The 60,948-nt window shown below is 40.1% G+C and overlaps 2 protein-coding genes across 5 annotated transcripts; both read right to left on the bottom strand.

The window, feature by feature from the left end:
• Positions 1–5,053: 5,053 nt before the first annotated feature.
• LOC110779729 (uncharacterized) lies at positions 5,054–5,569 on the bottom strand. Its single transcript, XM_021984215.2, has one exon. The coding sequence runs from the start codon at positions 5,567–5,569 to the stop codon at positions 5,054–5,056; it is 516 nt and encodes a 171-aa protein (XP_021839907.2).
• A 307-nt stretch (positions 5,570–5,876) lies between these two features.
• Positions 5,877–32,775, bottom strand: LOC110779730 (calmodulin-binding protein 60 D). Of its 4 annotated transcripts, none has more exons than XM_056826656.1 (6): positions 10,545–15,740; positions 7,906–8,066; positions 7,606–7,803; positions 7,290–7,478; positions 6,917–7,064; positions 5,877–6,797 (listed from the first exon to the last, which is right to left on the bottom strand). In XM_056826656.1, the coding sequence occupies exons 2-6, from the start codon at positions 7,912–7,914 to the stop codon at positions 6,718–6,720; spliced, it is 624 nt and encodes a 207-aa protein (XP_056682634.1). In that variant the 5' UTR covers positions 7,915–8,066; positions 10,545–15,740; the 3' UTR covers positions 5,877–6,717. The 4 variants fall into 4 exon arrangements, with proteins under 4 accessions (XP_056682634.1, XP_056682632.1, XP_056682633.1 ...); XM_056826654.1 differs by lacking the exons at positions 5,877–6,797; positions 6,917–7,064; positions 7,290–7,478; positions 10,545–15,740 and adding exons at positions 8,230–8,723; positions 32,118–32,176; positions 32,374–32,470; positions 32,594–32,775 and having other exon boundaries at positions 7,665–7,803; XM_056826655.1 differs by lacking the exons at positions 5,877–6,797; positions 6,917–7,064; positions 7,290–7,478; ... (1 more) ...; positions 7,906–8,066; positions 10,545–15,740 and adding exons at positions 8,654–8,723; positions 24,712–28,173; positions 28,354–29,359; ... (1 more) ...; positions 32,374–32,470; positions 32,594–32,636.
• Positions 32,776–60,948: the final 28,173 nt, after the last annotated feature.

Genomic DNA, 60,948 nt, shown 5'->3' with positions numbered 1-60,948 from the left:
GATTTTCGGCACTCTTAGGTAAGAAATGTGTCTGAATTTTCTCTCAAAAACTCACTTTGAATACTTGAATCATCTCTTAAAATATGTGACCCTAGGCACGTATTTATAGAGTTATGGAAAGGGTTTTGGAATCCTATTAGGATACTAATTTATTTAATTATAACCCTACTAGGACTCTAATTAAATAATCATTATCTAATAGTTTTAGGATTTAATCACACTTCGAATTCTGATTACTTCAGGATTCCTGCACACGCAATGCACGAACACCGTACACCCGCGCAAGCCTTGCGGCCCACGCTAGGCGCACAGCGCTCGGCCCATTGCTGCGCTCCGCGCGCGCGCGCCCAAGGCCTTGGCTGGGCCTGGCCTTGCGCTGGGCTGAAGGAAATAATGCCCTTGGTCCAAGTATGCATTCTATGTTAAGTCTAATAAATGCGGTTCAGTATTAATTAACAAGTTAATAATTCAGTGAGATCAAGTGAGCTGAATGCCTAGCTAGAGGCCGCTTCAGTTCAAGTGGAATTAATGATATTAATCCACAGCTTACTCTTGACTGAACCCGTAGGGTCACACAAATAGTACGTAAACGGATCAAGTATTTAATGGCATTAAATACTCCATCTATGAATATTCGGAACCGACGGATCTTGGTTTCAGTGGGAGCTAAGATCGTCACAGGCAAGAAATGAATACTCCGGAAACGATGATATTGCCGGAAACGGAAATATGGATCGTATCGGAAATATGAATATTATCCAAGTCGTAGATGTTGCCGGAAACGGAAACATGGTACGTATCGGAAAATATTATTGGAAATGGAAATATTACCAGAATCGGAAATATTGCCGGAAACGGAAATATTGTCAGAATCGGAAATATTACCGGAATCGGAAAATAATTCCGGAAACGGAAATATTAAATATTTGTTCGAAACGGAAATTAATTCTGGAATCGGAAATATTAAATATTGTTCGTATCGGAAATAAATTCCGGAACTGGAAATTTAATCGGAAGCGTATCGTACGAATTAGCATCGGACGAGGCCTGCCGGACGAAGGCCCAGCACGAAGCCGGGCCATCGCCCAGCAAGCACGCACGCCACAAGCCCAGCCAAGGCAGCGCCCAGGCCTACCGCAAGGCAGGCCCAGCGCGCGCCAAGGCCACGGATGCGTGGGCCGCGCTGCGTGGGCTGCTGCTCGCACGCGCATGGGCAGCCCTTGTGGCTGCCGTGTGTGTGTGAGTTTGTGCTCATGCGTGATTCCTAAATCTACAAGAGTCAGTGTATGATTAAATTTCTATTCCTAATTGGATAAATTAATTAAATAGAATTCATGTAGGATTCTAATTTCAATTAATTCGTATCCTACTAGGATTACGATTCCTTTTTCCATAACTCTATAAATAAAGGCCTAGGGGTCATTATTTATACAACAAGTTTTAAGTATTCAAAACTAAGATTTTTAAGCAGAAAAATCAGCCAATATTCTTGCCTACCTAACCGAAAATATTAGAACCTTAAGGGCGATTCTAGTTGGTCAATCTTAAGGCGGATCCGGACGTGCTGTGGACTATCTACGGAGGGACGACACTTGGAGTCCTAAAGACTTGTTCTTGTTCGGTTCGGGCGCAGCTAGGGAAGGCACGCAACAAAGAGTATGCATCTAAACTATGCTAAATGATTATGTGTAAATAATATGTTTCCTGGCTTTATGGTTTTTCCGCATGATTTATGAACTGTCATATGAATCATAACCTAACATGGGCCTGGTCGAGGCTTGGCGTGCGCTGGTGTGCGTTGGCTCGCTGGGCGACGGCCTGGCTTCGTGCTGGGCCTTCGTCTAGCGGGCCTCGTCCGATGCTAATTCGTACGATACGCTTCCGATTAAATTCCCGATTCCGGAATTCATTTCCGATACGAACAATATTTAATATTTCCGATTCCGGAATCAATTTCCGTTTCGAACAAATATTTAATATTTCCGTTTCCGGAATTATTTTCCGATTCCGATAATATTTCTGATTCTGACAATATTTCCGTTTCCGGCAATATTTCCGATTCTGGCAATATTTCCATTTCCGATAATATTTTCCGATACGTACCATGTTTCCGTTTCCGGCAACATCTACGACTTGGATAATATTTATATTTCCGATACGATCCATATTTCCTTTTCCGGCAATATCATCGTTTCCGGAGTATTCATTTCTTGCCTGTGACGATCTCAGCTCCCACTGAAACCAAGATCCGTCGATTCCGAATATCCATAGATGGAGTATCTAATGCCATTAAATACTTGATCCGTTTACGTACTATTTGTGTGACCCTACGGGTTCAGTCAAGAGTAAGCTGTGGATTAATATCATTAATTCCACTTGAACTGAAGCGGCCTCTAGCTAGGCATTCAGCTCACTTGATCTCACTGAATTATTAACTTGTTAATTAATACTGAACCGCATTTATTAGACTTAACATAGAATGCATACTTGGACCAATGGCATTATTTCCTTCAAAGCTAACCTCTATTTTTCATCTTTTGCATTATAGAAAGTAAAAGTTGTTTCTAAAGAGAAATATACTTTGCAATTGCAAGGCTACAAACATCTGACCACCACTAGTACGGCAAGAAAGCGTAGCCCATTGAAGGTGGGGCGGCAGCCATGTACCAATTATCATTTGGAGGGTGCAATGACATTGTGTGCATGGCCTGATCGATGTCTGTAGGAGCATAGCCCATTGAAGGTGGGGCGGAAGCCATGTAGTAAGACTGTTGTGGGTACGACTGCTGTGGGCGGGCACCAAGAACACTAGCGTGCTGAGGCAGCACCTGATGTGGGCCAGAAGACCTGTACTGCCACCCAGTAGAGGGATATGGGCAGGGGGGAGTGGCCCAAGGTTGGGCCTGCCAATTACCGGTCCTAGGTGGGAAGTGCCAAAACGCGGGTGCCTCATTATAAGGTTGTTGCTGGTGTTGTGGGTCATTGTAATACATGTATTTTTATAGCTTTAAGTTTCGGGACGAAACTTCTTTTAAGAAGGGTAGATTGTAATATCCTAATATTTTATGATTTTATAAAATATGTTTATAGCTAGAATAAGGTTATATTTATTTATTAAGTGAGTTTTTCTAAACTAAATGATATATTTATATTTTTATTAAGTTATAAAACCTATTTTAATCTTTAATAGGACCCTTATTTACGAAACATTATAAATATGGTTTAAACCCTAACTATTTCTAATAAAGTAGTGATTAGCCGTCATTGTTTTTATCGTGGCTTGTGCGTGAGTTTTGTACAATCATAAACACTATTTTCCTTTGTTCATCTTCATCATAAGTCATCAAATCTTCCTTTGTAGCACATGATCTATTAGCTCACACATATTTAATTTTCTTTATCAAACTTTACGAACCACCACACACTCATGCGGGTCATATCAATATTGATCGAGCAGCAGCCGCACCCCGTACTTGATTGTGTTTCATTTCCTTGAATTTTACTATTTGGTATTTTTATCCGGGAAGGTAATCACGCTTAATCCCTTCTAATGATTCGTGTATATTATTAGTTGTAATCACGCGTACTTAGTCTATTTGAATTATCTGTATATGTTAATTGTAATTACGCATACTTAGTCTCTTTAAATTATTTGTATATGATCGCCAAGGTTATATTTACATTCATAACTATGTATATTATTTTACGATGCGATTTACTTGCGTTATATTTTGAGTTTGCTGATTGTTGTTTTTTTTATGGAATTATATTCATGGTTTAATGTACTTGCGTGTATGTGAGTTGTAGCAAAGCCTTAGATTGGTGATTATTCTTGATGAGATGAATTAAATTTTGGGAATTAAGTGTATAATTATTTTGGGATTAAACAATTTGAGTAGTAGTTTTGAGTATTAGACTTGTTGCGAAAGAAACTAGAGGATAATGCAAAAATAGTTTCGAATGTTAACTTCATTTGGGAATTTGTGCCAATGTTGAGTATTGTTTATTAAAGTCTAGATGTTTACTGATCATATCATGAGAAAAGATTGAGAATAATTATTATATTTTTGGTTTGAGGCTCGATGTTATAAACCTTAGTCTTTGGCATGTTGGTAAGGAGATGATAACCATTAGTAGAGGAGCAAGATACAATCTTTATTTTTCTTAATATCCCCAAAGTGGGATTTGGTCCAAAAGTGGCATTGACTCAGAGAGTCTTTCTAGTAGCTATTGAGAGTTTCAAGTTTTTATACTGGTTGGTTTATTTATTCAAGTTACCCGTGTCCAAGGCTAGGTGTAGAACAAAGAGCAAGGCACGTATATATTGGTTTAAGTAATTTTAGTAGAGGAAAAGATCATATCAATACATTTGAGGTCTAGTCGAAGAGAATATCTATAGAGTATTGAGTTAATGACATCTTTGGGATTATTTGTGTGATGTAGTCTCGTACTACATTATTTAAGTGAGCAACTATTACTATATATTGTTATATTACAAGTGATTACTCAGCTTTTTGCTGACGTGTGTTTATTTACTATGTGTGTTTGCGGCCATGTCTTTTTCTTATGGTGGCCCTGCGACGATCCTTTTGGAATTTGTCCTCTATGGTGAGCAGCCAAGATTGACTGGAGCAGATTGATCGTGAAGAATGCAGTTACAAGTTGAAGGAGATCAAGTGTTACCGTTTAGTCTTTTATAACAGTTGTATAGTTGTAAATAGACCACCTAGTAATTGAGTTGTAATAGTTTAAGTCTTGTAAGCCTTAGCACTTGACAATGTGGTGAAGTGTGGCGGTGATACCTCCGATTTAGGTGTAAGCTTCCGCAAATTTTTATAAAGTCTTTTATATTCTTATCCATTTCTAGTTAGTATATCGGGGGTGTTACAATTAGACCGTGAGTGGTTATTGCGGCCACCACCATTTCCACTGTTGCCACCACCGTGCCGGTTGTTATTCCGGTGGTTGTTCCCACCACTGCCACGGTGGCTCTTTTCCCACTATAATTAGATTTGTTGTTGTGTTCCCTATTATTATGGGATGAATTTTTTCCCTAACTAACATTCACTGCATTATCAAAATGGGAATTGAAAAGAGGAGTATCCGAACCTGTATCAATGGGACCCTCGGCGAGTGACTCTTCTTCAAATTCCAGCATTGTGCGCACCTCCTCAAAGGGAGGCATAGGAACCCGGTGTTGGACGTCGTTACGGAAAGATTTATATTCAGCAGAGATGCCTTGCAGTACGCGAAGCACCATAAGATCCTCAAAAACATGTGCCCCCACGTTTCGAAGGTGGTCAGATAGGACTTTGATGCGGGTGCAGTAAGGTTTGACACCGGAGAATTGGTCCAACTTCGTGTTGGTGAATTGGGTGTCAAGGTAAAGTGCCCTAGCAGACTTGTTTTCTTGAAATAAGTGCACCAACCGAGTCCACACATCTTGAGCAGTCATCCTGATTGAGAATATTGTTGAGAAGGTCATTGGAGATGGTGATTTAAATCCATTGACGTACAATATCATCGAGCCGCTGCCATTGCAGTTCCACAGCTCCTGCTTTGTCGGCATCAGTGTCGGTCGGTGTGGTGGTGGAAGAGGGAGGCACAATATGCTCGACGACCAAATTTGCACGACAATGAAGGAGAAATAGGGTAGACCAATTACTGTATTGAGTGCCCTCATAATCTAGAGTTATGGGAATACAGGTCTTGATGTTAGAAACCGTGGTTGCGGGATGGAGTTTTGTGACATCCGCCATTGGAGAGAAGGGGGGGGGGGGGGGGAAGGGGAAGGAAGAAACGGCTGCTAGGGTTGTGGGGAAAGGAAACCTAGTCTCCTGATACCATGTGAGAAATGTTTGCCGTGCTTTCTCATTAATTTTATCAGAATGTATACATCACTGGATTAGGGTTTTGGCTAAGGCTAGTCTAGTAATTACAAAATTACAAATATAATTAATTTACATTAATTACAATATATGTATTCTATCATAAACCTCCCAAACTTTGCTATGGCTGTAACATTGGAGCATAAACCTCCCTGACTATGTTATGACTATGTTATGACTGTAATATTGGAGCATAAATCTCCCTGACTGTAATTTCAGGGGGGAAAAAGTAAAAAAAATTGCTCCACGGGCAATCTTTTAGGGACGGAGGGAGTATGTTGCAAAATTTGCAATAGAGTTTACGAGCCTATATAAAACAAGCTACTAACTATAATGAAGTGCACATTGCTATCACCTGGTCTTTTATGAGTTTGTAAAGAAAGATCCTTTTCTTCAATGGAATTACCACTAAAACTGGTAAAAGAAGATACCAGGTAACTACAGTTACACCATCTCTAGACTCCAGATGACTCGAAACTCGAAAGTAGAGAATTAGAGATGCAAAATTCTAAATGAACCAGACTGAAAGTTGCTTGCTTATGTAAAAATAAAAGTAGCATCTTTAACTTGTCAGTTGCTAACCGTATAAACCATCTGATCTTGCGCGCTTTGTCAGTAAGTCTTTTGCTTCTTAAAGGGTCTGCAATCTTTTCCTTTGTTCCTTTTTGAATAAAAGCCCCATTTTACCAGAATTACCACTCCGTTCAAACGCCACTTGCTTGAATTCTTGGTCCTATACTCGTCCAACCCACGTACAGCCTGCGGGTCCCCAAGACAAGCTCCCTTCTCAGCAACAGCCTGTGTGTCCCCGGAACAGGGGCACTCCTCATCAAGAAGAAAGCCGAAGGAAGGAGATAAGGAATGGAAACCCCTGTCTACTGTCTAGTGATGGAATGGAAAACCTTTGCTCTGTCAAGTGAAGCTTAATGTTAGGTGTGTCAAGGCGAAATAAACATGTAAAATCCAAGTGCAAAAATTCAAGACTGAAAAGAATTAAGCACTTCCTGTTCTTATTAGGATTTCCATACCTTGATTTTCATGTATAAACTGCATACCAATGTAGGAGGGATAGGAAGATAAACCACCAGATTCAGCTGTCATTGATATCGAAAACTCTTGCTCATAATCTGTAACCTGAAGAGGCAAGTTTTCATTTGCAAAACTTGTATAATTTCCCTGTTGAACAAGGTAGACTGAAATATCAGTTAACCACGCCAAATTGTATTAGGACGTTAAGTAGACATAACTGTACAAAAAAGATAACCTCTACCATGGCTGAATAATTTATTTGCCAACGTATTTAGTATTCAGCATTCAGAAACATCAATTCTACATCCCATAATTTTATTCATATTAAGTTGCTCGTACTTGGTTCATGACGGAGTTCAGAAGCAAACTTACATCAGAAAAACCAGAATTTTGTACTGATGCTGTTGTAGAGGTTACGATTTGCTGTTGCTCTTCTTGTACCTGTTGTTGAACATTAGATAGGTATGCGGGTCCTGCTTGAACTAGATTGGTAGAGTCTTCCAAAATTGGAAGCTCATTTCGTTTATCATATGCAGCTATCCTCAGTTTACCAGCCTTTTCCTGCATAAAGAACAGACAACAGAGAAGCCCAAGTAAAAAATCGAAATTACATGGTTTAATTCTTTGCAATTAAAATGAGTTGGACAGGATCATAAACAAACAAACAATACACTGTTGTACTGTTAACCTTCTGAGTAAAGTCAAGGGATTCATAGAGCTGGCTTGTTTGACCGCAGAATGTAACGCTTTTAATGTTGAAGGCACAATCTAACACAAGATTATCCCCTGATGCATAATCATTGTACCAATAAAGCTGGTCGGTTAACTTGCACGCTTCAGCATTTTTTACTATTTCACCCCACTTTGTTTTACCAACACCAAGAATCTGATTTTCACAACAACATTATAAACATCATCAACATAAGACCTGTTAGCAGTAATGAAACTTAGAAATTAAAATGTGTAACAAAGAAAACAGTCCCCTTACATCTTGCATTTTCTTTTCATCAGTGTGAAGAAGTCGTAGGAAATCCTTCACTGTATAAACATGTTTCTCCTATGCCTTACGACAAAGTATCCCAGTTTTGCTTATGTTTTTCAACCGCCATAAAGCATCTTCTAGTAACGGAGTTGCATGCTTTTGATCAGCTGAATAAATAAGAAAATGCACAAACAGCACAATAAAGATGAACATCTTACCAAAAGCCTGACAAAAATTTCTCAAAAAAAGAAGCGATAATTTTCAGTTCCTAGCAAGTTAGCAGCTTCTTATGAAATGGAAATAATATGCCAAGTTCAAAACTGTGATTACCCTCTAGGCGACCTTCTTTCACCCGAAATGCTTTACTTACTGCTGACCTTACAACCACCCCAGAGGGAAGACTACCTATGACTTGAACCCCTAACCTGAACCTTCCACTTTTCACTATTGTCTTTGAGTTATCCGTGAAAGAAATGTTACAAACACTAGCAACCCCTCCAATCAATGGAACCTTGTTGTTGCCCTTCAATAGCGACCCTCTATCTTTCTTTGGGGTTACGATATTCTTTTGGAAATCCTCCTCAGTCCAATCATCTGTATCCTCACCTTCAAAGTCACCGTCAAGAACGACATACTTAACCTTCACACAGGATTCAGGGCCAACTTCAACTCTGTTCCCAGATTCATCAAGTAAGTTTACTGCAAGTGAAGCACCCTCATGATCTTCTACTTTTTTCCTGGTTAACAGTACATCAGGACATTCTCCCTTAAAGGACAATTGCAAGATCCTTGATGCAGATGACGCACCTTGACAAGGCAATGAGCTGCAGCATAGATCAACCTTAAACTTTTAATTGTAGGGGATGATGTCTATCTGAAATATTTTGTGTGACTGTAGTATTAATTTATACAGACAGCCCCTTAGAATGAGAAAATGTGCAGTTTTCACATTATCAAATTGTAACACTGATGAATAAAAGTAAAAGAAAATTTTAGTCCAGGATCAGACACCACATAATGTGGTGTTAACCTCATCCGAGGTGGTTGTTTCATACCCAAAACACGTAGTATATGACATTCTCCAACAAATATAACACTGAACAACATTTTCAAGAATGTTCAGTCGTAAAGATTGATCGAAATAGGGCTAGAAAGCTCCTGACATTGCAAACTTCTGTTGTACCTTTTTATTTTCCTTTTCTAGTTTGTTGTAATTCTTGTGTTTAATTAGCTGTTGCCCCACACACACATACAAAAAGATTGGATAACCATACTTGGTAGTCTTGTAGAGGTTGCACCGTTGCAAACACATCGTTCAGATGGTTTTGTTCGTGTCAACCCCATTTTATTTATACTTGGGAAGTGAATGACTGAGTCATTTAATTTGATTTCAATACGGAGTACGTAGTATTATGTGTGTAAAATCGATAATTGAGATAGATTATTGGAGTGCATTTAGTGTTGTGTTGTTCGAGTGTGATTGGTTCCATGTGGAAGTAGACGATTACTATTATGCACAATTTAGGTTGAGTGAAGCAAATTTACTCTGATGATATATTAAAGATATGGACTCAGATATGAACTCCGCTAATTATTGCACATAATATATAACAACTACGAAGTACTACGTACTTCATTAAAAATTAGTAACAACTACGTACAAGACACCAATTTAAATAATAAAATCAATGACACTAACATATGTCAATCCGTGGACTATGGACCGTGGTGCACATAGAGCATGGTGCACCAAAAGAACATATGTGCATAAGCAAAAGAACATGACGCTGCGGGAAAAGAACATGCGATATAACATTTCACTTTTTTGTTATAAAAATAATATATTATTTTACTATTTATTAAAAACCTAAATATAAAAAAATACTCATGTTATTTTCTCGTAACCGGATGTTCTTTCAATTATATACCAGTGTTCTTAAAGTGCATCATGCTCTATGTGCACCATTGTCCACCTTCTAAATTGCGATTTGACAATCCTTAACTTGGATCGGATCTAGTTTGATCAACTAAGAATACTTCTTAACACACTAAGTAGAGCAGTAGCTATAAACATGTGTATGTATGCATACCATGTATGGATGAAGTAATTAATATCTTACTTATGTTCCTCTCAAAAAAAATTTAAAAAATGTTTTGTTTTATTAACCTACATAAAGTTGATACATATAATCTGATTTCTGAGTTCCATTTGGTTATCGATCTGATATTAGATCTGAACTCCATCATGTTTATTAATCTCTGTAAAAAAACAACAAAAAAAACATCTATAATCGGATTATGTATAATTGAAAACAAGTGAACCCCCTTGATGAAAATCTAAAATCAATATATAGATGCAATCTGTACGGGTGTGCTACCAGCTGGCTGGTAGCATCGCCAATCTGTTAAGGATAAAAGCCAATGATCCTTAACGGCAGCTATTATTCCCTACCAGCATCTCTTAAAAGCCGGTAGGGAGGAGGCACGTGACCAACTCAAGAGGTCAACGGGTCGCTATCAATCGGGTAGGACCCATTTGTCCGTACGCCCGACCCGCGCCTATATATATGGGCTTCATTTATGACAAAAAGGTACGCAAACACAATCATTTCCACTAAACCCAAAATATTTATTACTCATCATACCTGACTTTAGCATCGGAGGGGGGATCCTCGAATCACCCTCGAGGCTAGTTCATCTTTGTTATCTGCGCAGGATATCATCAGGATAACAGCAACACCCGACCAGCAAGACCTCTCCAACCGTTCCCAAATCTTACCGGAACAATTGGCGCTAGAAGGAGGGGCTTTCCCAATCTTGTCAAGCTAATCAGCCACCATGGATACCAACAACAAAAAACCTAGAAAAAACAACAATCTCCCACAATCAGCAGTGATCACACCAACACCAGTAGCACAACCCACCACAGTCAAACCTCCTCTCTTACCTGTCTCAACCAGCCAAGTCACACCACTTACCAATCCTCCCCCAAAAGCACTCAAGTCACAGATAAGCATTGCCCCCCCAGGTTTTGAAGACCCGAACGACGTGAACATAGAGGATGAAACGTCCATGGAGGAAAGGGCACAGGATTCCCTATCCCCCCCACAGATTCAGAGCAACCTCTCGGCGTTGTCCCAAAGGTTCACACCACAACAGCTGCTGACGGCTTCGACCGTCATGAAGGCAATGGCTGAACTGTCCTCGGGGAGGACAGAGGGAAATCAGATCGTGGTTACCGGCAGTCTCCCGGGTGCGATGCCGGTTAGAAATCTCTACGAAACCCTAGAGCATGAAGTGGTACTGCCAGCACAACCTGAACCAATACTTATACGCAGTGAAAATCCGGGTAGAAGAAAAAGGCATAGCTCTCGGCGCAGAGAAAGGTCCATTAGACACCGAGAGTCGGTATCAGAACAAGAAGGGTCGGTTCCTGCTGGTAGGGAATCGACACCGTACCACGAGGAGTACATCGTGCAATCTCCACAGCCGGGTTGGAATAGATATGAAGGATATATACCTCACCAGGAGCCGATGAGGCGAACCATACACCCCAAAGACTCCCCACTATGAAGGGGTATACTGGAACAGCCTATGGAGAAAGTAAAAATGCCGACGTGCAAATACAACGGAACCACAGACCCCGAAAATCATTCCACCGCTTTCGAACAACACATGATGCTGTATTCCGACTCAGATGCCATGTGGTGCAAAGTGTTCCAAACCACATTATCAGGGGTGGCAGCCGATTGGTATAAGAAGTTGCCGGTTGGATCGATATTCAGTTTTCGGCAGGTACAAGAGGACTTTGTGAGGCGATTCATTAGCAAGGTTGAACGAAAGAAAACATCTGGAGAGTTGATGTCAATCTCACAAAGGCCGAAAGAACTGCTGAGAGAGTACCTTACCCGGTTTAACAACGAATCCATCACCATACCAGATTTACAGCAAGAAATAGCCGTCTTGGCTCTGTTGAGAGGGATGCAAGAGTGCGAGTTCAAAAGGTACCTGGGAAGAAAATCATTTACCTCGCTGGGGGAGGCCTTGAGAAAAGCAAATGAGTATATCAGAAGTGATGAACTGATGCTAATATCACCCATGGGGGGAAATTAGGCAGTACAATCGGACAGGAAGGATCATGTTCCCATACAGCAACACAACTACCGAAAAGATAACAGTAGAAAGGAGGGCCATCAGCAGAGAGGGGGATACCCGAATAGACAGCCGGTAGGGGCTTATCAGGTGTACACTCCCCTCAACACCGCCAGAGCTACTATCTACGCAGTAAATAAATCGGCAGCGTGGAGAAAACCGTTACCGATGGATGCTCCAGGTAACAATAAGAATTTTTGTGCTTTTCATAATGATCATGGTCATTACACGGAGCATTGTAAAGAGCTCAAGGATAACATCGAAGAGCTGGTAAGAAGGGGATACCTGTCCCAGTACAGGATTCGACAGGAAGGCCAGGGAGGAAATAATAGACAGGGCAGTTCGCATAGTCATGCCCCATATATACCTACTCAGCCGGGGTATTCACAGCCCGCTGGTAGGATTGAACAGGCACCATCATCCCGACAAGAAATCCGGTCATTACCGGAAACAAGTAAAGATGGGGCCGATAGGGGAAAAAGACCCACTGTCTGGGTGATCTCAGGAGGGCCCGTGCATGGAGGTACAGTTAGCGGGGCGATAAAAAATCTAGAGGAGCACAGGCACCTGGTGAGTTACCATAGCGCAAGGAAATGGCCGGAACCAACCCCCCTACCGGTCATCACGTTCACTTCGGACGATTGCCGCGGCATTATATATCCCCATGATGACCCGCTGGTACTGGAGCTCGAGATAGCAAACTTCCCCGTCAAGAGATGCCTGATTGATGGAGGCAGCTCTGCGAACATCATATTTTGGGAAGCTTTCACCCAGCTGAACATAGATCACGGAGAGTTAGCAAGGGTGAGCTATCCCGTTATCGGATTCTCTGGGGCCAGCGTCTACCCAGAAGGCAGTATCCGTTTACCGGTTCAAGTGGGCAGAGGAGTATCAGCCAGGGACTTAATGGTCGATTTTTTGGTGATAAAAGTACCAGCAGCGTATAACGTGATAATTGGTCGACCATTTATTCATGACGCACAGGCGGTGGTGTCCACGTATCATTTGACCATGATATATCTCTCAAATCTGGAAAGAACAGAAAGGGTACATGGCAGTCAGGAGACTGCCAGATCGTGTTATCTGACAGCGATAAAGGCACCAGGAAGGATGGTGCCGAAAACCAACCTTGCCCGAGAAGCAAACATGCCAACCAAAAGAAAGAGAGGGGATCTGAGCATGGAAAATTTTGATGAAAGGCCTGCTTGCATCCCAAGGCCGGCTGCAAATGGAGAAACTCGGGAAATTGAATTGGTAGAAGGAGTTCCAGAAAGAACGGTACGAATAGGTGCCGATATGGAGGCAGATCAGCAGGTCAATCTTATCGGCCTGTTACGAGAACATGCAGATGTCTTTGCCTTCTCTGCAGATGAAATGCCCGGTATCAGCCTGGACATTATAGTGCATCGTCTGAATGTGGACAAGTCAGTCAGGCCGGTAAAGCAAAAGAAGAGAAATTTCTCCAATGAAAAAAATGCTGCAATAAAAGAAGAAGTGGAAAAATTGCTGGAAGCAGGGTTCATAGAAGTTTGTGACTACCCCGAATGGTTGGACAACGTGGTCATGGTAAAAAAGTCAAATGGCAGTTGGCGAATGTGCGTAGATTTTACCAACCTGAATGGGGCATGCCCCAAGGACTGCTATCCATTGCCACGAATCGATAGACTAGTAGATTCAACAAGTGGCCATGCTCTTTTGAGTTTCCTGGATGCCTTTTCAGGGTACCACCAAGTCAGTTTGTGTAAGGCCGATAGAAAGAAGGCCGCCTTCATCACAGATTCAGGGGTATACAGCTATAAGGCTATGCCGTTTGGGCTGAAGAATGCAAGAGCAACCTACCAGAAGTTGGTGGATAGGGTATTTGCTTCCCAGAAAGGGAGGAACATAGAGGTATATGTGGATGACTCAATAGTTAAAAGCCGATTGGCCAGCGACCACATCGACGACTTGAGAGAAACTTTCGAAACTCTGAGGAGGTTCAGGATGAAGTTAAACCCCAAGAAATGTGTATTCGGGGTCCGATCAGGAAAGTTCTTGGGTTTCCTAGTAAGCGAAAGGGGAATCGATGCCAATCCAGATAAGGTAGAAGAAATTATGAATCTACCAGAACCCGGTTGCATAAAAGACGTGCAAAAGTTAACAGGAAGAATGGCCGCATTGACCCGGTTCATTAGCAAATCAGCAGATAGGTCGTTGCCCTTTTTCAACGTGTTAAAGCAAAACAAGAAATTCAAGTGGGGAGAAACAGAAAAAGCAGCTTTTGAGGCAGTAAAACGGCACCTGCAAGCCTTACCCACAATAGCTCGACCAGAGGAAGGAGACACGCTGCAGCTATACATATCTGCTTCTCAGCACACAGTAGCAGCAGTACTGATCATAGAGAAAGATAAAACACAGATACCGGTGTACTTTGTCAGCCACATCCTGCAAGAAGCAGAAACGAGATACTCCTTGATAGAAAAGTTGGGGTTGGCAGTACTGATTGCAGCCAGAAAGCTGAGACCTTACTTTGATGCACACGGAATCCAAGTCCTCACAAACTATGCACTGGAAAAAGCAATGCAAAAAATGGACACATCAGGTAGACTCCTAAAATGGGCGATTGAACTATCAGAGTTTCACATGGAGTATCGGCCTAGAATGGCTATAAAAGCCCAAGCATTGTCTGACTTCATAGTCGAAGCATCATACCAGGAGGAGGAAATAAAGGAAGGAAAATGGGAAGTAGCAGTAGACGGCTCTGTCACCAAATCAGGGGCAGGAGCAGGGGTAATAATTACTTCACCAGAAGGAGACCAGTTCGAGTATGCTATTAAGTTCTCTTTCCAGGCATCAAACAACGAGGCAGAATACGAAGCCGCAATCGCTGGCATACAGATCTGCACGGCAGCTGGTGCTCGTAGGCTCATACTCACAACCGACTCACAGCTGGTAGCAAACCAGTTCTCAGGAGAATATGAAACGAAGGAAGAATCCATGAAACGATACGCCGAAAAGCTTAAACAATCAGTGGCACAGTTGGAAAGCTTCGAAATAAAATTAGTACCCCGATCAGAGAACATGTTGGCAGACTCCCTGTCAAAACTGGCCAGCTCAAGTGCTCTGATAAAATCAGTAATGATGGAAGTCATGCATCGAAGGAGCACTGAGGTATTGGGGAAAGAGGTCATGGTAATCACGAGCCAACCTAAATGGTATGACACTATGTGGGCATACAAGAGAGATGGAACACTGCCTACAGAAAAAACGGAAGCAAGAAGGTTGATTAGGAACTCATGCTGGTTTGTAATCATCAGAAGCCAACTCTACAAACGGGGTTTTAGCTTGCCTCTTTTACGATGCATATCAGCATACGAATCGGCACGACTGATAGAAGAAATACATGAAGGAGTGTGTGGAAATCATCAGGGAGGAAAAACCCTTGCACTAAAATGCCAAAGGCAAGGATACTACTGGCCGACAATGTTAACAGACGCACAAGAATACGTCAAGAAATGTGAAAAATGTCAAGTTTTTTCAGCAGTCATCAATCGTCCTGCAAACGATCTCATGCCAATCCTAAATCCAGTACCGTTCGCCCAGTGGGGAATGGACATTCTGGGTGTTAGGTTATGATACATATGACAATTCATAAATCATGCGGAAACAACCATTTAGCCAGGAATACATATTATTTACACATAATCATATAGCATAATTTAGATGCATACTCTTTGTTGCGTGCCTTCCCTAGCTGCGCCCGAACCGAACAAGAACAAGTCTTTAGGACTCCAAGTGTCGTCCCTCCGTAGATAGTCCACAGCACGTCCGGATCCGCCTTAAGATTGACCAACTAGAATCGCCCTTAAGGTACTAGAATTTTCGGCACTCTTAGGTAAGAAATATGACTGAATTTTTCTCTCAAAACTCACTTTGAATACTTGAATTAATCTCTGAAAATATGTGACCCTAGGCACGTATTTATAGAGTTATGGAAAGGGAATTGGAATCCTAGTAGGATACGAATTAATTAAACTTAGAATCCTACAAGAACTCTAATTAATTAATTTATCCTTTTAGGAATAGGAATTTAATCATATACTAACTCTAATAGTTTTAGGAATCATGCATGAACACAAACTCACACACACACGGCAGCCACGAGGGCCGCCCATGCGTGTGCGTGCGAGCAGCAGCCCACGCAGCGAGGCCATGGCCTTGGCGCGCGCTGGGCCTGCCTTGCGGTGGGCCTGGGCGCTGCCTTGGCTGGGCGCGCGTTTGGCTTGCTGGGCGATGGTCCGACTTCGTGCTGGGCCTTCGTCCGGCAGGCCTCGTCCGATGCTAATTCGTACGATACGCTTCCGATTAAATTCCCGGTTCCGGAATTCATTTCCGATACGAACAATATTTAATATTTCCAATTCCGGAATCAATTTCCGTTTCGAACAAATATTTAATATTTCCGTTTCCGGAATTATTTTCCGATTCCGATAATATTTCCGATTCTGACAATATTTCCGTTTCCGGCAATATTTCCGATTCTGGCAATATTTCCATTTCCGATAATATTTTCCGATACGTACCATGTTTCCGTTTCCGGCAACATCTACGACTTGGATAATATTTATATTTCCGATACGATCCATATTTCCGTTTCCGGCAATATCATCGTTTCCGGAGTATTCATTTCTTGCCTGTGACGATCTCAGCTCCCACTGAAACCAAGATCCGTCGATTCCGAATATCCATAGATGGAGTATCTAATGCCATTAAATACTTGATCCGTTTACGTACTATTTGTGTGACCCTACGGGTTCAGTCAAGAGTAAGCTGTGGATTAATATCATTAATTCCACTTGAACTGAAGCGGCCTCTAGCTAGGCATTCAGCTCACTTGATCTCACTGAATTATTAACTTGTTAATTAATACTGAACCGCATTTATTAGACTTAACATAGAATGCATACTTGGACCAAGGGCATTATTTCCTTCAGTCTCCCACTTGTCCTTAGGGACAAGTGTGCATTTCCTAATTCCTTTGTCGCTCGATGCTTGCTCTTGAACATAAGGTAAGAGTCGTCATCCTTATTATGTCCAGAGGTGTTCCTCGGTTTCAGAGTTCAACTGATCAAATAAACAGATAATCATAGCCTATGATTCATCCGAGCACGGCCATGCATTTCACAGTTTCTAGCTCTCCGAGTGGCCTTGTGCAACTTTTAAGCATCTCATCCCGATTTATGGGAGGACAATCCCAATCTTGCGATCTTGAGATTAGACTTCGTTTGATAGGTGATTACCTGAGCGTTGCCTTTATAGCCTCCTTTTACGGTGCGACGGTTGGTCAACGTCAAAGCAACCAGTTCTCAAACAAGTAATCTCAAATCACTCAGGTATTGAGGATTTAGTGTCTAATAATTTTAATGAAATTTACTTATGACAGATTTTCATCTCTTACAGTAAAGTTTCATAGGTCTTGTCCGATACTAGTCTTCCCAAAGTAAGTATCTATGCAAATGATTATGGCATTGCCATGTCCACATAGTTCAAGAAACAGAACTACTAGTCATCTTGCATTCTAATCGTCTAACGTTTTCTATGCGTCCAATTTTATAGAAAACTCCGACTAGGGACCATTTTCAACCTTTGACATTCAAGTTCACTTGATAGACATTTCTTAGTCACAGGACTGGTCCTGACAGTCTATCTTGAATATATCGTCAAATTGAAGGGACTCATCATTTAATAAACCACAAATTAAATGGAAAAATGAATTCTTTTCATTTATTGTGAATGATTAACCAATAATGTTTTACAAAGATTTAAACTCTAAAACTTTAAAACATTAAATAGAGACATCAAAGCCATTCTCCAATATGCTTGATTCCCAGAGCTGCAGTGTGCGAGTTGTGCTTCGCCTGCGGCAGAGGTTTAGTTAATGGATCTGATATGTTGTCATCAGTTCCAATTTTGCTTATCTCGACTTCTTTTCTTTCAACGAACTCTCGTAGAAGGTGAAATCTACGAAGTACATGCTTGACTCTCTGGTGGTGTCTAGGCTCTTTTGCCTGTGCAATAGCTCCGTTATTGTCACAATACAGGGCTATTGGTCCTTTAATGGAGGGGACTACACCAAGTTCACCTATGAACTTCCTTAGCCATATAGCTTCCTTTGCTGCTTCATGTGCAGCAATGTACTCCGCTTCAGTTGTAGAATCCGCAATGGTGCTTTGCTTAGCACTTTTCCAGCTTACTGCTCCTCCGTTGAGGCAGAAGACAAACCCAGACTGTGATCTGAAATCATCTTTGTCGGTTTGGAAACTTGCGTCCGTATAGCTTTTAACAATTAATTCATCATCTCCACAATAGACCAGGAAGTCATCTTTGTGCCTTTTCAGGTACTTCAGAATGTTCTTGGCAGCAGTCCAATGCGCCTCTCCTGGGTCTGACTGGTATCTGCTCGTAGCACTGAGTGCGTACGCAACATCCGGGCGTGTACATATCATAGCATACATTATTGAACCAATCAATGATGCATATGGAATCCCATTCATTCGTCTACGCTCATCAAGTGTTTTTGGGCACTGAGTCTTGCTTAGAGTCATTCCATGAGACATGGGTAGGTAGCCTCGGTTGGAGTCCGCCATCTTGAACCTATCAAGCACCTTATTGATATAAGTGCTTTGACTAAGTCCAATCATCCTTTTAGATCTATCTCTGTAAATCTTGATGCCCAATATGTACTGTGCTTCTCCTAGATCCTTCATCGAAAAACATTTCCCAAGCCAAATCTTGACAGAGTTCAACATAGGAATGTCATTTCCGATAAGCAATATGTCGTCGACATATAATACTAGGAAAGCAATTTTGCTCCCACTGACCTTCTTGTATACACAAGATTCGTCTGCGTTCTTGATGAAACCAAAGTCACTGACTGCTTCATCAAAACGTATATTCCAGCTCCTGGATGCCTGCTTCAATCCGTAGATTGACTTCTTTAGCTTGCATACCTTTTTAGCATTCTTTGGATCCTCAAAACCTTCAGGCTGTGTCATAAACACAGTTTCTGTTAAAACGCCGTTTAAGAAAGCAGTTTTGACATCCATCTGCCATATTTCGTAATCGTAATATGCAGCGATTGCTAACATTATCCGAATAGACTTTAGCATTGCAACTGGTGAAAAGGTTTCATCGTAATCCACACCGTGGACTTGCCTGTAACCTTTTGCAACCAATCTAGCTTTGAAAACTTCAAGTTTCCCATCCTTGTCCTTTTTCAGTTTGAAAACCCATTTGCTTCCAATGGCTTGGTAGCCATCTGGCAAATCGACCAAATCCCATACTTGGTTTTCAGACATGGAGTCTAATTCAGATTGCATGGCTTCTTGCCATTGCTTGGAGCTAGGGCTCGTCATAGCTTGTTTGTAAGTCGCAGGTTCATCACTTTCAAGTAATAGAACGTCATAGCTCTCGTTCGTCAAAATACCTAAGTACCTTTCCGGTTGAGATCTATATCTTTGCGATCTACGCGGGGTAACATTTCTAGATTGATCATGATTCTCACCAGATTCTTCTAAAGATCTCTGAGTTTCATCCTGAATGTCATTTTGAGCATTCTCTAGAGTTTGTTGTTCGACTCGAATTTCTTCGAGGTCTACTTTTCTCCCACTTGTCATTTTGGAAATGTGATCTTTCTCCAAAAAGACACCATCTCGAGCAACAAACAATTTGTTCTCAGATGTATTGTAGAAGTAATACCCCTTTGTTTCCTTTGGATAGCCCACAAGGATACATTTGTCAGATTTTGGATGAAGTTTGTCTGAAATTAATCGTTTGACGTATACTTCACATCCCCAAATCTTAAGAAAAGACACATTTGGAGGCTTTCCAAACCATAATTCGTATGGAGTCTTTTCGACAGCTTTAGACGGAGCTCTATTTATAGTGAGTGCAGCTGTATTTAGTGCATGTCCCCAAAATTCTAATGGAAGTTCGGCCTGACCCATCATTGACCTGACCATGTCTAGCAAGGTTCTGTTCCTCCGTTCCGACACACCGTTCCATTGTGGTGTTCCAGGAGGAGTCAATTCTGATAGAATTCCACATTCTTTCAGATGGTCATCAAATTCATAGCTCAGATATTCACCGCCTCTATCAGACCGCAGTGCTTTAATCTTCTTGCCTAATTGATTCTCTACTTCACTCTGAAATTCCTTGAATTTGTCAAAGGATTCAGACTTATGCTTCATTAGGTAGACATAACCATACCTACTGAAGTCATCAGTGAAAGTGATAAAGTAGCTGAAACCACCTCTAGCATTTGTACTCATTGGTCCACATACATCTGTATGGATTAAACCCAATAGTTCATTTGCCCTTTCTCCAACTTTAGAGAAAGGTTGCTTTGTCATTTTGCCAAGTAAACATGATTCGCATTTACCATAATCCTCTAAGTCAAATGGTTCTAGAATTCCTTCCTTTTGAAGTCTTTCTAAGCGTTTCAAGTTTATATGGCCTAATCGACAATGCCACAGATAGGTGAGATCTGAATCATCCTTTTTGGCTTTTTGGTATTTATGTTATAAACTTGTTTGTCGTGATCTAATAAATAAAGTCCATTGACTAATCTAGCAGATCCATAAAACATCTCTTTAAAATAAAACGAACAACTATTGTCTTTTATTAAAAAGAAAAATCCCTTAGCATCTAAGCAAGAAACTGAAATGATGTTTTTAGTAAGACTTGGAACATGGAAACATTCTTCTAGTTCCAAAACTAGCCCGGAGGGCAACGACAAATAGTAAGTTCCTACAGCTAATGCAGCAATCCGTGCTCCATTTCCCACTCGTAGGTCGACTTCACCCTTGCTTAACTTTCTACTTCTTCTTAGTCCCTGTGGATTGGAACATAAGTGTGAGCCACAACCTGTATCTAATACCCAAGAAGTTGAATTAGCACGTATACAGTCTATAACGAAAATACCTGAAGATGGAACGACTGTTCCGTTCTTCTGATCTTCCTTTAGCTTCAAGCAATCTCTCTTCCAATGCCCCTTCTTCTTGCAGTAGAAGCATTCGGATTCAGAAGTGGGTTGACTGACCTTCCTCTTTACAGATTTGGCGCCAGTTTGCTTAGTTGGGCTGGCCTTGTTGCCACCTTTCTTAGCATTCCTCTTCTTTCCAGATTTCTTGAACTTGCCCCCACGCACCATAAGCACATCCTGCTTATCACTTTTGAGCGTCTTTTCAGCGGTCTTCAGCATACCGTGAAGCTCAGTGAGCGTTTTGTCCAGACTATTCATACTGTAGTTCAGTTTGAACTGATCATACCCGCTATGAAGAGAATGGAGGATGGTGTCTATAGCCATTTCCTGAGAAAATTGCTGATCCAGCCGACTCATATTCTCAATGAGTCCAATCATTTTGAGAACATGTGGACTTACGGGCTCGCCTTTCTTAAGCTTGGTCTCAAGAATTTGCCTATGAGTCTCGAATCTTTCGACTCGAGCCAGATCTTGGAACATGTTCTTCAACTCACTGATGATTGTGAAAGCATCTGAGTTGATGAACGTTTTCTGCAGATCCGCACTCATGGTGGCGAGCATTAGACATTTCACATCCTTGTTGGCATCAATCCAACGATTGAGGGCTGCCTGAGTGACCCCTTCGCCTGCGGCTTCGGGCATCGCCTCATCTAGGACATACTCCTTTTCTTCCTGCATAAGAACTATTTGCAAGTTCCTTTGCCAGTCAAGGAAGTTTTTCCCGTTCAACTTCTCCTTTTCGAGAATTGATCGAATGTTGAATGAATTGTTGTTTGCCATATTAAAAACTACAATTGAAAAGAATAAACAAATAAATAACCATTCACAGTTTCTCTTAATAAACTTAAATTCTAGCATAGATGCATAATTCAATGTTTATTAAGCATTTTATTCAAGTTATGTGTTCCGGCAGGTGTGAATAAAATGATTCCAAGATCCTAAAATCATTGAAGAACTAAGCACAGTTTGTCGACTTAATCCTAGAACATCTTAGGTAAGCAAAATCCTTTTGCTAATAGTCTAGAAACTAATCTTGGTTGATAGGTACGTATAAGAACTTATTAGGTAAACCTATCGATTTTGCCACGACATAAAAGGACTCCTTACTTATATCGTTGAGTTTCACCAAAACTAACATGTACTCACAATTATTTGTGTACCTTGCCCCTTTAGGACCAATAAGTAACACCTCGCTGAGCGAAAACTATTAATAGATTGATGTAAAGGATATCCAAGCAAGTGTATATTTTGGCATGGCACCTTTTAACTCAATTTTTAAGTTTGGAACTTAAGGCTCTTACTATGTTGGTTAGATTTTAAGTGAAGTAAAATCCTTAATCATGCAACATAATCAAGCTTTTGATCTCATGCATTTTAAGACATATTTAAAAGCAATAAATAACTTAAAACATGCATAAGATAAATGTGATCTAGTATGGCCCGACTTCATCTTGAATCTTTGACTTCAAAGTCCGTCTTGAAAATCTCCGTGGGAGGCACCATTTTCTTCAAATAGGATAAGCTATAACTAATTACAACTATTTGATGGTACGCAGACCATATTTGAATTGAAAAATAACTTTGGTACTTTAGACCAATTACATTCAAATTAATGGTACGCAGACCATATTTTCTATCCTATTTGGGCCATACTAGTCACTTCAGTAAAACACATTATGCATCACGTAAACATTTGCAGCAATTAATCAAGGGCACCAATAATCTACCAATTATTCAGTCCTTATTAATTCTAATCAAGTTGTTTTAACCTTAAGGATTCGTAGACCTAATCAAGAGTTTTATGACTAAAAGGGCTCCCACTTAAACCAATAAATTCATATGCTTTACTAATTTTAAACATAAAAATGTATTTCAAGTCTAACCGGAAACATACAAATTTAATTAAAATTTAAAGCTCATATAAATTTATAATTGAATCCAAAAAGTTTAATTTAATTTCAGTCGTATTTAAATTAATTCATGATTTTAATTTTAGTAAAATAATTAGAATAAATAAAATTTATTATAATTACAATATTCAAAATTAAAATCCAAGAAAATAATTTAAATTAATAATTTTAAAATTATTTAAAATTACGTAAACTGAAAATTTTCAAATTAAACATTCAAAACGATCTAATCGCAACGCAAACACCCTACGCATCGCACTCCCATGGGCCGCACGCACACAGCCATCGCTGGCCATGTGCGCGCAGCCCATGCGCTCGTCGCATAGCTGCTGCATCTTCCATCGCAAGCCATCGCACGCTATGGTGCTCGCTGCGCGCGCGCCAGCGCTCGACGCACGCGAGCCATCGCTCGCTGTGCGCGCTCGCCAGCGCTCGCTGCGCGCGAGCCATTGCTCGCTGTGCGCGCGATCCATCGCTCGCTGTGCGCGCGAGCCATCGCTCGTTGTGCGCGCGAGCCATCGCTCGCTGTGCGCGCGAGCAATTGCGCGCGATCAATCGCTGGGCGCAGCGCTCGTGGCACGCGAGCTTGCGCTCGCTGCGCGCGAGGCTGCGCGCGCTTGCGCGAGGCAGTGCGCGTCGTGGCGCAGCTCGCTTGCTGCCCACACGCGACTGCCTTGGCTTGCCTTTCGCCCATGCCCATTTTTTCATAGCTCGTGGCCCACGACACAAGGCAGGGCTGCTGCCTTGTGCTCGTGCACCATGCCCTTGCTCATTGCATTCGTGCCGCACGGGCGACGAGCTCCCTTGCTCGTCGTCGCATGCCCGCACTATACAACACCCCTTAAGGGTAACACGAAGCGTCCATTGCTTTGTGCGTGCAAGTTATATGAACGAATCGCATAAAAATTAAAATTTATATTTAAAATTAATGACAAATTAATAAATAATATTAATTTCATAATTTTAGGGCGAAAAATCGAAAATTTATTATCCAATTGATTTCCGATTATTATGGATTCAAGTCTAGGTCATAAAAATTTAAAATTTATCATAAATTTACAATTTTTATGGTGGTTTTTAATCATAGGTTTCTAATTAAATTATAATTAATTATGAAAATCAAATTAATTCTAAATTATTCTAATTTTCAACAAATTAATCATAATTACAAATTAGATTGCATAATTAACAAGGCTAGGCATTCAAACTTGTTAAACATATACATTAGGTCAATCAAAAATTCAAGATTTATCAACAAGAATCGCAAATATTTAATTTAACATCTTAAATTTACGAAATTTTGCATTCGAAAAACTAAAACCTTCGAAAAGTCATAGTTAGTCTTCGAATTTGAGAATTCTGGGTTCGGCAGAAAAATATTAGTTTTGTCAAAATTTTAGAATGCCTTTTACATGCGGAATTGACACAAAAATCACTCGATTTGGATGAGTAACGAAGAAACCGCCGAAAAACTGCGTACGTATAATTAAATAAACGCAATTTGCAATTAATTAACAATTACGAAAATTAATCACCCCTTTTAATTCTTGCAAATTTGTAATATTTAACCATGTTCATGCAATTTAGATTATGAAAATAATAAGGGGCTCGTGATACCACTGTTAGGTTATGATACATATGACAATTCATAAATCATGCGGAAACAACCATTTAGCCAGGAATACATATTATTTACACATAATCATATAGCATAATTTAGATGCATACTCTTTGTTGCGTGCCTTCCCTAGCTGCGCCCGAACCGAACAAGAACAAGTCTTTAGGACTCCAAGTGTCGTCCCTCCATAGATAGTCCACAGCACGTCCGGATCCGCCTTAAGATTGACCAACTAGAATCGCCCTTAAGGTACTAGAATTTTCGGCACTCTTAGGTAAGAAATATGACTGAATTTTACTCTCAAAACTCACTTTGAATACTTGAATTAATCTCTGAAAATATGTGACCCTAGGCACGTATTTATAGAGTTATGGAAAGGGAATTGGAATCCTAGTAGGATACGAATTAATTAAACTTAGAATCCTACAAGAACTCTAATTAATTAATTTATCCTTTTAGGAATAGGAATTTAATCATATACTAACTCTAATAGTTTTAGGAATCATGCATGAACACAAACTCACACACACACGGCAGCCACGAGGGCCGCCCATGCGTGTGCGTGCGAGCAGCAGCCCACGTAGCGAGGCCATTGCCTTGGCGCGCGCTGGGCCTGCCTTGCGGTGGGCCTGGGCGCTGCCTTGGCTGGGCGCGCGTTTGGCTTGCTGGGCGATGGCCCGACTTCGTGCTGGGCCTTCGTCTGGCAGGCCTCGTCCGATGCTAATTCGTACGATACGCTTCCGATTAAATTCCCGGTTCCGGAATTCATTTCCGATACGAACAATATTTAATATTTCCGATTCCGGAATCAATTTCCGTTTCGAACAAATATTTAATATTTCCGTTTCCGGAATTATTTTCCGATTCCGATAATATTTCCGATTCTGACAATATTTCCGTTTCCGGCAATATTTCCGATTCTGGCAATATTTCCATTTCCGATAATATTTTCCGATACGTACCATGTTTCCGTTTCCGGCAACATCTACGACTTGGATAATATTTATATTTCCGATACGATCCATATTTTCGTTTCCGGCAATATCATCGTTTCCGGAGTATTCATTTCTTGCCTGTGACGATCTCAGCTCCCACTGAAACCAAGATCCGTCGATTCCGAATATCCATAGATGGAGTATCTAATGCCATTAAATACTTGATCCGTTTACGTACTATTTGTGTGACCCTACGGGTTCAGTCAAGAGTAAGCTGTGGATTAATATCATTAATTCCACTTGAACTGAAGCGGCCTCTAGCTAGGCATTCAGCTCACTTGATCTCACTGAATTATTAACTTGTTAATTAATACTGAACCGCATTTATTAGACTTAACATAGAATGCATACTTGGACCAAGGGCATTATTTCCTTCACTGGGACCATTCACAACGGCATCCGGTGGAAGAAAATTTCTGATAGTGGCAGTCGATTATTTCACCAAATGGATAGAAGCAGAACCGGTGGCAAAGATAACTGCAAATCAGGTCAAAAAGTTCATATGGAAAAATATAATCACCAGGTTCGGATTACCGATGGCAATCGTGATGGACCATGGGGTACAGTTTGATTGCTCGCCAGTTCAAAGTTTCTTGAGTCTGTACAAGGTTAAGTTTGCCTACTCTTCTGTTTGTCATCCCCAAAGCAATGGACAGGCAGAAGCTGCCAACAAGCAGATACTGGTAGCAATGAGAAAGAAGCTAGACGACTATAAGGCTGGTTGGGCCGATATTGTTCCAGAGGTACTTTGGGGAAATAGAACCACCGTTAAGGAAGCAACGGGAGAGAGCCCATTCCGTCTATGTTTTGGATCAGAAGCAGTGATACCAGCAGAAGTAGGGTTACCTACATTCAGGATCCAGCATTATGAAGAAGACAAGAACGGTAAACTGTTAAAGCAGGAGCTGGATCTTCTACCAGAGATCAGACTCAGAGCAGAAATCAGATCGGCGGCTTACAAGCAGCGTATAAGTAATGCCTACAACAAAAGAGTAAAACACAGACAGCTTGAAGTAGGAGACCTGGTGCTCCGCAGAACTGCAGCTACAGGCAAGGCAAAGGTCCAAGGAAAGTTAACCCCAAACTGGGAGGGGCCTTATCAGATATGGGAAGAAATCGTACCAGGAGCTTTTAGGCTGATGGATATGGGTGGAACAGCGCTAAAAAATTCATGGAACGCCAGCGTCCTTAGAAAGTTTTATGTGTAGTCACTAACCCAAAAAGGCCGATTGAGCCAGGCCTGTTATGGTCCGTGAAATGAAAGAAAGTCGAGGAATTCAAAGCAGAAGAATCAAACCCTTAAAGTAGGTCAGCAAGGCTACTATCAGCTTGCTGACTCGGGGTGATACGAATCAAACCCTTAAAGTAGGTCAGCAAGGCTACTATCAGCTTGCTGACTCGGGGTGATACGAATCAAACCCTTAAAGTAGGTCAGCAAGGCTACTATCAGCTTGCTGACTCGGGGTGATGTATAATCAAAAATCGTGATTCAAACCCTTAAAGTAGGTCAGCAAGGCTACTATCAGCTTGCTGACTCGGGGTGATACGAATCAAACCCTTAAAGTAGGTCAGCAAGGCTACTATCAGCTTACTGACTCGGGGTGATAAAAGAAAAATATATCAGCAAGGTAAAGTACCAGATTCAAACAGCACAATAGTATAAATGAGGGCAAGCATAAAATAGAAAAATAAAACAAACAACACAATATCATAAGTATAAGAGCAACACCATCTGATAAAATAAATTCGACAGCCAACACCAAAACTGACATTTGTTAGCTGTTAAAAATGGCACAAGGTAAAGTACCCTTTACCAAATCAAAGTTTACAAGAACAAGCATAAAATATTCCAGGGCAAAAAGTGACACAAACAGCTGATACCAAAAGTGCGTTTAAGAAAATAAACTAATCTTTAAAAGCAGCAACGCCAGATGAACCACAGGATGATACCGGTGATGACTGCCCGCACCTTCAAACTTGTTGATGATCCGTCTGGTTGGTACTGGAAGACAGCAGGGCAGGATCCAGGTAGTCTTCTTCCTTCAGCTCAATGGGAGGGAGAGTCAAAGGATCAGCATTTTGAATAATCTCTTCAGGAATGATTTGTGTCTCCCAACCAGTAGGTTCCTTGTGCTTCTGCTCCACCAAGAATGCATACTCGATATCCTAGCAATCCTCCTGTGTCAGACCAATGCCATGCACACCACAGAGATGAGCCGCAAACCAGCCACCGTTGTGACTATCAGTAATGCGTTTGCTATAAGTCTGACTACGGGTGAAACGCAAGGCACCATCTCGAGCACCGGTTTTGTAGGCAGTCTTGGCCTTTTCATCTGCTTCCTGCAGCTTCTCAGACAGCTCTTTGTTTTTAATATCCTCTGCAGTCAGCTGGTTCGCAACATTCTCCAGCTCCTTGTTGCGCCGTTTCAACCTCTCCAGCTCAGAGGATTTCTGATCCAGATCACGTTTGGTATCACCCAATTGTTGGTCCAAATCAGCCTGCCTCTTCTGCAGGGCCTCATTCTGCTCCTGGTAGCAAAGGTACAGTTTCACAAGCTCCACTGCAGAGTTGCAAGCCTACGAAAGACAATTCGTCAAAAACAACACCGATTGCATACCTTGAGCAAATATATATATATATATATATATATATATATATATATATATATATATATATATATATATATATATATATATATATATATATATATATATATATACAAAAAGCATACCATAAAAGTAACACCGATTGCATACCTTGAGCAAATCATTCATATGTTGGGCAGCCGGCGCGTCAATCTCAGCAGCAGGATTGTCGCGAGGAGTAGCCAGATCCTTCAAAGCCCTCCAACCCATGCAACCACCCCCTTTGCAGTCGTCGGTGAGTATCGACTCACCACGAAGAAGATCGATTTTAGGGTTCCAGGGTTCATCAGGCTCACCAGGAGGAACCTCAAAGTACTTCATCTTCCTGGGGGTTAGGCAGATCGGAGTCTTCTCAATCCACTCCCCAGGACGGACAAAGACACCCATGTTCAGACCAGAACTGGTACCAGCACTCTGGCTAGGGCGAACATACCCAGAAGAGGTATGCAGAGTAGGAGGCAAGAGAGGAGGAGTCTTCTGGCCATACCAGCAACATCAGTATCATTTACCTCTTGCTCTTGAATCTGGCGGGTTGGAGTCATAAGATCCACAACCATCAAGTCTGGTTGGACTATCGGCTCAACATTCGCGACAGCATCACCCCCTTGGCCTGCGATGTTCACATCTGCAGCCGATTCAAAATCCTTCTCAGGAGACTTCTGCTGAGACTTGTAAGGGGCAGGCTGCGCAGTATCGTCCACTCGAGACCGATTCACTCGAGTGAAGGGTTGGTTACGATCACGAGGACGCCTGCCAGTAAGGGCGGCACCACGACCGCAATCCAAACTTTTAAAACCACCGGCCATATCGGGAGCAGTATGAGTGGTGATGAAAACAGATTTTGGAGCAGGATTATCAGACCAGCCACCGATAGCAACAGCTCCAGTGGGTGCACGAATAGAAAGTGGTTTGGGAGCTGGTATGGAGCTTAATCTTTTTGTCTTCTTAGCAGGAGACTCACTCACAACCTCCTCCCGAGTCGAGCCACATTTTTTGTTGGCTTGGGTTGCGTAGGTCGACAGAGTAGAAAACACACCTTTCGGATTGGGAGGGTTGTTGGTAGTAGGACGACCGTCTTTACCCAAACCAAGGATAGCAAAGTTAAGGGTGTGCAGACCTGGTAAGAAAAAACAAGTAAAGATTTAAACACAGACAACAACAATACGTACAAAACAAGAAAAGCATACTTAAACAATATAAGAGGGGGATATAGCTATCAGCCCCACGACCATACCAAGAGTATGGGTGTGGCACAAGCCGACTGCAGACAACGGCCCATTTCCCAAAATATACTTAGCAGGAGGCAACCAGTATTTAGGAACGGTCACAGACTTCTGCAAACCGGTGTCAACATGCAAGCAGGACACAAACTGATGGGCCCTTTTCTCCCTGAAACCCAACTCCCGAATGGGGTAATGGTTCATATGAGGACGGGGGAGGTGAAATCGAGTCCAAATGGGGAAGTCAGAGGGCACTCTCAACCAGTAGAAATTTTTTTCCCAGTCTTTACAGCTAGACAACTTGGGGTTGACGGTCATTTTGCTTGCCTTGGTGTAAAAAGACCACCATCCAGACTTCTTTTTATATTTTTTCAACCAAATCAACCGCCTAAACAGGTTAATGGTTTGGGGCCATTGTTTAAAAGACAGCAGCCAGGTAAAAGCCACCACATTCCTCACCACCTGAGGCGTTACCTGCGCCAAACATACGTTCCAAGCCCGGAATACCTTCTCTATAAAACGATGCAGGGGAAATCGGAGGCCGAAATCAAGATGATGGGCATACACGCCGATATGACCAGGAGGGCAATCCAAAATCACACTCCCCTCAGCAGGAATCACGAGACGGTAGCCTTTGGGCAGTTTCAAATACTCTTTGGCCCAGCGCGGATGGTTGTCTTTGATAGCCCTATCACGGAAAGATTTGATTATTTTAGCTTTGCCAACGGCACTACCAGCGGGAAGAGGACTCTCAACCCTAAATCTCATCTCCTCTGTATCGGAATCTGGTTCCACATCCAGATCTCCTTCCCTCAAAACCTGCTCACACAGAGAGGTCACGTCTTCACCATCATCCCACAGCTTGCCAATGTCATCATCAGACTCCAAAATTGAATCCCCTATATCCTCATCCTCTTCCCCACCACTACCGGCGGAGTTTTCGGACCCCGAAACATCGTTGGCACGACTGCTAACCTCTCCTTCATCTATCTGACGGCTCCCACCAGCCACGTCCTCTAGATGGGCACCCCTAACGGCATCCTGGATAAAAGACACAACAACATTGCCAAAATTAGTGCCATAGTCACCATATCCTTTACCGGCAGGGTCCATAAATTGCGTCCATGATCGAAGTTCGTACTCAAGGGCAATAGAGGGAGCATCCACTGCCGGGATTGTTTCGCAGTTATTTACTAAATTCAAATCACGACGAATATCGGCTCGTACCTGTTTGCGCATATGAGCCTGTAATTCCTTTGCAGCATCCTCGTAGGACGGTTCGAAATAATCAGAGGTAGACGGTTTATCATCATCTTAAAAATTGACATCCTCAGAAATGGACGCAAGGTCAGCATCGTCATACCCATCCCCACTCAACACATTCTCACTATCTCGCTCACTCGACATTATACCCAAATATAAACCTATACGAAGGGAGGAAACAAAAACAAAAAAGACTATACCTTCTCGCACAACGGAAAATTAGCAGCCCAGAATCGAGGTACAGCACTTCCGCAAGCACCACAGTCAGCAACAGAAACAGCGGCGAAAAATAACTCGCAGGAACAAAGGAGAAGATTTTAGAAGGAGAGAGAAAAGTTTGAAGAAAAGAGCGAAAGTGTTTTGACGTTTTAAGAAAAGAAAGTTAAATAGTCAAAAGTCGGGAAAAACGGGCGATTTGACAGTTAAAAGAAGTTGAAAGGACAGAGCAAATCTCAGCCATTGAAATAAAATGATAAAGCGACACGCGTCGCATAACATGCAGATGCATCACACGTGGAATGAATTTAAGCGGTACAAATTCAAAATACTTCCTAGTCAGCATCCAAAATCTCAAGGGGGCTAGTCAGCATCCAAAATCTCAAGGGGGCTAGTCAGCATTCAAAATCTCAAAGGGACTAGTCAGCGTCCAAAAATCTCAAGGGGGCTAGTCAGCGTCCAAAATCCCCAAAGGAACATATCGGTAGAGGGGAGCAGGGCGCCCTGTCTGCTTAGTTTCAGCGAAATTACAGGTGGTATTCATTATGAGGAGGCTAGTCAGCACTTAACACATAAACAAAACGCACCAGCACATTTCGCGGAAAGCGCGCAGTCGTGGGGGCTAGTTGTAGGAAGAGCACTATTTTCAGAGCAAGCACATCAGTCAAGATAGATATGCTCACTCTGAGGGGGCTAGTTGTACGGGTGTGCTACCAGCTGGCTGGTAGCATCGCCAATCTGTTAAGGATAAAAGCCAATGATCCTTAACGGCAGCTATTATTCCCTACCAGCATCTCTTAAAAGCCGGTAGGGAGGAGGCACGTGACCAACTCAAGAGGTCAACGGGTCGCTATCAATCGGGTAGGACCCATTTGTCCGTACGCCCGACCCGCGCCTATATATACGAGCTTCATTTATGACAAAAAGGTACGCAAACACAATCATTTCCACTAAACCCAAAATATTTATTACTCATCATACCTGACTTTAGCATCGGAGGGGGGATCCTCGAATCACCCTCGAGGCTAGTTCATCTTTGTTATCTGCGCAGGATATCATCAGGATAACAGCAACACCCGACCAGCAAGACCTCTCCAACCGTTCCCAAATCTTACCGGAACACAATCAAAAATAGAAAATTAAATAACATGATAAACAAAAACAAGCAAAAAGTACCTTGTAATAGGAGGCAGGGCAGAATTTTGCAATAGTACTTGATTCAAAGTGTTTTGTACCTTCAATAAAACAACCCAATTCAGTCACACACTCACTCTCATATCTATAAATAGAAAGAATATCTATTTACAAGAGGCAAATGATAAATTCAAGAAAGAATTCACTTTTTCCAAATAAATCAACTCTGATAAATGTTGATTTCGTTGGAAAAATTGAAAATTTTCTTTAGATTTATCACCTCCCTTCTCAAAAATACCTCTTTAATTGAAGATTTAACTTCCTTCAATGAAGATTTAAATACGAAAAACTCATGAAGTAGATTTTCGTAGTTAATAGCATCTCTACAGCAGCACCTGCACATCACACCCCAGAAAATTAGAATTTAGAAACTCAAAAAATTAACAACCATTTTATAAATATATTATTAAATAATACTTATAGTTACTCAATAATTAATAATGTAAGAGATTACTCACTTGAATCTTTGATCAGGGTGTTCTTCACCAGAAAACTTTCCGGACGCCATACCAACTCAAATTACCCACAAAATTAACAACTTTTTTTTAATAAAATTAATTGAGATCAAAAGAGAAGTGTGGAGAACAGGAGGAGTGAAAAAATGAGCACAGTTTGTTGACTTTGTTCTTTTAAAGCCCAGAAAGAGAAGGAAGTGGAAGAAGATTGAAAATTCAACGAAATGTAGTTTGATTATGAAATTTCAATGAAATGTTGTTAATTTACAGTATGGGTAAAAGTTAATTAGGGAGTAATCAACTTCGATTTCACCAACATTGGTAACTTTAGTTCAATTCTAAAGAAGCCGAGCAACGACCTTCGACTCTGGGCATTCTGTGAGTTAATTTTTTAAAACCAATGAACCGGTTTGATTTTTTTTTAAATAGTGAACCGTTTCGATTTTTTTTTTTTTGGTGTTAGCACCCGGTTCACCCTTACGGCTAATCCGGATTCGGGGCGAGTTCTGGGTACGTGGATAGGTTCCAGTCCCCTCCCAATTGTTGTTGCGGGGATCGAACACAAGTTCTCCCTACCAAGTTCAGCCCCAATCACCACTGAACCAACAGGCAATTGGTGCTTCGAATTTTTTTTTAATTGCTAGTGAACCGATTGACGTTTTTCTTATACTTTTATCCTTTTAGCAACTTCACAAGTTTTTTTATAGGGATCTGCTCGCAAATATTATAAATATAAAGAAATTAGTTGAATTGTTGTTGCGGATATTGTTAATTCGCTTGGATAAGCGAATTCATTGTGTTAAACGAATTTGCTTGGCAAACTCGATCAATCAAGAATTTAACAACTCTAAAATCGTGTGCGTAAAAGTGACATGAAGGAGAAGAGTAGTGCGTGCAATAAAGACGCCTAACAGTGCAAATTTTTGCGTCTTTAATCCCTACAAGTCTGACCACGAAACTATCTTACTATAGCCAATTGTATTTTTTAAATTTTTTAAAATTACTGTAATTCATTAAGTATGAAACTATGAATTGAATAAAAAAATTAGTTAGAATAATGAATTAATAATTAGCTTATCGTTGGAGCAAGAAATAGCTAGCAATGATGTAACTTGAGAAGATGATATGCAATAACAAGCATAATACAAACTTGCCCACCATTGGAGTTTAGGTTGACAAAAAGTAAACGTGATTAAAATATTAAAATGGGTAAATAAACAAACTTAAAAGTACAAAACCAAACCGGTTTAATTATTTTTGCCGCAATATTAAAATAGTCATTTTGGTAAATATATTTTAACTAGTTTGGGAAATAGATTTTAAAAGTAGTTATTTTGGTAAATAAAATTGTAAAATTAGCTAGTTTGATAAAATATCCTCTACTTTCTCCATCTCTTATTATTACTCCGTCACATATCTTCGGGTTAATTTTTTTTTATAAAAATTATCATTATTTATAAAACATTATAATATAGTCATGTGTGGCCTTAAGTGGTTAAGGGCCTCTCGTTTCTTAATTGGGGTTGGCGTGAGTGGTTAAGGGTCTCTTACTCCTTAATGAAGGTATCGGGTTCGAACCTTGGGTATGAAAAAAACCTCAGCAAACTCATCGAAATACCCATGCAAACTCCCACGGGAGATTAGTCCACTTGCTGAAAGCGGTAGGAACTCCTCGTAACTGTATAGTACAAAATAAATAAATTGTGTGGCCTTGTTAGATTCGATTCATTGTATATTCTTAGAATTTCAACTTTTAAAAAATTTACACGCATAAATTTTGAGATATTTACATTATATGTTGCTTCTAAAAGATCACGAAAAATTGAAAGGTCAAATGAAGATTTCTACGAAGCACTCTATCCGTCCCGGAATACTCGCACCGCTTTCCTTATAAAGTCGTCCCGAAATATTTGCGCCGTTTCTATAAATGACATATTTTTTCTAAATTTATATAGTTTCTCTCACTTAACTAAGGCCCCACTGGTAATTTTAATATGTAAAAAATATTAAAAAATCACCCCCACTTTCCACCACCCTTAAAAAGTTGACACATTTCCCACTAACTATATTAAAAAATACTCAATATCAAGCAACATCTAATTAAATAATAAGTCAATTAAATTGTCTTAAACTATATGCCGGTCAAACCATTGCAATTATTTCGGGACATATGTAATATATTTTTATTAGTACGTTTTAAAAACCGTAAAAAGTCAAGTGGGAAAAAATAATAAGGAAGGGAGGGACCGAGGGGGTACATTTTCTACGCGACTGAAAATTATAGAAATATAAATGTCATTTGTTTTCTATTACTACGTACTTATTTATTTTCTGATGAAACTAATCATTTTTCTTATGATTCTCTTTTGTAAATTGAACGTTTTATGTAATTAAGAAAATATTACTGTATTAAATACAAAGAAAATGATAGCCTGGATGAAAATGATAGCCAGAATCTATCCGATTCAAAGCTTAATTGACACGGAGTACATGATTACAAAGCTAAGATACAAAATACACTGCAAATCAATATAGTCCAGACGTCCCCCATAGTTTGAGTCAAAAAGTCAAATATAGGACTAGAACAACTACCGGTCTACCACCACCACGGCACCACCCCGTTTTGGAAATTGATCTTGCATTATCTGGAAATTGGTGGTTTTTCATCCAACCAAATGGGAAGCATTCCACCCACAAATGCTTATTGTTTATGCCAAATTTCACTTGGACGATCTTTGGTTGGGACATAGACAACTAGATTAAATAGAGTAAATAAATGACAAGAAATAAAGGGCAGAAAATAAAGGGAGACGAGACAAGAGATGGTGACGCGGAAAACCCGAAAGGGATAAAAGCAGTACGTGGGTGGCCATGAGTCCACCAATCCACTATGTTGTTGGCATAAAAAGCCTAGTTAAGTATAAGTACAATATTTTTTTGGTGCGAATGAGCCACAAGGGAGGGGATGAGAATCGATCCCAGGATCATCTGGAACCGGGATGGAAGCTCTAACCAACTGAGCTATCCATCACTAATAATAAAACATAAGTGTAAGAAGGCATAGGCGATACGACGGATATATGGGTAGGGGATCGTTGGGAAAGGCAGTCGTTGGTAAGTATTTATGAGTGATATATATGGCTATTAGAAAGGTTAATTTGTGAGAGTATATGGATCAAAGAGAAGGCAGGGAGTAAATGACAATTATTAATGATTAGGCATGCTTAGCAGAATATCTATGTGGAACTAAGGGGATGAAGGCCTGTTATTATTTGTAATTACTAGGCTACGGGAAAGGTAATAGTGTTAGGGAAACAATACCATCAGAAGGGAAGGTATCAAATGGAGGATGATAGTTAGGCATTGGGTTTACCATGGGTATTGGACGTGTACTCTCATTGTAGACTGGTGGTATTTATATAGTGCTAGGTCAAGCATAGAAGACTGAATAATGCCGTTAGTTGCCCCTTGATATTCTCAACTGATCCCTTGATTTCCTCTAACCGTTTGCTTGATCCTTGCCAGCTTCCTTGACCTTGTCCAACAAGCATGAAGTGGAGATAATGGCTCCTTGATTGTAGGAACCAACTGCGACACGTGTGATACAAAACGACCCATAACAACAGCCCACATTTTCCTAATTGTAGCTAGCCGAAAGTTAGGAAAATAATCTTTAAAGTATGTTACCACGTTCATTTGCCGTCGACACCACCTTGTCATTGTCTTCGAACTGTCCGTCGTCTTTCGTCTCGAGTCTTGATCAGTGACGTCGCCTTCTAGTGTCACCGACTTTGATGTAAACCTGACATCCTGTAAAAGAATCTTTTCGCTTAACGAACGTAAAACAACAGAATGTAATTCTTAAGAAACCTGCACGAAAATAGGTTTAAGACGTAGCATTAGTTAGGGATCTGGCGTCCTGGCCATCTTTTGTATCTTCGTCTGTCGTCTGATGCTCACAAGCGTCATGGCCAACCGTCGTATCTTAGTCTATCGTTTGATATTTGCGGGCGTAATGACCAACTGTTGTACCTTAGTCTGTCGTTTGATGTTTACAGGCGTCATGGCTAACTGTTGTATCTTAGTCTGTCGTCTGATACAGGCGTCATGGCCAACTTTTTTTTTGTTGTTTGCTACATTTTACAGCTCTGACGTCTCTTCTAATTCATCTTCCTCATTCAACAAAAATTCATCAGTGGTCCAATATATTCATTCAACCCCTTCCACTCCATCTCTCCCCACTAATTAAATTAAAATTTCAAAACACACTTGAATAGCTACTATATGACCGTCCGTTCTTTAAACGGGATCAAAAGCTAGTTATTTCATTGAAAAGCAAGGGCAATACTGAAGGAATTATGTCCTTAGACATTTCCGGAAATTACTAAATATAAATAGGAATTAATTATGAAGATAATAAATTAATTATTTTAGTAATCATATTTGCTTGCTAGAGAATAAATGTGATTAGTAGGACAATATTGATTGGACCTACAACTAAAATATATTAATCCTATAAGGTCACACATATAAGCACTAATTGGAATGGGCCCAAAAGGTCCTATTGTTAGGTTATGATACATATGACAATTCATAAATCATGCGGAAAAACCATAAAGCCAGGATTACATATTATTTACACATAATCATTTAGCATAGTTTAGATGCATACTCTTTGTTGCGTGCCTTCCCTAGCTGCGCCCGAACCGAACAAGAACAAGTCTTTAGGACTCCAAGTGTCGTCCCTCCGTAGATAGTCCACAGCACGTCCGGATCCGCCTTAAGATTGACCAACTAGAATCGCCCTTAAGGTACTATTATTTTCGGCACTTTTGGGCAATTGTGTGACTGAATTTTTCTCTCAAAAACTCACTTTGAATACTTGAAAACTCGTTGTAAATATGTAACCCTAGGCACCTATTTATAGAGTTATGGAAAAGAATTTGGAATCCTATTAGGATACTAATTTATTTAATTATAATCCTACTAGGACTCTAATTAAATAAACTAAATCTTTTAGGATTAGATTTAATCATATGACGAATCCCGGTAGCTTTAGGATTCGAGTAACACACTTCGAGTAATACGCTAGCACCGCACGCAGGCCTTGCGGCCCACGCACAGCGCCAGCCCACTCGTCGCAGCCCCGCGCGCGCGCCTTAGCTTCGGCTGGGCCTGGCTTTTGCGCTGGGCCTGGTCGAATGCTTGGCGTGTGGTTGTTGCGCTTGGCTTGCTGGGCGATGGCCCGGCTTCGTGCTGGGCCTTCGTCTGGCAGGCCTCGTCCGATGCTAATTCGTACGATGCGCTTCCGATTAAATTCTCGATTCCGGAATTCATTTCCGATACGAACAATATTTAATATTTCCGATTCCGGAATTAATTTCCGTTTCGAACAAATATTTAATATTTCCGTTTCCGGAACTATTTTCCAATTCCGATAATATTTCCGATTCTGACAATATTTCCGTTTCCGGCAATATTTCCGATTCCGGCAATATTTCCATTTCCGATAATATTTTCCGATACGTACCATGTTTCCGTTTCCGGCAACATCTACGACTTGGATAATATTTATATTTCCGATACGATCCATATTTCCGTTTCCGGCAATATCATCGTTTCCGGAGTATTCATTTCTTGCTTGTGACGATCTCAGCTCCCACTGAAACCAAGATCCGTCGATTCCGAATATCCATAGATGGAGTATTTAATGCCATTAAATACTTGATCCGTTTACGTACTATTTGTGTGACCCTACGGGTTCAGTCAAGAGTAAGCTGTGGATTAATATCATTAATTTCACTTGAACTGAAGCGGCCTCTAGCTAGGCATTCAGCTCACTTGATCTCACTGAATTATTAACTTGTTAATTAATACTGAACCGCATTTATTAGACTTATCATTGAATGCATACTTGGACCAAGGGCATTATTTCCTTCAGTCTCCCACTTGTCCTTAGGGACAAGTGTGCATTTCCTAATTCCTTTGTCGCTCGATGCTTGCTCTTGAACATAAGGTAAGAGTTGTCATCCTTATTATGTCCAGAGGTGTTCCTCGGTTTCAGAGTTCAACTGATCAAATAAACAGATAATCATAGCCTATGATTCATCCGAGCACGGCCATGCATTTCACATTTTCTAGCTCTCCGAGTGGCCTTGTACAACTTTTAAGTATCTCATCCCGATTTATGGGAGGACAATCCCAATCTTGCGATCTTGAGATTAGACTTCGTTTGATAGGTGATTACCTGAGCGTTGCCTTTATAGCCTCCTTTTACGGTGCGACGGTTGGTCAACGTCAAAGCAACCAGTTCTCAAACAAGTAATCTCAAATCACTCAGGTATTGAGGATTTAGTGTCTAATAATTTTAATGAAATTTACTTATGACAGATTTTCATCTCTTACAGTAAAGTTTCATAGGTCTTGTCCGATACTAGTCTTCCCAAAGTAAGTATCTATGCAAATGATTATGGCATTGCCATGTCCACATAGTTCAAGAAACAGAACTACTAGTCATCTTGCATTCTAATCGTCTAACGTTTTCTATGCGTCCAATTTTATAGAAAACTCCGACTAGGGACCATTTTCAACCTTTGACATTCAAGTTCACTTGATAGACATTTCTTAGTCACAGGACTGGTCCTGACAGTCTATCTTGAATATATTGTCAAATTGAAGGGACTTATCATTTAATAAACCACAAATTAAATGAAAAAATGAATTCTTTTCATTTATTGTGAATGATTAACCAATAATGTTTTACAAAGATTTAAACTCTAAAACTTTAAAACATTAAACAGGGTCATCAAAGCCATTCTCCAATATGCTTGATTCCCATAGCTGCAGTGTGCGAGTTGTGCTTCGCCTGCGGCATAGGTTTAGTTAATGGATCTGATATGTTGTCATCAATTCCAATCTTGTTTATCTCGACTTCTTTTCTTTCAACGAACTCTCGTAGAAGGTGAAATCTACGAAGTACATGCTTGACTCTCTGGTGGTGTCTAGGCTCCTTTGCCTGTGCAATAGCTCCGTTATTATCACAATACAGGGCTATTGGTCCTTTAATGGAGGGGACTACACCAAGTTCACCTATGAACTTCCTTAGCCATATAGCTTCCTTTGCTGCTTCATGTGCAGCAATGTACTCCGCTTCAGTTGTAGAATCCGCAATGGTGCTTTGCTTAGCACTTTTCCAGCTTACTGCTCCTCCGTTGAGGCAGAAGACAAACCCAGACTGGGATCTGAAATCATCTTTGTCGGTTTGGAAACTTGCGTCCGTATAGCCTTTAACAATTAATTCATCATCTCACCATAGACCAGGAAGTCATCTTTGTGCCTTTTCAGGTACTTCAGAATATTCTTGGCAGCAGTCCAATGCGCCTCTCCTGGGTCTGACTGGTATCTGCTCGTAGCACTGAGTGCGTACGCAACATCCGGGCGTGTACATATCATAACATACATTATTGAACCAATCAATGATGCATATGGAATCCCATTCATTCGTCTACGCTCATCAAGTGTTTTTGGGCACTGATTCTTGCTTAGAGTCATTCCATGAGACATGGGTAGGTAGCCTCGCTTGGAGTCCGCCATCTTGAACCTATCAAGCACCTTATTGATATAAGTGCTTTGACTAAGTCCAACCATCTTTTTAGATCTATCTCTGTAAATCTTGATGCCCAATATGTACTGTGCTTCTCCTAGATCTTTCATCGAAAAACATTTCCCAAGCCAAATCTTGACAGAGTTCAACATAGGAATGTCATTTCCGATAAGTAATATGTCATCGACATATAATACTAGAATAGCAATTTTGCTCCCAATGACCTTCTTGTATACACAAGATTCGTCTGCGTTCTTGATGAAACCAAAGTCACTGACTGCTTCATCAAAACGTATATTCCAGCTCTTGGATGCCTGCTTCAATCCGTAGATTGACTTCTTTAGCTTGCATACCTTTTTAGCATTCTTTGGATCCTCAAAACCTTCAGGCTGTGTCATAAACACAGTTTCTGTTAAAACGCCGTTTAAGAAAGCAGTTTTGACATCCATCTGCCATATTTCGTAATCGTAATATGTAGCGATTGCTAACATTATCCGAATAGACTTTAGCATTGCAACTGGTGAAAAGGTTTCATCGTAATCCACACCGTGGACTTGCCTGTAACCTTTTGCAACCAATCTAGCTTTGAAAACTTCAAGTTTCCCATCCTTGTCCTTTTTCAGTTTGAAAACCCATTTGCTTCCAATGGCTTGGTAGCCATCTGGCAAATCGACCAAATCCCATACTTGGTTTTCAGACATGGAGTCTAATTCAGATTCCATGGCTTCTTGCCATTGCTTGGAGCTAGGGCTCGTCATAGCTTGTTTGTAAGTCGCAGGTTCATCACTTTCAAGTAATAGAACGTCATAGCTCTCGTTCGTCAAAATACCTAAGTACCTTTCCGGTTGAGATCTATATCTTTGCGATCTACGCGGGGTAACATTTCTAGTTTGACTATGATTCTCACCAGATTCTTCTAAAGATCTCTGAGTTTCATCCTGAATGTCATCTTGAGCATTCTCTAGAGTTTGTTGTTCGACTCGAATTTCTTCGAGGTCTACTTTTCTCCCACTTGTCATTTTGGAAATATGATCTTTCTCCAAAAAGACACCATCTCGAGCAACAAACACCTTGTTCTCAGATGTATTGTAGAAGTAATACCCCTTTGTTTCCTTTGGATAGCCCACAAGGATACATTTGTCAGATTTTGGATGAAGTTTGTCTGAAATTAATCGTTTGACGTATACTTCACATCCCCAAATCTTAAGAAAAGACACATTTGGAGGCTTTCCAAACCATAACTCATATGGAGTCTTTTCCACAGCTTTAGACAGAGCTCTATTTATAGTGAGTGCAGCTGTATTTAGTGCATGTCCCCAAAATTCTAATGGAAGTTTGGCCTGACCCATCATTGACCTGACCATGTCTAGCAAGGTTCTGTTCCTCCGTTCCGACACACCGTTCCATTATGGTGTTCCAGGAGGAGTCAATTCTGATAGAATTCCACATTCTTTCAGATGGTCATCAAATTCATAGCTCAGATATTCACCGCCTCTATCAGACCGCAGTGCCTTAATCTTCTTGCCTAATTGATTCTCTACTTCACTCTGAAATTCCTTGAATTTGTCAAAGGATTCAGACTTATGCTTCATTAGGTAGACATAACCATATCTACTGAAGTCATCAGTGAAAGTGATAAAGTAGCTGAAACCACCCCTAGCATTTTTACTCATTGGTCCACATACATCTGTATGGATTAAACCTAATAGTTCATTTGCTCTTTCTCCAACTTTAGAGAAAGGTTTCTTTGTCATTTTGCCAAGTAAACATGATTCGCATTTACCATAATCCTCTAAGTCAAATGGTTCTAGAATTCCTTCCTTTTGAAGTCTTTCTAAGCGTTTCAAGTTTATATGGCCTAATCGACAATGCCACAGATAGGTGAGATCTGAATCATCCTTTTTGGCCTTTTTGGTATTTATGTTATATACTTGTTTGTCGTGATCTAATAAATAAAGTCCATTGACTAATCTAGCAGATCCATAAAACATCTCTTTAAAATAAAACGAACAACTATTGTCTTTTATTAAAAAGGAAAATCCCTTAGCGTCTAAGCAAGAAACTGAAATGATGTTTTTAGTAAGACTTGGAACATGGAAACACTCTTCCAGTTCCAAAACTGGCCCGGAGGGCAACGACAAATAGTAAGTTCCTACAGCTAATGCAGCAATCCGTGCTCCATTTCCCACTCGTAGGTCGACTTCACCCTTGCTTAACTTTCTACTTCTTCTTAGTCCCTGTGGATTGGAACATAAGTGTGAGCCACAACCTGTATCTAATACCCAAGAAGTTGAATTAGCACGTATACAGTCTATAACGAAAATACCTGAAGATGGAACGACTGTTCCGTTCTTCTGATCTTCCTTTAGCTTCAAGCAATCTCTCTTCCAATGCCCCTTCTTCTTGCAGTAGAAGCATTCGGATTCAGAAGTGGGTTGACTGACCTTCCTCTTTACAGATTTGGCGCCAGTTTGCTTAGTTGGGCTGGCCTTGTTGCCACCTTTCTTAGCATTCCTCTTCTTTCCAGATTTCTTGAACTTGCCCCCACGCACCATAAGCACATCCTGCTTATCACTTTTGAGCGTCTTTTCAGCGGTCTTCAGCATACCGTGAAGCTCAGTGAGCGTTTTGTCCAGACTATTCACACTGTAGTTCAGTTTGAACTGATCATACCCGCTATGAAGAGAATGGAGGATGGTGTCTATAGCCATTTCCTGAGAAAATTGCTGATCCAGCCGACTCATATTCTCAATGAGTCCAATCATTTTGAGAACATGTGGACTTACGGGCTCGCCTTTCTTAAGCTTGGTCTCAAGAATTTGCCTATGAGTCTCGAACCTTTCGACTCGAGCCAGATCTTGGAACATGTTCTTCAACTCACTGATGATTGTGAAAGCATCTGAGTTGATGAACGTTTTATGTAGATCCGCACTCATGGTGGCGAGCATTAGACATTTCACATCCTTGTTGGCATCAATCCAACGATTGAGGGCTGCCTGAGTGACCCCGTCGCCTGCGGCTTCGGGCATCGCCTCTTCTAGGACATACTCCTTTTCTTCCTGCATAAGAACTATTTGCAAGTTCCTTTGCCAGTCAAGGAAGTTCTTCCCGTTCAACTTCTCCTTTTCGAGAATTGATCGAATGTTGAATGAATTGTTGTTTGCCATATTAAAACTACAATTGAAAAGAATAAACAAATAAATAACCATTCACAGTTTCTTTTAATAAACTTAAATTCTAGCATACATGCATAATTCAATGTTTATTAAGCTTTTATTCAAGTTATGTGTTCCGGCAGGTGTGAATAAAATGATTCCAAGATCCTAAAATCATTGAAGAACTAAGCACAGTTTGTCGACTTAATCCTAAAACATCTTAGGTAAGCAAAAGCCTTTTGCTAATAGTCTAGAAACTATTCTTGGTTGATAGGTACGTCTAAGAACTTATTAGGTAAACCTATCGATTTTGCCACGACATAAAAGGACTCCTTACTTATATCGTTGAGTTTCACCAAAACTAACATGTACTCACAAATATTTGTGTACCTTGCCCCTTTAGGACCAATAAGTAACACCTCGCTGAGCGAAAACTATTACTAGATTGATGTAAAGGATATCCAAGCAAGTGTATATTTTGGCATGACACCTTTTAACTCAATTTTTAAGTTTAAAACTTAAGGCTCTTACTATTTTGGTTAGATTTTAAGTGAACTAAAATCCTTAATCATGCAACATAATCAAGCTTTTGATCTCATGCATTTTAAGACATATTTAAAAGCAATAAATAACTTAAAACATGCATAAGATAAATGTGATCTAGTATGGCCCGACTTCATCTTGAAGCTTTAACTTCAAAGTCCGTCTTGAAAATCTCCGTGGGAGGCACCATTTTCTTCAAATAGGATAAGCTATAATTAAAACTAATTACAACCATTTGATGGTACGCAGACCATATTTGAATTGAAAAACAACTTTGGTACTTTAGACCAATTACATTCAAATTAATGGTACGCAGACCATATTTTCTATCCTATTTGGGCCATACTAGTCACTTCATAACCTGCAAAACAGTACATATACAATATATACCATTCACCCATTCATTATCATGAATGGCCCACATAGCTGGTTAGTAAAACACATTATGCATCACGTAAACATTTGCAGCAATTAATCAAGGGCACCAATAATCTACCAATTATTCAGTCCTTATTAATTCTAATCAAGTTGTTTTAACCTTAAGGATTTGTAAACCTAATCAAGAGTTTATGACTAAAAGGGCTCCCACTTAAACCAATAAATTCATATGCTTTACTAATTTTAAACATAAAAATGTATTTCTAGTCTAACCGGAAACATACAAATTTAATTAAAATTTAAAGCTCATATAAATTTATAATTGAATCCAAAAAGTTTAATTTAATTTCAGTCGTATTTAAATTAATTCATGATTTTAATTTTAGTAAAATAATTAGAATAAATAAAATTTATTATAATCACAATATTCAAAATTAAAATCCAAGAAAATAATTTAAATTATTAATTTTAAAATTAATTAAAATTACGTAAACTGAAAATTTCAAATTAAAATTTCAAAACGATCTAATCGCAACGCAACAACCCTACGCGACGTACGCCCATGGGCCACACGCACACAGCCATCGCTGGCCATGTGCGCGCAGTCCATGCGCTGCGTCGCATCGCTGCTGCTGCTTTCCTTCGCAAGGCCTCATGCGAGCTGGTGCTTGCTGCGCGCGCGCCAGCGCTCGCTGTGCGCGCTCGCTGCATGCGAGCCAACGCTCGCTGTGCGCGCTCGCCAGTGCTCGCTGCGCGCGCTTGCCAGCGCTCGATGCTGCGAGCCATCGCTCGCTATGCGAGGCATCGACGCTGGGCGGAGCACTCGTGGCACGCGAGCTTGCGCTCGCTGCGCGCGAGGCTCCGCACGCTTTGCGCGAGGCAGTGCGCGCTGTGGCGCAGCTCGCTTGCTGCCCACACGCGACTGCCGTGCCTTGCCTTCGCCCATGCCCATTCGTCCATTGCTCATAGCCCACGACACAAGGCAGGGCTGCTGCCTTGTGCTCGTGCACCATGGCCTTGCTCATTGCATTCGTGCCGCATGGGCGACGAGCTCCCTTGCTCGTCGTCACATGCCTGCACTATACAACACCCCTTAAGGGTAACACGTAGCGTCCATTGCTTTGTGCGTGCAAGTTATATGAGCGAATCGCATAAAATTTAAAAATTTTATATTTAAAATTAATGACAAATTAATAAATAATATTAATTTCATAATTTTAGGGCGAAAAATCAAAAATTTAGTATTCAATTGATTTCCGATTATCATGGATTCAAGCCTAGGTCATAAAAAATTTAAAATTTATCATAAATTTACAATTTTTATGGTGGTTTTTAATCATAGGTATTTAATTAAATTATAATTAATTATGAAAATCAAATTAATTCTAAATTATTCTAATTTTCAACAAATTAATCATAATTACAAATTAGATTGCATAATTAACAAGGCTAGGCATTCAAACTTGTTAAACATATACAGTAGGTCAATCAAAAATTCAAGATTTATCAACAAGAATCGCAAATATTTAATTTAACATCTTAAATTTACGAAATTTTGCATTCGAAAAACTAAAACCTCCGAAAAGTCATAGTTAGGCTTCAAAATTTTAGAATGCCTTTTACATGCGGAATTGACACAAAAATCACTCGATTTGGATGAGTAACGAAGAAACTGCCGAAAAACTGCGTACGTATAATTAAATAAACGCAATTTGCAATTAATTAACAATTACGAAAATTAATCACCCCTTTTAATTCTTGCAAATTTCTAATATTTAACCATGTTCATGCAATTTAGATTATGAAAATAATAAGAGGCTCGTGATACCACTGTTAGGTTATGATACATATGACAATTCATAAATCATGCGGAAAAACCATAAAGCCAGGATTACATATTATTTACACATAATCATTTAGCATAGTTTAGATGCATACTCTTTGTTGCGTGCCTTCCCTAGCTGCGCCCGAACCGAACAAGAACAAGTCTTTAGGACTCCAAGTGTCGTCCCTCCGTAGATAGTCCACAGCACGTCCGGATCCGCCTTAAGATTGACCAACTAGAATCGCCCTTAAGGTACTATTATTTTCGGCACTTTTGGGCAATTGTGTGACTGAATTTTTCTCTCAAAAACTCACTTTGAATACTTGAAAACTCGTTGTAAATATGTGACCCTAGGCACCTATTTATAGAGTTATGGAAAAGGATTTGGAATCCTATTAGGATACTAATTTATTTAATTATAATCCTACTAGGACTCTAATTAAATAAACTAAATCTTTTAGGATTAGATTTAATCATATGACGAATCCCGGTAGCCTTAGGATTCGAGTAACACACTTCGAGTAATACGCTAGCACCGCACGCAGGCCTTGCGGCCCACGCACAGCGCCAGCCCACTCGTCGCAGCCCCGTGTGCGCGCCCAAGCTTCGGCTAGGCCTGGCTTTTGCGCTGGGCCTGGTCGAATGCTTGGCGTGTGGTTGTTGCGCTTGGCTTGCTGGGCGATGGCCCGGCTTCGTGCTGGGCCTTCGTCTGGCAGGCCTCGTCCGATGCTAATTCGTACGATGCGCTTCCGATTAAATTCTCGATTTCGGAATTCATTTCCGATACGAACAATATTTAATATTTCCGATTCCGGAATTAATTTCCGTTTCGAACAAATATTTAATATTTCCGTTTCCGGAACTATTTTCCGATTCCGATAATATTTCCGATTCTGACAATATTTCCGTTTCCGGCAATATTTCCGATTCCGGCAATATTTCCATCTCCGATAATATTTTCCGATACGTACCATGTTTCCGTTTCCGGCAACGTCTACGACTTGGATAATATTTATATTTCCGATACGATCCATATTTCCGTTTCCGGCAATATATATCATCGTTTCCGGAGTATTCATTTCTTGCCTGTGACGATCTCAGCTCCCACTGAAACCAAGATCCGTCGATTCCGAATATCCATAGATGGAGTATTTAATGCCATTAAATACTTGATCCGTTTACGTACTATTTGTGTGACCCTACGGGTTCAGTCAAGAGTAAGCTGTGGATTAATATCATTAATTCCACTTGAACTGAAGCGACCTCTAGCTAGGCATTCAGCTCACTTGATCTAACTGAATTATTAACTTGTTAATTAATACTGAACCGCATTTATTAGACTTATCATTGAATGCATACTTGGACCAAGGGCATTATTTCTTTCACCTATGGCAACCGGCCTGCTAAGAGAAATAAGGTTGGGCTTTGTGTTAACTTAAAAGCCCTAAACATTATAATAGTTATAATGTCAGGGATTCAGTAACTACGTTGATTGAATATCTGACACAAAAAGCAAACACAAAAACCCTAACTGTCATTCTCTAAACGCCGTACATCCCAAACAAAGCAAGAGACAGATTGTGATCGTTCTCTTCCGTACTAGCATACGTGGGATTCAATTCGTGCTTGTGGACTGAGTAGAGGAGCAACAAGTGGGGTTCTAAGATCTTCGAAGCTTGCATACGAACGGGAGAACACGCTTCAAAGGTGATTATTCTTTCGACTTAATCTGTTCTATACTATTGTTATGCATGAGATCCTGTGATAGATGTTAGGAAATTGTTTCCTGAAATTCCGCTTTATGCATCTATATGTTCCTACAGTGGTATCAGTTTTAGCCTCTTGCATAATATTTTATGATCATGATTGTATGCAAAATTATTATTTTGATTCAATTAAGGGAAGATTTATTTATGGCTTGAATTTGCAAAATTAATATATGATATTAATTGATTGGAATCATTAAATTGTGATTTAATTAATGAGCAATGGGCGCATGGGCAAGGGCGAGAGCATGGGCTGTGAGCAATGGGCGCATGGGCAAGGGCGAGAGCAAGGCACGAGCAGTCGCGTGAGGGCAGCAAGCGTGCTGCACCACAGCGCGCACTACCTCGCGCAAACATGTGGAGCCTCGCGCGCAGCGAGCGCTAGTGTGCGTGCGACGAGCGCTGCGCCCAGCGATGGCGTGCAGCGTGCTTGTTGCGACGTGCGACGAGCGCTGCGCCCAGCGATGGCGTGCAGCGTGCTTGTTGCGACGTGCGACGAGCGCTGCGCCCAGCGATGGCGTGCAGCGTGCTTGTTGCGACGTGCGACGAGCGCTGCGCCCAGCGATGGCGAGCAGCTTGCTTGTTGCGACGTGCGACGAGCGCTGCGCCCAGCGATGGGCTGCGGCAGCATGCTTGTTGCGTCGAGCGCTGGCGCGCGCAGCGAGCACTGGCTCGCGTGTTCGATTGATGCCTTGCGATGGGGAGCAGCAGCGATGCGACGCAGCGCATGGGCTGCGCGCACATGGCCAGCGATGGCTGTGTGCGTGTGGCCCATGGGCGTGTGTTGCATGGGGTTGTTGCGTTGCGATTAGATCGTTTTGAAATTTTAATTTGAGATTTTGAGTTTACGTAATTTTAATTAATTTTAAAATTAATAATTTAAATTATTTTCTTGGATTTTAATTTTGAATATTGTAATTATAATAAATTTTATTTATTCTAATTAATTTACTAAAATTAAAATCATGAATTAATTTAAATACGACTGAAATTAAATTAAATTTATGGATTCAATTATAAATTTATACGAGCTTTAAATTTTAATTAAATTTGTATGTTTCCGGTTCGACTAGAAATACATTTTTATGTTTAAAATTAGTAAAGCGTATGAATTTATTGGTTTAAGTGGGAGCCCTTTTTAGTCATAAACTCTTGATTAGGTCTACAAATCCTTAAGGGTAAAACAACTTGATTAGAATTAATAAGGACTGAATAATTTGTAGATTATTGGTGCCCTTGATTAATTGCTGCAAATGTTTATGTGATGCATAATTTGTTTTACTAACCAGCTATGTGGGCCATTCATGTTAATGAATGTGTGAATGGTATATATATTGTATATGTACTGTTTTGCAGGTTATGAAGTGACTAGTATGGCCCAAATAGGATAGAAAGGTCTGCGTACCATTAATTTGAATGTAATTGGTCTAAAGTACCAAAGTTGTTTTTCAATTCAAATATGGTCTGCGTACCATCAAATAGTTGTAATTAGTTTTAATTATAGCTTATCCTATTTGAAGAAAATGGTGCCTCCCACGGAGATTTTCAAGACGGACTTTGAAGTTAAAGCTTCAAGATGAAGTCGGGCCATACTAGATCACATTTATCTTATGCATGTTTTAAGTTATTTATTGCTTTTAAATATGTCTTAAAATGCATGAGATCAAAGCTTGATTATGTTGCATGATTAAGGATTTTAGTTCACTTAAAATCTAACCAACATAGTAAGAGCCTTAAGTTCCAAACTTAAAAATTGAGTTAAAAGGTGCCATGCCAAAATATACACTTGCTTGGATATCCTTTACATCAATCTAGTAATAGTTTTCGCTCAGCGAGGTGTTACTTATTGGTCCTAAAGGGGCAAGGTACACAAATAATTGTGAGTACATGTTAGTTTTGGTGAAACTCAACGATATAAGTAAGGAGTCCTTTTATGTCGTGGCAAAAATCGATAGGTTTACCTAATAAGTTCTTAGACGTACCTATCAACCAAGAGTAGTTTCTAGACTATTAGCAAAAGGCTTTTGCTTACCTAAGATGTTTTAGGATTAAGTCGACAAACTGTGCTTAATTCTTCAATGATTTTAGGGTCTTGGAATCATTTTATTCACACCTGCCGGAACAATAAATTCAAATAAAATGCTAATAACTTGTTTGAATTGCATGATTGCTTTAATTTCAAGTTATTATTCATGATAAATGTTTAGACTTTGCATGCTTCAATGTATGTTTTAATTATTGTTTATAATTAAATATCTTGCACTGCAATAAATCCTTTTAGAAAGGTAACAGTAAATTTCCTCGATTGGTAGTGAATCCAAGAACGATTCACGGAAATGAGAGAAAATGAGCAATTTAAAATGTACGTTTCTTTTAGCGACTTTTATGGTTGTTTTCGAACATCAAAATCGAATGGCGAACCAATTGGTGCTTGTGAAATCAAAATACAATGTAGTTTTGAAATCATGAAGCATTGAGTTTAAACTCTCAGCCTTACCAATGGTTAACAACCTAATATCTTTGTCCATTTAATTCTCGAATGAGTCTAGTCCCTAGATATTCGAATAGATCGATGCTTAGAGAACTTTACAAGCTTCTGGTAAGATCATCTAGTTGAAACAAAATATTCAACATAAATTAAATGGTAAGAACCTTGTTGGAGTGACTTTGGATATGTCTAACAAAGTATAAAAGTCAACACTAAAGAATTCAATTCTTAAGACTATAAGAAAGGGTACAAGAAATAGGAAAACAAGGAACAAATGAAAGGAATTTACGATTCCGTTTCTACCTATAAGTTTATGTTTAAAGAGAAGTGACCTAGCAATCAAACTTCCTTGGTATCATATACCGCTTGAGGTTCTTACTTCGGTAATAACTCAAACAATGGAAGCTAGGATACACTAATGACCTACAAGTGGGAAATGAAGCATGGCAATGCTACATTAGTTGTAGGGTCATCTAGTTTCTTTTAAATCCTTTTAAAGGCTGGAACTTAATGGCTATTTTGTTCCATAATCAGCATACCTAAATTTCTGTTTACAAACACAGAAAGACTCACATTCAAGAAAAACAAAAACAATGTTTGTTTGCTTATTTGAATGAAATGGTCAATTACGGGTTGAGTCAATATGCTTGATTAAAACAAACAACTCTTTAACAATAAGAACTTTACTAGGTTCAAATCAACCCCTTGATCTGTGTTCCACTAATCTTTGGCATTGTTACTTAGACCATGTCAACAAGTTAACATTCAAAAGCTCTGTTTTGATGGGCTTTTGAAAGTTGATTGATTTCTAGATCATTCAAGACAAGCTAGTCTTACTTGTTGAAAGTAACAAAAGATATGAACTATTGTTAGAACGCCTAGACAATAGAGTTCAAAGCTAAAGAAAGGTTTTATGACTTTATTATTTCACACAGATTTGAGTGAATATAGGTTTATTTACTCAATGTGATATAAGTTGAATCTGTTTGGCTAGTTCAAAGATTCAGAAGTATAAAATCCACTTAGCAAGAAATCATAAAGATCTAGGTTAGATCATGTTGATGATTACTTGAGACCAAATATGATCATCAATGATTGTGTGTTGTAATTTCACAATCTAGCTCCATAAGATATGGCATATCTACGTTGGAATGATCGAAGTCAATTAGTACTTGATTCGATCAATGATGAATCATAAAGACTTTTCCTATAATTTCTAAAACAAAATGCTCAACTACCACCAAACTAAACCAAATTCGTCAAAGCTATTGGAAAGTAATTTCAGAATATCTTTTCATAATATATCTAAAGAGTTCCTAAACTCAGTGGGAGCTTAGTGTTTGTTATTCAACAAACTAAGGCCCAAGTATAGATATATGTTTCATTGTGATTTATTCAAATGAGACACAAGGGTATTGTTTCTACCACGAATTTTTGAGAACATAATGTTTGTTTGCTCGAAATAATGTCCTTTTGGAGATTCGTTTCCAAAATGACAAGTGGGAGAAAATAGACCTCGAAAGTCTTCGAGGCGAACAACAAACATAAACGGACAATCTGGAGGCTTTTCGAAGTTCTTTAGAAAATCCGAACACGTATTCTTTAAGGACTTTAGAAGTGGCTTTTAAAGAATAGACATCTCTTAGAAGACTTTACAAGTGCTTCAAGGAGAACAGAATATTCAAAGGACTTTCAAGTGGCTATTGATATTCTATTTGTTTGATGTTCTATACCCAAAGTAGGCATAGAGTTCAAGTCACTGGAACTATGATATTCTTCTATTGGATAGTGAAGAAACATGGAGTTCAGGTCACTAAAGCTATGCGATTCTTCTATTAGATAGTGAAGAAACCTACAACTTGCAGTCAAACTATTATCATATAGATTAATGAGTTTATAACCTATGAGAAAGCTATGACGAAACCCAGATTCCCTAAAATGGTTAGAGGCCATATATAGACTCAAATGTTTTAAATGGTTATAGGCCATAAAACATACTCAATGTTTAGATGACAAAATTGAAATTTTGTTGATTTGCAAGAATAGTTTCACACCTATTGGTTGCAAGTTTGTTTTAAGGATAAAAACCATCAAACATGAAATTATGTTCACACACAAAGCTAGATTAGTTGCTAAAGGTTACAAGCAAATTCACGGCGTGGATTGTGTTGAAACCTCATGCATAATCGTAATGCTCAAGTCTATAAATCAAGCAATGATCGCATATTGGTACATATGGCAATTAGATGACAAAACAATTCCTCAATAAAATGTTGGAATAAACTATGTACATGGTATGTCATAGGATTTGTGGATCCAAATAAATGCTTGAAAAAGAAAGCTAGCTTATGAAATCTAAGTACAGATTTAAGCAAGCAATTGGGAATTAGAAATGTATTTTAGTGAAGCTAATAAGTATTTTAGTTTCATAAAATGTACATGATTCTTATAGATATATAAGAAGTTTAGTGGGAGTACATAAAAACTTAACTGGTCCTGTGTGTATCACACACATATCTCTCTATTGTAAAATAACATTCAAATGCTAATGACTTAGATTTGAAATTATTCATCAATGATGGACCAAGGCGAAACTTAGTACATACTAGGTATTAAGATCTATTTACAAAGATCTTATATTAATGTTTTGGATTAAGTAATGGCATTTACTAAATCAAACACGAAAGACTCCATTGGAGATATTCGACCCATGTGAATAAATCTAAGTAAAGAATGTTTGAACTATGTATAAGCATTTACTAAGTTAACATCAAAGAATCTAATGAGATTCTTCACCTATATTTTATGTCAAAGAATTTAGCTGGATTCAGTATCTACTGAAATTGAATAAGCTAAAGTTACATGAATAGAATTCAATTGGGAATTATTCTGCAAAAGAATTTATCATGTATGATATAATATGAGGATCGCCAAAAACGTATCGTATGGCTTTAGGCATGACGAACATATACCAGTCTCTATTGATCTAAGTGAAGATCAACTAGATTGAGATCAAGAATACTTATGGTACTTGAAAAGGTACATAGGAATAGTTTTTGATTCAAGGAAATAAAGATATGCTAAATATTGATGCTACACGCAGAAACACTGGCAAAGGATCAAGCAAGATCCCTTTGGAGTTAACCATTGACAAGGACGAGCTAAGAGCATTGTGTTTTGAAATTGCAACATGGATCGGAGACCATGAGTTGTTGCGTGGGAAATTAAATATGTTCTAAGATACAGTTGGAAAGTCTTCCACATATCTGTGAACTGCTTGGATAAGTAAATCCAAACAAAGCATCACTAGCAACCTAAATAGTTGAAGTAAAAGTAATTATTGCCTAAGAAGCAATGAAACAGGGTTGTTTAAGTTAAAGAGTTCTTCACTGAACTTGGGTGGATCACATGTCTGCTAACTTGATGGTTCTTCATTGCAAAATGCGTAGAACCACTATCGAAGTAAGAAAGACTAGATCACATAATAAACAAACTCAAAAAAAATCTTATCATCATATCTCGAATATTATTCGATGAAAAGGATATTAAGATTGGCAAATCATGATAACTAAACCTATGCAACAAGTGAGAAGCAACACTCACATTGTAGCACTGGAAATCAAGCATAGCTTTGAATTCCATTAAATGTTTTAAAGATGGGTTAGAGGCCCATGGTTGTAAAACATTGGGGTTGAACATTTATCATATATGAAATGTATTTTCATATTCCATTTAATCTTGGTTTAGTATTAAATGATGAGTCCCTTCAATTTGACGACATATTCAAGATAGACTGTCAGGACCAGTCCTGTGACTAAGAAATGTCTATCAAGTGAACTTGAATGTCAAAAGTTGAAAATGGTCCCTGGTCGGAGTTTTCTATAAAATTGGACGCATAGAAAACATTAGACGACTAGAATGCAAGATGACTAGTAGTTCTGTTTCTTGAACTATGTGGACATGGCAATGTCATAATCATTTGCATAGATACTTACTTTGGGAAGACTAGTATCGGACAAGACCTATGAAACTTTACTGTAAGAGATGAAAATCTGTCATAAGTAAATTTCATTAAAATTATTAGACACTAAATCCTCAATACCTGAGTGATTTGAGATTACTTGTTTGAGAACTGGTTGCTTTGACGTTGACCAACCGTCGCACCGTAAAAGGAGGCTATAAAGGCAACGCTCAGGTAATCACCTATCAAACGAAGTCTAATCTCAAGATCGCAAGATTGGGATTGTCCTCCCATAAATCGGGATGAGATGCTTAAAAGTTGTACAAGGCCACTCGGAGAGCTAGAAACTGTGAAATGCATGGCCGTGCTCGGATGAATCATAGGCTATGATTATCTGTTTATTTGATCAGTTGAACTATGAAACCGAGGAACACCTCTGGACATAATAAGGATGACAACTCTTACCTTATGTTCAAGAGCAAGCATCGAGCGACAAAGGAATTAGGAAATGCACACTTGTCCCTAAGGACAAGTGGGAGACTGAAGGAAATAATGCCCTTGGTCCAAGTATGCATTCTATGTTAAGTCTAATAAGTGCGGTTCAGTATTAATTAACAAGTTAATAATTCAGTGAGATCAAGTGAGCTGAACGCCTAGCTAGAGGCCGCTTCAGTTCAAGTGGAATTACTGATATTAATCCACAGCACTCTTGACTGAACCCGTAGGGTCACACAAATAGTACGTAAACGGATCAAGTATTTAATGGCATTAAATACTCTATCTATGGATATTCGGAATCGATGGATCTTGGTTTCTGTGGGAGCTGAGATCGTCACAAGAAGGAAATGAATACTCCGGAAACGATGATATTGCCGGAAACGGAAATATGGATCGTATCGGAAATATAAATATTATCCAAATCGTAGATGTTGCCGGAAAAGGAAACATGGTACGTATCGGAAAATATTATCGGAAATGGAAATATTGCCGGAATCGGAAATATTGCCGGAAACGGAAATATTGTCAGAATCGGAAATATTATCGGAATCGGAAAATAATTCCGGAAACGGAAATATTAAATATTTGTTCGAAACGGAAATTAATTCCGGAATCGGAATTATTAAATATTGTTCGTATCGGAAATGAATTCCGGAACCGAGAATTTAATCGGAAGCGTATCGTACGAATAAGCATCGGACGAGGCCTGCCGGACGAGGGCCCAGCACGAAGCCAGGCCATCGCCCACCAAGCCAAGCGCGCCACACGAACAGCTAAGGCCACGCCAGGCCCAGCGCAAGACCAGGCCCAGCAGGCCATGGCAGCGCGCGCAGCAATGGGCTGCGAGCTGTGCTGCTGCTCGCATGGGCTTGCGGCTCGCGTGGGCCGAGCGGCCGTGTGGGCTGTGTGCGGGCATGGCCTGCACGCTCGTGAGTCATGCTCGTGTAGAGTTTGTGTTCACATACGAAACCTAAATTGTATAGGATTTGTTTGATGATTAAATTCCTAATCCTAAAAGGATAAAATTAATTAGTTAGAGTCCTACTAGGATTCTAGTTTAGCTAATTAGTATCCTAATAGGATTCCAGTTCCTTTTCCATACCTCTATAAATAAGGGCCTAGGGTCATTATTTGCAGTGACGATTGAAGTATTCAAAGGGTAAGTTTTTGAAATAAAGTTAACCATACACTTGCAAACACTAGCCGAAATTCCTAGGAACCTTAAGGGCGATTCTAGTTGGTCTAACTTGAGGCGGATCCGGACGTACTGTGGACTATCTACGGAGGGACGATATTTGGAGTCCTAAAGACTTTTTCTTGTTCGGTTCGGGCGCAGCTAGGGAAGGCACGCTACAACATGTATGCATCAATTCTATGCTAAATGATTATGTGAATATAATATGCTTTCCTGGCTTTATGGTTTTTCCGCATGATTTATGAATTGTCATATGTATCATAACCTAACAGAAAGGGGCTCCCATGAAGAAGAACAAGGGCAAGGTAGTTGCCAATAAGAACTCTTCAACCAAGCCAAAGGCCACTCCAAAGGCTAAGGTAGCTGCTCAACATGAGTGCTACCACTGCCACAAGATTGGTCATTGGAAGAGGAACTGCCCCAAGTATCTGGAGGAAAAGAAGACTGGTGCTTCAATTTCAGGTATCTATGTCATAGAAGTTAATTTAGCTACAACTGCTTCTTGGGTATTTGATACCGCTTGTGGATCTCACATTATTGGTAATGTGCAGGGACTAAAAAGAAGTAGGAGCTTGAGCAAAGGCGAAGTGGATCTCCGAGTAGGCAATGGAGCAAGAGTTGCTGCTTTAGCTGTAGGAGATTATAGTTTACGCTTGCCTTCTGGTTTAATATTAGAACTTTATAATTGTTATTACGTTCCAGTTATTACCAAGAACATAATTTCTATTCCGATTTTGGATTCGGAAGGTTTTTCATTTCAAATTATGAATAATTGTTGTTCAGCATATTTGAATGGTATGTTCTATGTCTCTGCTAAATTATCAAATGGTTTGTATGAACTAGACTTACAAAACCATATCTATCACATAGAAAACAAGAAACACAAACCAAATGATTTGAACCCTACTTACCTATGGCATTGTCGATTAGGCCACATAAGCTCAAAGCGCATAGAGAAACTTCATAAGGATGGAATTCTCAAATCATTTGATTTTGAATCATTTGAAGTATGTGAGTTATGCTTAATGGGGAAAATGACAAAGTCTCCTTTCACAGGCTCAAGTGAAAGGGCCAATGATCTTTTAGCCCTCATACATACTGATGTTTGCGGACCTATGAGTACTTTGGCTAGGGGAGGGTACGGGTATTTCATTACTTTTACTGATGATGTGAGAAGATTTGGATATGTTTACCTCATGCGACATAAGTCGGAATCCTTTGAAAAGTTCAAGGAATTCCAAAATGAAGTACAAAACCAACTTGGAAAGAAAATTAAAGCATTGCGATCCGATCGTGGTGGTGAATATTTATCTCAAGAGTTTGGTGATCATTTGAAAGATTGTGGAATACTTTCGCAATTGACTCCACCAGGGACACCACAGTTGAATGGGGTTTCCGAAAGAAGGAATCGAACTTTATTAGATATGGTTCGGTCCATGATGAGTCTTGCTAACCTTCCTGCCTCATTTTGGGGATTTGCGCTTGAAACAGCGGCATTCACACTCAACAGAGCTCCGTCCAAAGCAGTAGAAAAGACGCCATATGAGATGTGGACTGGAAAAGTTCCGAAATTGTCTTTTCTAAGGACATGGGGTTGTGAAGTTTATGTAAAACGTTTACTTTCTGATAAGCTTTCACCCAAGTCCGATAAGTGTCTTTTTGTGGGTTACCCAAAACAGACTAAGGGATACTACTTCTACAACCAAACTGAAAACAAAGTGTTTGTTGCTCGCGATGGTGTCTTTCTGGAAAAGGAGTTTATTTCCAGAAAAACAAGTGGGAGTAATGTATATCTCGAAGAAATTCGAGATGAGCAACAAATGGATGAGGTTCACACCTCGTCAGAGACGACCCAGCATGAAAATGCTCAGGAGGCGGTGCATTCCATTCATGCGCCTTCTACCGTCCCACTTGGAGATAATCCATGCGAAGTCCCTCAACCTAATGAGGTGGAAACTTCTCCTGTTGTTCCCCAACGTAGGTCTAGTAGGACCGTCATTCCATCAAAGAGATATATTGATTTCCTTTTGACTGAAAGTTCTGAGATAGAGATTTTAGAACATGAGGAACCTACTAGCTACACAAATGCTTTGACGAGTCAAGACTCCGAGAAATGGCTTGAAGCCATGAGATCCGAAATGGATTCGATGTTTGAAAATCAAGTATGGGACTTGGTTGCTTTGCCTGATGGGGTTAAACCCATAGGTTGCAAATGGATTTTCAAACTGAAAAAGGACAAAGATGGAAACATTGATGTCTTTAAGGCAAGACTAGTGGCAAAAGGTGTTAGACAAATTCATGGTATTGACTATGATGAAACCTTCTCACCAGTAGCCATGCTGAAATCCATTAGGATAATTCTTGCGATTGCTGCCTTTCATGACTATGAGATCTGGCAGATGGACGTCAAAACCGCTTTCTTGAATGGGTTCTTGAAAGAGGATGTGTACATGACACAACCACAAGGTTTTGAAGATCCAAACAGTCCAAGAAAAGTTTGCAAGCTTAAGAAGTCCATTTATGGGCTTAAGCAAGCATCCCGGAGTTGGAACCTCAGATTTGATGAGGCAGTCAAATCTTTTGGCTTCCTCAGAAATGAAGAGGAATCTTGTATATACAAGAAGTTGAGTGGGAGTAGTATTGCTTTCCTAGTCTTGTATGTGGATGACATACTTCTCATAGGAAACGACAAGACCATGCTTGAGTCAGTCAAGGAATGGCTTAAAAGTTGTTTTTCCATGAAAGACCTAGGAGAAGCTGAATACATCTTGGGAATAAGGATCCATAGAGATAGATCCAAAAGGCTGATTGGACTTACCCAAGAGACTTATATTGATAAGGTTCTTGCAAGGTTCAAGTTGGTAAACTCCAAAAGAGGTTTCATTCCCATGCAACATGGCATTTCACTTGGCAAGACTCAATGTCCTTCGACACCTTATGAGGTCAAGCGTATGAGTAATGTTCCTTATGCCTCTGCAGTAGGGTCCATTATGTATGCCATGGTATGCACTCGACCGGATGTTGCATATGCTTTGAATATGTGCAGCAGATACCAGTCAAACCCAGGAGAGGCGCACTGGATGGCAGCAAAGAATATCCTTAAGTACTTAAGAAGGACTAAGGATGATTTCTTGGTCTATGGTGGAGATAATGAGTTGGTTGCCACTGGATACACCGATGCAAGCTTCCAAAGTGACAAAGATGATTTCCGATCACAATCTGGTTTCATATTTTGTCTTAATGGAGGGACTGTGAGCTGTAAGAGTTCTAAGCAGAGTACCATCGCAGATTCTACAACAGAGGCTGAGTATATTGCAGCAACTGATGCAGCAAAAGAAGCTGTTTGGATCAAAAAGTTCATTAGTGAACTTGGTGTAGTTCCTAGCATTGAAAATGGCATTGAGTGAAGGAAATAATGCCCTTGGTCCAAGTATGCATTCTATTTTAAGTCTAATAAGTGCGGTTCAGTATTAATTAACAAGTTAATAATTCAGTGAGATCAAGTGAGCTGAATGCCTAGCTAGAGGCCGCTTCAGTTCAAGTGGAATTAATGATATTAATCCACAGCTTACTCTTGACTGAACCCGTAGGGTCACACAAATAGTACGTAAACGGATCAAGTATTTAATGGCATTAAATACTATATCTATGGATATTCGGAATCGACGGATCTTGGTTTCAGTGGGAGCTGAGATCGTCACAAGCAAGAAATGAATACTCCGGAAACGATGATATTGCCGGAAACGGAAATATGGATCGTATCGGAAATATAAATATTATCCAAGTCGTAGATGTTGCCGGAAACGGAAACATGGTACGTATCGGAAAATATTATCGGAAATGGAAATATTACCGGAATCGGAAATATTGCCGGAAACGGAAATATTGTCAGAATCGGAAATATTATCGGAATCGGAAAATAATTCCGGAAACGAAAATATTAAACATTTGTTCGAAACGGAAATTGATTCCGGAATCGGAAATATTAAATATTGTTCCTATCGGAAATGAATTCCGGAACCGGGAATTTAATCGGAAGCGTATCGTACGAATAAGCATCGGACGAGGCCTGCCGGACGAGGGCCCAGCACGAAGCCAGGCCATCGCCCAGCAAGCCAAGCGGGCCACACGAACAGCCAAGGCCACGCCAGGCCCAGCGCAAGGCCAGGCCCAGCAGGCCATGGCAGCACGCAAAGCGCGCGCAGCGATGGGCTGCGAGCTGTGCTGCTGCTCGCGTGGGCTTGCGGCTCGCGTGGGCCGAGCGGCCGTGTGGGCTGTGCGCGGGCATGGCCTGCACGCTCGTGGGTCATGCTCGTGTAGAGTTTGTGTTCACATACGAAACCTAAATTGTATAGGATTTGTTTGAAGATTAAATTCCTAATCCTAAAAGGATAAAATTAATTAGTTAGAGTCCTACTAGGATTCTAGTTTAACTAATTAGTATCCTAATAGGATTCCAGTTCCTTTTCCATACCTCTATAAATAAGGGCCTAGGGTCATTATTTGCAAAGACGATTGAAGTATTCAAAGGGTAAGTTTTTGAAATAAAATTAACCATACACTTGCAAACACTAGCCGAAATTCCTAGTAACCTTAAGGGCGATTCTAGTTGGTCTAACTTGAGGCGGATCCGGACGTACTGTGGACTATCTACGGAGGGACGACATTTGGAGTCCTAAAGACTTGTTCTTGTTCGGTTCGGGCGCAGCTAGGGAAGGCACGCTACAACATGTATGCATCTATTCTATGCTAAATGATTATGTGTAAATAATACGCTTTCCTGGCTTTATGGTTTTTCCGCATGATTTATGAATTGCCTCTTATTATTTTCATAATCTAAATTGCATAAACATGGTTAAACATTACAAATTTGCAAGAATTAAAAAGGGGTGATTAATTTTCGTAATTGTTAATTAATTGCAAATTGCGTTTATTTAATTATACGT

The sequence above is a fragment of the Spinacia oleracea genome, chromosome 4 (genome assembly GCF_020520425.1).
Source record: "Spinacia oleracea cultivar Varoflay chromosome 4, BTI_SOV_V1, whole genome shotgun sequence".
Classification (NCBI taxonomy): domain Eukaryota; kingdom Viridiplantae; phylum Streptophyta; class Magnoliopsida; order Caryophyllales; family Amaranthaceae; genus Spinacia; species Spinacia oleracea.
Note: the sequence above shows the minus strand (reverse complement) of the source record. Positions and strands in the feature narration are given on the sequence as shown.

Excerpts from the sequence above, each read along its gene's own strand:
- LOC110779729 (XM_021984215.2), bottom strand. The coding sequence starts at position 5,569 with ATGCCGACAAAGCAGGAGCTGTGGAACTGCAATGGCAGCGGCTCGATG.
- LOC110779730 (XM_056826653.1), bottom strand. The coding sequence starts at position 30,701 with ATGCGCAAACAGGTACGAGCCGATATTCGTCGTGATTTGAATTTAGTA.